This window comes from Leptodactylus fuscus, chromosome 2 (assembly GCF_031893055.1).
Source record: "Leptodactylus fuscus isolate aLepFus1 chromosome 2, aLepFus1.hap2, whole genome shotgun sequence".
Lineage (NCBI taxonomy): Eukaryota > Metazoa > Chordata > Amphibia > Anura > Leptodactylidae > Leptodactylus > Leptodactylus fuscus.
Window position 1 is genome coordinate 67,113,688 of NC_134266.1, and position 59,315 is coordinate 67,173,002.

The 59,315-nt window shown below is 44.4% G+C and overlaps 1 protein-coding gene across 1 annotated transcript; it reads left to right on the forward strand.

The window, feature by feature from the left end:
• The first annotated feature begins 9,904 nt into the window (after positions 1-9,904).
• On the forward strand, positions 9,905-46,057 carry SCARF1 (scavenger receptor class F member 1). The gene is made up of 11 exons (XM_075263928.1): positions 9,905-10,122; positions 26,400-26,461; positions 32,378-32,479; positions 34,194-34,719; positions 36,391-36,609; positions 38,863-38,991; positions 40,307-40,410; positions 41,958-42,075; positions 43,262-43,386; positions 44,276-44,413; positions 44,977-46,057. The coding sequence occupies exons 1-11, from the start codon at positions 10,022-10,024 to the stop codon at positions 46,011-46,013; spliced, it is 2,661 nt and encodes an 886-aa protein (XP_075120029.1). The 5' UTR covers positions 9,905-10,021; the 3' UTR covers positions 46,014-46,057.
• Positions 46,058-59,315: the final 13,258 nt, after the last annotated feature.

A 59,315-nucleotide genomic window follows, 5' to 3' on the forward strand; every position in this document is an offset into this window, starting at 1 on the left:
GCTGGACTGAGCTTAGAACCAGGGAATGGAGGGGCGAATAGACAGGTGGGAAGCTAAAATCCTAAATTGGGAAAACTCCTTTAAGATGAAGTTGGGCCCTCTTTTGCATCTACGACAACCCCATTTCTTCTGTGGAGGCTGTCCACCAGATTTTGGAGTATGTCTGGAAATTTGTGTCCATTCAGTCAGATAATACTTGTAATCTGTGATTCAGTTTCCACCAGTGATGTCATTGGGGTTGAGGTCAGGGCTCTGTGTAGTTACTCGCATTCCCCGACACCAACATTTTTCAAACCATGCCTTTATGTATCTTGCTTTGTGCACTGCTAAAATAAGAAAGGACATTCCCGAAACTGTTTCCACAAAGTTGATAGAATATAATTGTACGACACAGTTTTGTATATAGCTGTAGCATTATATTACCCTACCTTGGAAATAAGGGGCCTGGGTCACATCCTTAAAAACAACACATTATCCCTCCTCCTGCAAATTATACAGTAGACAGTATATTCTGTTACGTAATGTAGTCTGGAAATAGGACTAACCAAGATCTGTCTTTGAAACTACCAAACAGAGATGTGCAGTTCATCACGCCACAGAATATATCTCCGCTGAGTCCTCTGGTGGAGTGCTTAGGTTTGTGTGCAGTCATTCCATCCTCGGAAACCCATGTTCTGAAGATGCTAATGTACAGTTCTTGTGGAGACAGGTTGGAAGTCTGCAGTGAATGATGTAAAAGAAGACATACACTTCAGTACTCGGTGGCCTGTTCTGTGAGTTTGTTTGGGTGACACACAAAGCCATATTGCTTGACCAAATAAATACATTTACATTGCTTTGGCCAGGTATAGATTCAGGGCACATGTGATCTTCTATCCAGTTTACCAGTAGTACTAAAATCTGTAAGTTACCAGAATAAATCACTGGCAGAGTTTATAATCATAGCAAAGTTTGTGAAGCACCTTTGGCTCTATTCATATTAACCGGACACCAATCTGTCCTGTATGAGTTTGACCTTAGTATTGGACAGAAGTCAGTTCTAAACTTCATGTTTGCATCAGAAACAAGATTCTGATTAAAGGGGTTGTACAGGATTAGAAAAGATGGCTGTTTTTTCTTCTCAGGACGTGATCTCATGGCCATTGGTCAAATAGCAATAGTACGGCTCAGTTCCATGTAAAATGAATGGGACTGAGCTGCAGCATGATCATGTGACCAAGAGGTGGGATGTCACTTCCTGAGAAGAAGAAATCAGTCATGTTTTCTGACCCCTTTAAAGAGCCCTTAGCAAAACCCTATTAGGGCTAGTTCACACGGGGCTAAAGGGGCGGATTTTGACAGCGGAATCCACGTCATAATCCGCCCCTATACAATGGTGGTCTATGGAGACCACTAGCGTTCTTTTTTCCACTATCGGCAACTGCCGATAGCGGGGAAAAAGAAGCGAGTTGCTCTTTCTTCAGGCGGATTCCGCGGCTCCCTGGCCAGCGTCGGCCCATTCATTTTAGCCTACTCCAGGGTGGGGGAAGCCACGACCGTGACACCATGGCAGACGGGTTTTGACCATATTTTGACTTGGCTCCCCGAGTCAAAATATGGTCAAAATCCGCCCCCGTGTGAACGAGCCCTTGCCGGGTAAAATGTGGTCCTAGAAACAGTTGTTTCTAATACATTGGCCTGATGCAGGATGAGTTCACACATGCAAACTTTGAAGACAAAACCAAGCGTGGATCATAAAAGGAACACAAGTACAGAGAACAGACACTAATTCTCTCTTTTTTCAATCCACTCTTGGTTTCATCTTCAAGAAATGCATCTAAAAACCTAAATTTGTGAACCCTCACCGCATATGCAAAGAACACCTGACAATTTAGCAAACCCTCGATTCTCAGAGGAAGGCGTTATATCACAAACGTTTTTTCAGCAAATGCAAAAAAAGTAATGCAACTGAAAGGAGGCTAGTCTGTGGAAAACATTAAAGGGGTTGTCCACTTTCAGACCAATACTGAGAGACAAATGTTATTGTTTGTATCATAAAAAGTTGTACAATTTTCCAATATACTTTCTATATCAATTCCTCACAGTTATCTAGATCTCTGCTTGCTGTCATTAATTCTGCTTATTTCCAGCAGATATAAATTAGTCCATAGTCATGTGATATACAATTCATGGTCCTGTGATATACAGACAATGGGCATGTGATGTGCGGTCTCTGGTCATGTGGTATACAGTCCATGGTCATGTTGTCAAGTCTGAGAACATGAATCAAGTTTCATATACTTTATATGTATGATGTGTTTTGGAAATACTAATTTTTCCTTAATGAGGTTGCATGGATCTGAGACAAAGGATCTTGAAGCCCAGATGGAGCTTGTTTCTTTACCATGCCTCATGTGGCAGGTTACAGCAAGGAGGTGTCTGGCTGGACATTGAAGTTTGGAACCAATAGAAGCTGGACAACTCAGGAATGCCAAGGGGGCAGTGACCCCTCCTTTCTTTGTCTCTAAAGTGTGTGTACTTTCAATAAAGAGCCAGTAATGCTGAGGTGGGCGAAGAGCATGGCTGGTTTGATACGGAACTCTGTGTCTGTCTCATTATTAGCGATCTGTGCACAAACATGCTCATTTAATTTGGACTGACTGATTGACCCACGATATAGTCAATTCGACTCTGACAATGTGATATACAGTTCATGGTCCTGTCATATACAGGCAATGGGCATGTGATATGCGGTCCATGGTCATGTGTTATACAGTCCATGGTCATGTGATATACGATCCATGGTCCTGTGATATACAGTCAATGGGCATGTGATATACAGTCCATGGTCATGTGATACACAGTCAATGGTCATGTGATATACAGTCATTGGGCATGTGATATACGGTCCATGGTCATGTGATATACAATTCATGGTCCTGTGATATACAGACAATGGGCATGTGATATGCGGTCTCTGGTCATGTGGTATACAGTCCATGGTCATGTGATATACAGTTCATGGTCCTGTGATATACAGGCAATGGGCATGTGATATGTGGTCCCTGGTCATGTGGTATACAGTCCATGGTCATGTGATATGCAGTCCATGGTCATGTGATATACAGTCACTGGGCATGCGATATATGGTCCATAGTCATGTGATATATAAATAGTCCATGGTCCATGGTCATGTGATATACAGTCAATGGGCATGTGATATACGGTCCATGGTCATGTGAGATACAAATAGTCCATGGTCCATGGTCATGTGATATACAGTCAATGGGCATGTGATGATACAGAGGTGCACCACACGTTACTAGGCAGATGTCTGATTACTGTGTTGTGACTATAATGAGCTGTGAGTTAGCAGAAGGAATGGCAACAAGTAGATATCTAGAAATGTCCTGCTTTGTCTGGGCCTAGAATCCAAATCAAAGATATGCCCCTCCTTGAAATGCAAAGTATCTCTGCAATATCGAAAATGCTTTTGACCCTTGATTTGAAATTTCTGGTCGACCTCCTCCTTATTATTCTGCTAAACTTAGGGGCATACCGGTATGTATTATTGAAGAGGGACCCATGAAATAGCAGTGATTGTACACCCTGGGTGGTAGATTGATAATGGCTGTAAATTGCATCATACTCGCTGCCAGTAAATTGTGAACTCCATATATAGAGGAAAATTTACTCACCGAAATTTTCATTTCCCGTAGTCTGTAGGCAGCACAATTACACAAGGGATTTCATCCCCTAGGTACAACCAGAGAGACAGGTTAGTTAGCAATCGTGAATAATTAAACAATTAACAAGGACCCCTCCTATAAAGGTAAGGAAGTCGGCTGGCCCAATTGTGTTTTTTTTGAAGCAATAGACATTCAATAGGGAGGGTCGCTTGTGCTGCCTACGGACTACGGGAAATGAAGATTTCGGTGAGTAAATTTTCCTCTTTCCTGTACGTCCTACGGCAGCACAATTACACAAGGGATTTGAGAAGCAATGAGATAATAGGGAGGGATGCCGGCCGCCACTCTTTGCCTAATAAGGATCGCACTGCTGCTCGTGAATTGAGTCTGTAGAGTTTGATAAATGTGAATGAAGAGGATCCGGTTCCGCCATGTGCATTTGTTCTAGTGGAATCTGTCCCCCTTCTTCCCATGATGTGCACATGGGCCGAGCGGCATGAGCTCTGACTTTAGCGGAGATTGCAGATCACTCAGTTGGTAGCACATTTCAGCCGCAGCCCTGAACCATCTTGCCAGTGGGGCTTTTACTTGTCCTTTGCCCCCTTATTTGGGCCATAATGTTGCCAGTAAAATTTTGGCTTTCCTGAAGCTGTTGGATGTCTGCAACCAGACAGGAGTTCTCTTTAACATGTAAAGATGCCACTTTAGTTACTCCTCTCCCTAAGGTTTAGGGAAGACCTTGGCAAGGCAACTTCCGGGCTGATCTGCTTGAAAGAGGGACCTTAGGAAGGAACCCTGGGATGGCTCTCAAGAGAAGACAAACTCCTGGGAACTCCGATAGGACTCTTTGTAGTAGAGAGCCTGTAACACACTAATATGTCTGGTAGATATGATCGCGATTAAGAAGAAACTTTGAAGTTTAGACATTTATTGAGACTTCTTGAAGTGGCTCAAATGAAGATTCAGCGCATTAATGACCCTGCAGGTCCCTAAGAATACCTTTTTTTTTTTTCGGTGACAAAACAGACTTAACATTTGCAATGCTTTGAAGAAAGGTTCTTATGAGGTGGAGACTAACGAGTATATGAGCATATTCAAAATAGCACATATGAGTATACCAGACAATATGTGAGTATATCCACAATTGGATATATGAGAATATACAATGAAAAATGTCCGAGTATATATAATGGAAGATATGTGCATGTATCCACAATAGAATATATGTAAGTATATACAATGGGCGATATGCGAGTCCACACATCAGACTACATGTGAGTATAATCACCATACAGTATAGGACCATATCCACCAGAGTTCATGAGTATCTCTATAATCAAGTATATGCGAGTGCAACCATAAATAAAGCACGTGTGAGTATGTATACAACGGAGTTTATGTGAGTGTAAACATGCTAGAGTGTATCCACAACAAAGTATTTTTGAGTATATACACAGCAGAGTATGTGAGTATATACACAGTAGAGTATGTGAATGTATACACAGTGTATGTGAGTATATACACAATAGATTGTATGTGAGCATACACACAGTAGAGAATATGTGAATATATACACCATGGAGTGTATGTGAGCATACACACAGAAGAGTGTCTGTGAGTATATACACAGCAGAGTGTATGTGAATATATACACGATAAAGAACATGCTAATATATACACGGTAGAGTGTATTGAGTATACACACAACGGAGTGTATGTGAGTATATACATAGTAGAGTGTATGTGAGCATACACACAATGGAGTGCATGTGAGCACATACACAGCAGAGTATGTAAGTATATATCCAGAGTGTATGTGAGTATATACACACTGGAGTGTATGTGAGCATACACACAGTGGAGTTTATGTGCGTATATAAACAATAGAGTGTGTGAGTATATAGACAGTGGAGTGTATATACACCACAGAAGATATATTCTAGGATCCTGTGGATACAGATCTTATTTTATGCAAATGAGTATCACAGAGAAATCTGAAGGATTCTCCATCTGTGTCAGTACCCGGAGGATTTCTGCCCTCGGACTCGTCTTCTAAATCTCTGGTGAGATGAGCGAGCCGTATACATAGTGACCTGGCAACTGGAATCACTTACAAAGATGTATTGTAAACTCCTATGGAGGATATAGAAGGTTTCTACAAGACGGAATCTGTTTTGTTGTTTTGCTTGTTTTTGGTTTTTTTTAGCCAATGGAGTTAGTGATTCCCAGTCCGTCTCCTCCGCTGGCACTTGCCAGGCCCGGAGCGGACAATGGAGGCACTTACAGTCCACAATGGTCACTGACATTTCAGTGACAGGAAGATCTAGCTTAGGAACCAATTCCCAATCATGAGTGGAGAAGATATCCCGGCTGTAGGTTGTTTTACATCTAGATCCAGATACACAGGTTGTTTTTGTTTGTTTGTTTTTTGTTTTGTTTTGTTACTTTCTCGGCGTCTCCTGGTCACATTGTAGCCATTCCTGCAGGACTGGAGGACTCGGGTAAACCTTGCCCTTGGTTACATGACAATAATAGAGCTTCTTTCTCAGGCTCCATCCTACGCTGTTTTAACTCATTAGTGGGCCCAGTGGAAGCTGCTGCAGCACCTCATTAAATATAACATCAGTTCCTGCAGAATCTCCTGATAGACATGTCCGCTTTATGCAGTGCGGTAGATTTATCCCTAGTCTGACACTTTCCATTTACACTATGGTGCGCGGCTTTACCACATAATCTATGCAACAGAAACGTATGGCGAGGACCCCAGTGCAGATTTTCTTGTGCACAGCATACAGCGCTTACAGTGGTGTAAGGAGGCGTTCACATGTAGGGATTTGTGCCCCTAAACAGCGACAGACTTTGTCCAGACTCTGCCTCTATTGTTTCCAATGGAAGGTGCAGGTTGTGGGAGGACCCTGGAAGGAGAAACCGCTAACTCCTGTAAGTCCTGTAAGACTCCTTATGGATAAGGCCCCAATAGTGGAGGAAAGACCGCAGCAGAATCAGTGTCTGTCAGACATTCAGCCGCAGGAGCAGAAGGCTGGACAATGAAGAGGAGCAGTGTGAATGGCTCCTAACTGGGCACAGCATAAAACATTATCCGGATATGTCTCTACCAGCCCTGACCTGCGCCTTGTCTGCGGCATGCTGCAAATTTGTGCAGTGTAGGGTTTGGGGAGGGCCCTGGCGCAGAAGATAATCAGCCACTTTATGAAGGGATTATTATGGAATATATATCTGACTATACTTGTCATTATAGCGGACACTGCACGCCGCCATCCAGGGCTCCACCGAAACTTCAGCACATCTGCAACAGTAAATCCACTGGCTGTCACCCAGCTCTCCAGGAAACAGATTCAATGGTCTGACCACAGAACATGTCCGATCTCTAAGACAGGGATAGGAAAAATTGACCGTAACACAATCTGCTTTAGGTGGGACACGGCTGCATAGGCGCGGTATTCTATGAGCCGGAGCCTGATATGCAACCATAGATCATGAGGGGCTCTTTACTTGTTTCCCAAACTTAAGGGATCAACACCAGACCCTTCATTAGGGATGTAGAGGGAACGCTCTGCAGCAATGCATCCTCTACCGCTCTGCACCGCTCCAGAACTGCCATACCTGGCAAATAACAAGGCACATTGTATGTAAGAAACCTAACCATAGGGCCCATAGGCTGCTGCGCTAGCAAAGGTATTGACAACGGGACTACCTGCCCAGCAGGAGAGGGGGAAATAAAACCAGTCATGGCAATATATTTATTGTTTGTTATTTGTTTTGGTTTTGTTTTCTTTTGCAGACTCTCCGCCTCTCATATGAAGTGCTTGATGGGCCCGGGGCAGCTGCACCATTTGCCATGTGATTACAGTAACCTGGTTACACCTCTTTAGCAAAATTCCCTGAGTTTTAAACTGCGTTAAGTAAAAAAATTCCCATTGTCCTTGAACACAAAACTCCTGGGTCATCTGAATTTAGGATTTAATCCCTCAAGATTGTAAGAGCTGGCGGAGCTTGGTACTGGTCACTGGGTGAGGGAGACCTCCTGAACCCTTAGTAAGCTGCTGTATACCCCTCCATACATGCTGTAGTGCCCTCTCCTGGAGAGGAGGCCACAGATGAGGAACAATTCACACAGGTGTCTGCGACCAGGTCCTCAGGTAGGGGCTGCGGCCTCTACTGCCCCCTGTGTCTGGACTTACAGGTCCTCTTACTGCTCCCGCAGACATCTAAACAGAACACAAACAGTTAGCAGAGCTTCAGCATGCGGAGAGTTAATAGTGCACAGAGCTGGACCCAGCCGGGCAAACAACATGGAGCAGCTTAGCACATACAGCCATACTTACACAGTAAGCAGAGGGCAGAGCAGGAGGCGAGTGCAGCATGTGAGGAGTCACAGTGTGTACTGGAACCAATGCAGAGCTAAACACAGCAGGGCAAACAACATGGAGCAGCTCAGACCATACAGCCATACTCACCACAGTAAGCCAAGGGCTGAGCAGGAGGTGATCACCATACTGCCGGCTACTGGCATGTGAAGGGTTACAGGGTATAATAAAACCAGTGCAGAACTGAACACCAGGATAGACAAACCCGAGCTGCTCAGAACATTCAGCCTTACTTACCTCAGCAAGCAGAGGGCTGAGCAGGAGGCAAAGTGCGCCATGTTGCCGGATACTGGCTCCATTCCTTATGGTGGCTGCAGCGTTGATGCCAGTCCTGGAACAACATGCCTCATTTCTCGAGGAGCGCACGCGCCATTTTCAGTGCGCCATTTGTAGTGGATTGCTGGGCTAGGCGCGCATACTTCAGGGAGAACCTGAAGCGCCTCCATGTGCTACCATCCATGTTTAGTGGGGAATTCCTGACCATGTAATTCCACCCACATGTGAACCAAGGCAAGTCCAAATAGAAACGATCGGCATCATCTTGGAACACCTTCGGAACTGAGGGACAGGGACCCAGCCCTGTATACAGCCCGGAAAAGCCCAGCAACTGCCGAAAAGTCCTCAACACATCCTGTCTCTTCCGGCACCTAGAGAGAAAAAAGAACACAATTGGGCCAGCCGACTTCCTTACCTTTATAGGAGGGGTCCTTGTTAATTGTTTAATTATTCACGATTGCTAACTAACCTGTCTCTCTGGTTGTACCTAGGGGATGAAATCCCTTGTGTAATTGTGCTGCCGTAGGACGTACGGGAAATATATATATATATATATATATATATATATATATATATATATATTTAAAAAAAAAAAATAGATTGTGAGCCCCATATAGGGATCACAACATTTTTTATTTTTTTTCCTATCAGTATGTCTTTGTAGAATGGAAGGAAATCCACACAAACTCGGGGAGAACATACAAACTCCTTGCAGATGTTGTTCCTGGCGGAATTCGAACCCAGGACCACAGCGCTAACCACCGAGCCACCGTGTTGCCCCAATGAACTCCATATTTGAAATGAAATATATGGTAAAGAATAAAAAATACTTGCAATAGAGGCAAAAGGTATAAAAATGAATTCACTTGATATCTATGCAGATTTCCATGCCATTCAGGTAAACTAGAATATTATATTTCTTTCTGCATAATAATTTCTTTTTTCTAATTAATATGTCCAAAAGGTTGTGTATTCATGAGCATGTGAAAATGAATTTACAATTTGCATTCTTCTTGAAACTGGATATAACTTCATAACCTTGTCAGTACTTGTATTATCCATAGTATAACAATTCTGGGCATTTTTCTTAAAATAATTCCTGTGTAAATCCTCCTGGAAATGTATAAACTGACAACTGGGTATTACCCGTAACTACGCAGACTGAAACTGTCCAATCAGTGTTCACATTGTAGTGACACGCAAACAGACAAAGAGATTGGTAACAGCCAGTTGTCAATTTATTTATAGAATTAATACAGATTCTAAAAAAAAATGCAGCGGGATGGCTGTTTCGAAGGGATGCACAAGATTAACATGTCAGAAGACCCTCTGGTGTGCCTAAATGTGCTCAGTTACACGTAACCCAAATATCTACTGTATACATGTTGAAGTATTTTGGCATTTCCATTTTATTGCACTCCAGATCCTGTGTCACTGTTCCCCCTCCCACTAGATGGATTCAATAGCAGGAATTCTGCACCCCCTCAGTTACTTCCTCAGGAAAAAAAAAATCAAGAAGGAACTTGATCCCAATGAGAGGGCATTCACACTGGGATGGATGCATGAGGGAAAAGCCCATTCAGCTTGTGCCTATGATGGAGGTATTCCATAGCAGCTCCTGGCTTATCTTCCAGCCTCTCTAGGATCTCGTTCTCCCGGCTTCTCACCTTTATACATGTAGCAGAGAAAATGTCCACACTGAGACTGATGCTGATATTTTGGACCTGGCTTCACAAAGTGAACTCTCAAGACCTGGATCCTGCTGGAAAAAATGTCTGTAAATCCGACAGGTAAATGATCATCAGCTACTATGTGCAATTGTCCATCTTCTGTATAATGTTCATGTTCAAGGTTATAAGGCTGAACTAATAGTACTAAGAGGAGAATGCGGGGAAACATCTTAAGGTGATAATCTATGATGTACAAATAGATATGATGTATAGAATAAGAATCTGCTACCCTGGCTCGTTATAATATTACATTGGAATCAAGATCAAGGAAAGAACGTCAGCTGAAGAGTATGGTATATTATATTACAATATTATTTATGACTTCTTATGTGAAAATACTGTATATTTGCAAATTAAAGTAAATTGCTTGTATAGATCAATAACTACAGCTAATAAAGCTCAAGTCCTTCCTATAGTTTCTTCTAAAGGAAGGATGAATAAGGAGATATTTAGATTCCTATATTAACATGCCACATCCATAGGTGCACCTTTCCTAAATGGAGGATTGAAATGAGGCATTGTTGTTTTGTGTTACATGAGACGTACAGTATTACCTGGCTCAGAGATACATATGGTATAGTAATAGTAAATTAAAGGGATTTGCCAATAACAATACTTATATTCTACCTACACAAAAGGAAATAAGTGGTCACTGGGGTCTGATCACCGAGCCCCTCAGCGAACACAAGAACTGGGACCCCTGAACAATAGTGTATATGTATGATCACTGTTCCATTCCCTTCTATGAGACTGATGAAGATACTGAGTACAGCGCCATGTGATCCCCAATGAAGTGGATGGAGTAGTGGTCACATATGCACACTATAGCTCCTTTCACACAGAGACCCCCACTCTTCTCACTACTAGTTGAATTGATGATTTAGTTTACAGAAGCCAATATTTTTCATCTATTTTGATTATTTTCACATATATGTGTTACCATTTTGATGTTTGTTTTTGTCACTGACTAATAGACTTTAATGAGCACCCAATGGACCAAAACAGAGAATGTCTCCAATGTTCTGGAACATGAATACTTGCATTGAAACCAATGGGGAAAATTTATACCTTGTACACCAGTTTTGCAAAAAAAAAAAATAGACATTTTGGGGTTTTTGCACCATCCTCACCACTTCCCTGAAAGTGGGGTATGGTGAGGGTGGGCAGAGGGTGCCATGTCTACTATCATTTATGATATAAATCTGGTGTAAATGATGTAAGAAATGTATGCCAGCTATGAGCTATTAACATCTAGACACAGCTTGGCAGAGACTGCGCCTTGTGGGGTTATGAAGAAGGGCATTGATATTAATAAATCTACCTGTAGTATTTGTCCGTATTATTCCGTCCATAAAAATATGGAGGGAACACGTATGTAAGAAAGAAACAACATCATAATTTGACAAGGTGGTAACTGGAGGCCATTTTGGTTCTCAGCAATTGATGATAATACTGGGAGAAGAGAAATGACCATAGCAACCAATCACAACGCAGCTTTCATTTCAGACACTGCCCTTAGAAAACGAAACCTATGATTGGTAGCTCAGGGCAACAAAGACAGATTCTTTGTCAGACAGTTTTACAAATCCAAGAATTGTTTTTATTCCACATGATGAAATATTTCTCTTGGTCTTCGATTTCTAAGATGATAATTCGATATGTCACCTGTCTCCTTTGCAAAGATGGCTGCCACGACAACAAAAAAACAAATACCAATATCTCTCAAAAATGGAAAAAAAACTTCAAACAAAATGCTGAAATTTGACAACTGTTTCAAACTTAGAAGTAGTAACATAAGGCCAGTCTTATATTACTTATTATGTAGATGTAGTTTTGGTAAAATATTATTTTTAGGTAGAGGCGTTCTTCCATCTTCTTTGTCATTTCTGTACCGCACACAGTTACTATAGTATGTTGTATATATTTGTTCTTACATCCTGTTTGTGCTCAATGACACTTCCTTTTTAACAATAGGGAAATGCATTTCAAGACTTTCTCAGATTTCAGAGACTGCTCAATATACAAAGTAAGACAGCAGTGAAACGAACACTTAGAACCATAGACGTATGGTTATGTAAAACATTAGTCATGAGACACAATTCCAGATTTCCCTCAATGTACAGCAGTCGCCCTGAAGGGTAGTCAACATCTGTTTGCAGGCTACCACTTACATAACATCTAAATAGCTGGAAATGTCAATGGTTGGTGTTGCTATAGACTTGGACTGCTCAAACCTTTTGTAATGGGGCCCTACTGAGCAGAACACAGTGACTCCTGGTCCTCCACATTGGTTGTAGCCCATAGCAAGTAGGGTTGAGCGATTGGGATCGGAAAAGATCAGATTCCAATTAGCGATCGAGCAAATTTCACGATTGGGATCGGTTGGAGAATGATCGGAAATCGTATTTTGAAATCTCAAGATCAGTTCAACCCTAAAAGTGACTTTTCTCATAGAGAAGCATTGACTAGGGTTGAGCGATCGGGATCGGAAAAGATCGGATTCCGATCGGCGATCGCACAAATTTCACGATCGGGATCGGCTGGAAAATGATCGGAAATTGGATTTTAAACTCAATCCTGAAATCTCAAGATCGGATCAACCCCAATAGCAAGATTAAAGGTGAATTTGGAAGTTTGTCTTTTGAACACAGTATAACATTAGAGCGTACCCCTTTTATAACAACTTTTCATAGATGAATAGTACAAGCGAATACAATACACGTTGCTATAAATTTTATTAAAAACATGTTTTGTTCTCCATTGATCAGGCTGAGTTGTTTCTAACATAAAAGTCTATGGAGATAGGGGGAGGAGGCTACAGGAAAAAATGTAAGTTAACTCTTTTGACTGCTAAATCTAGTTAGTTAACCCCTTAGCGACCCTTGACGTAACTGTACGTCATGGGTCGCATGGGGATGTATAGAGCGAGCTCACACGCTGAGCTCGCTCCATACACGGCAGATGCCGGCTGTATAATACAGCCAGGACCTGCCAATAACAGCAGCGGTCGGTGCCCGAGCCGATCACTGCTGTTAACCCTTTACACACTGCGGTCAAACGCGACCGCAGCGTGTAAACAGCGCAGGCGGCATGGGCGCCGCCATGTTTCCCCGATCGCCGCCCTCCTGAACGTCACATGAGGGCGGTGATCGGTTGCTATGACAGCCGGAAGCCTATTGAAGGCTTCCAGGCTTGTCTCTGCACTAGATCTATTAGACGATGCCAGAGGCATCGTCTAATAGAAGTGCTGGGATTCTGCTATTCACTGCAGTACTGTAGTATTGCAGTGAATAGTATGAGCGATCAGACCCCCTAGGTTTCAAGGTACCTAAGGGGTCTGATCATAAATGTAACAGAAGAAAAAAAAAAGTTTTTAAAAGTATTAAAAAAATAAAAAAAATATAAAAGTTCAAATCACCCCCCTTTCCCTAGATTAGCTATAAAAGTAATTAAAGAACATTAAACATAAACATATTAGGTATCCCCGCGCTCCAAAATGCCCGAACTATTAGAATATTAAAACATTTATCCCGTACTGCGAACGGCGTAGCGGCAAAAAAAATAAAAACAGCCAAAAAGCGTTTTTTTCAACACTTTGCCTCCTATAAAAAATTGAATAAAAAGTGATCAAACCATCAGATCTTTCCCCAAATGGTATCAATAGAAACGTCATCTTGTCCCGCATAAAAAGACACCACAACCAGCTCCATACATGGAAATATGAAAAAGTTACAGGTGTTAGAACATGATGACACAAAATTTTTTTTCTATTTTGCAAAGTTTATCATTTTTTTAAAAGTATCAAAACATTTCAAATACTATATAAATTTGGTATCACCGCGTTCGTACTGACACGTAGAACACAGGTAACATGTCATTTGTACCAAACAGTGAACGCTGTAAAAATTAAACCCATAAGAAAATGGCGCAAATGCATTTTTTCTCCAATTGCACCTCATTCTGAATTTTTTTCCAGCTTCCCAGTACATTGCACAGCATATTGAATGATGCCATTACAAAGTACAATTTGTCCCGCAAACAATAAGCCATCATGTGACTCTGTGAACTGAAAAATTAAAAAGTTATGGCTCTTGAAATGTGAGGAGGGAAAAACGAAAATGCGAAACCAAAAAATGGCCTGGTCCTTAAGGGGTTAATGCTCTACCACAGTACAAGATGAGGCAATAAATCAATTACTAGTGGCAGCCGTCTCCCCCTTCCCTCCTATAGATTTTGTGTGGGTCTAGCTATGGATAGAAGTGTTATTAGAGATAAGAGTTAGTGAAAGTAAGGAAGAAGGAACATAATAAGCCCAACAAGTGGAGAAGGAGACATTATTTTTTAATAATATATATCACAAGGTTTCTTATAGTCACCTGTACTATTCATTTATGAAATGTAGTTTATAATTGGAGGTATGCTTTAAAATTTATGCAAAAAACCCCTGCCGTCCAAACTGTGCTACACTGACAACTGTTGGGCACCTCACTAGTGATGTCCGTCTCACAATATGAAAAGGATTGTTAGGGCTCATTCACACGGAGTAAACGCTAGCTTATTCTGAACGTAAAACACGTTCAGAATCAGCGGCGTATAAAGCAGTTCCATTCATTTCTATGGGAGCCGGCATACGAGCGCTCCCCATAGAAATGAATGGGCTGCTTTTTTCACTACGAGCACTCCCATTGAAGTGAATGGGAAGTGCCTGCGTGTATGGCTAGCTCTGCTCATGCCGAGCCGTACAGGCGGGCACTTTCCATTCACTTCAATGGGAGTGCTCGTAGTGAAAAAGCAGCCCATTCATTTCTATGGAGAGCGCTCGTATGCTGGCTCCCATAGAAATGAATGGAACTGCTTTATACGCCGCTGATGCTGAACGTGTTTTACGTTCAGAATAAGCTGGCGTTTACGTAGTGTGAATGAGCCCTTACACTGTGTTCACATTTACGCTAATCTGTAAAGGACCAGACAACGGACACGTGGGCTTGCTTAAAGCGTAGCTAAACTTTTGAAAAACCAGCGTGGTTTTGGAAATCGCAGCATGTCAATTATATCTATAGAAACGCCGACTGCTTTCCCGTAGATATAATGGTAACAGAAAGTCCGCAAAGGAAAACTCGCGCTGTGAGAAGAACCACAATGTGTTCTTGCAACGGTTGTTCCCGCAGCGCTTTAGCGTGGCATTTCCGTTGGGGTCTGACATAAGGATCCCACACAGATCAGCAGCTCTAGTAGCCTCCTTGTACTGAAAGCTGCCAGTGGACAGAGAGCATGTATAGAGCTTCTCCTATTCAACTAAATGAGGCAGTGCCTCTATTCCATGGAACCCCCACTATACGAGAATGGAAGGGGCTGCTGCGCAGCTCCTATTTAAGTCCACTAGCAGCTTTCGGCATCTGGAGACTTCTAGAACAGCTGATCTGTGCAAGGTCCAGGTGTCGGAACTCGAAAGATCACATACTGTTGACCTGTATGATCAGTTAGGCTGGAGGCAATTTTGCTGTTGTGCACTATGTGCAACAAACATTTTGTCCCTCTTTCCATCCTTAGGGTGCATTCACACGGAGTAAAATGGAGTGTAATTTGGAGCGTTTACGGAGCGTATACGGAGCGTTTACGTAAACGCTCTGTATACGCTCCGTAAACGCTCCAAATTACACTCCATTTTACTCCGTGTGAATGCACCCTTAGAATGTCGGGAGGTATGTATTTGTATGTAGGTGATGGAGTGGTAGTGCTTTTTTTGCTACACTTTGTTATTTGACACACTGTGGCATCTGTGTGTTGCTGCTGGGAAGGTATTTTGTGTTGCACTGTGGTTTTTTTGTGTGTCACATCTGCGCCCGGGAGTCCGTTCTGCAGGTTTCCGTTTCCTGCACAAAACTGGTCAGGAGACAGAAACCTGCCGGAATCTTTTCAAACCCATTCATTTGAATGGGATTGAAAAGCGTCTGGCCGTGAGCGCTGGTAAGCGTTTTATGCCCCCCGTGGCTAAACTGTTTTTTTAAAACCGGACACAGAGTTGGACATGCAGTACTCTGTGTCCGGTTTAAAAAAAAACGGTTTCGCTGTGTAGAGCATAAAACGCTCACCGGTGCTCACGGCCGGACCCAATCTGACAGGTTTCCGTCTTCTGCATGCAGAAGACGGAAACCTGAGAACGGAGATTGAACGCTGGTGTGAACCCAGTCTAAGGAAAAATTTTGTGCAGCACTGTGACATTTGTTTGGTGCTTCCATTTTTTGTTTTCTTTATGATGCTATTTTGGGTGTCATTGTTGGTAGTAATATGGACATTGCACAGTGGTATGTTTGGCGTTGCTACTATAGTAATATGGCTTCTGCACAGGAGTAAATGTGATGAGGTTTTAGCATCACCTTGTATTGGCACAGTTTGAGAAGTCCTGTTCTAGAAAATAGCTCCTACCTAGTGAAGTTTCACATGTATTTGTCATCATATTTTGGGATGTAGTCACAATTAGTTTGTGAAATCTCACTTTTTTTTTTTTGTGCCTTTTGTGTCCCTAAACTTTCGGATGACATTTTTAAGCAGCCATGTGTGTCCATGAAGAGTAACACTGTTTTTGGCCATTATGTGACTTATAGAATACATTTTTTAGCAGTTTTCCCCATCTCTTAGTTTTGCCTTGAGCTATTAAGTGAAGACTAGCTCTTATGATGTTTCCCATAAACAATACATGGAGAAAACAGGGAATTCTTCTCCCTAACTTCTCTTTCAGTCAGACATCAGACCCTTATAGAACATTGTAGAGAGGTACTGAAAAAATACTGGTGTGAATAAAGTACTTGAGGTGAGCTAGACCATTTACTGTTAGCTGCAGAAGCCTCTCTTTGCCTGTTTCTGCTTCTCTCTTACTGGGCTCCACCTGCCCCAACTCTTCTCCTTAGCCCCCATGCTCTTGTGCTTTGTCATTCTGCTAACCTTATTTTTAACGGACTGCACAATAACCCATGATTTTCTTATGGCCCCTGTAAGCCAATGGCTGGTCAGGTAATGGAGAGGTGTACATTTCACCCAGACTACTAAGGTGGGTGAGATGAGAAAACTCCAGAAGGAATGTTTGTTCTTTGCAGACAGCTTTCATCTGCTGAGCATTTTGGTAAATGCTCAGTATTGGGCTGGATTTCTAGGAATGGCAGGTAGGTTGGTAGTGGGACCTGTCATTCCACCCCCCTCCAGTCCACACTTTGGGGATGTTCCGGTAGTGACTCAGCTGTTGAGAGTCTGCTCATCAAGGGAGCTTAAGAAGCCAGCTCCAGCAGAAGACTTTGGGCAGAGCTTGGCTGGAGAGCCAAAGAAAGAGGTCTTATTTTTGGAGCTGTGTCCTGAGTGATTCTACTGGCTTTTTCTTTCTTTTTTTTTATCCTAGGTGAGGTAACCTATTCTTATGTTTAGTTAGAGCCTAGCCGGGCAGGGATTTATTTTTGTATTGTTTTCCTTTTGTTGCTGCACTACCTTTTTGAGTGAAAATAAACTCTACCTTTGTTTTGGACTAAAAGAAACTGGACTTTTGTGTCTATGCCACCCCACCTAGCAACCCCAGACCCTGACAATTGGTGGAGGATGCAGGCATACAGCGGGTGCTAGGGGTAATGACACGTCCACTCTTTGCTGGAGAAATTTTTTTTTATGTCCTGGGTGAAGGCTGCTGCCGCTATACAGACCCAGACTATGGAGGAGATACTGAAGCATCTTGTACAGTCCAATGTGCAGCAACTACAAATGAATCGTTTGCTGATGGAGAAAATTGCGCTCCTTAAAGAGACTGTTGTCACTAGTCCGCAAAGACATGTGGAGCACAGAGATGGGAAGCGGGCTGTGCAAAGAGCTTTGCAAAAGAAGACCCAAGATGATGACGTGGAGGCCTTCCTGACTGTGTTTGAGAGAGTGGCCGAACGGGAAACTGCCAGCTGCTGACTGGGCAGACGTCATTGCACCCTATTTGACCAGTGAACCCCAGAAGGCCTATTATGACCTCTGCCAGCAGGGTGTCCAGGACTATAACAAATTAAAGGTGGAAATTCTTGCTCGGCTGGGGGTAACCACTGCTGTCCGTGCACGGCGGGTACATACCTGGAGCTACCAGATGGACAAGCCTGCCAGATCCCAGATGTACGACTTGATTCACCTGGTGAAAAAGTGGCTGGAACCAGACACCTGTACCCCTGCAAAGATGGTGGAGAAGGTGGCCCTAGACCGGTTTACCAGAGCTCTTCCTCCTGCATTGCAGCGCTGGGTTGGACATGGAGACCCCAAAGATGCCAACCAGCTCGTCAGCCTACTGGAGAGGTACCTGGCAACTGAGGCAAAACTCCATGATTACCCTACAGCGCGACCATACCCCAAGAACACCCGGTGGAGGGCACATCCTGGTAATACTGTTCCAATATTTGAGGGCAGAGGGAGAAGAGCTCGAGATGTGTTTTCTAGGCAGTCCACCAGCCCAAGAAGGGACTCTCTGCTGGAGAAACCAGGGATGGTACAATGTTGGAAATGCCATGAGCGGGGACATATTGCTGCTCAGTGCCCATTCACCTCTGAGCCAATGGACTGTGACGGCTAGTAAGCATGTCATTATTTGCAAGACCTGTCTGTGCTGCTGCACCGGGACTAGAGACTGGGCCTCAGGTCTGCCAATTTGTGGTGAATGGCCATTCTCTCCAGACATTGTTGGACTCTCGTAGCCTGGTCACTCTGTTGCATGCCAGTTTGATAGCTGGGGACTTTATCTCGGACAAACATATGGTTGTTTGTTGCATCCATGGGGATGTCAAGGACTACCCCATGTCCAAGGTCACAATAGAGACTATATTAGGATCTGTTTATTATGAAGTGGGTGTTGTAAAAAATCTTATGCATAATGTGATTTTGGGATGTGATTTCCCTTTGTTCTGGGATTTGTGGGGAAAAGGTACAACCACACAGCCAAAGGTGGAAACCCCGCCTACACCCAAAGTGCATGAGGAGGGCAACACCTTTCTGTTACAGGTCCTAGCTGGAGAGGAAGATGGTGCCTCTTCCCCAGCTCCTGAGCCTAATATATCTAAATTAGAAGTCTCACGGGATAATTTTGGTACTGCACAATTGAGAGATCCCACTCTAGCTAATGCTCGTGATATTGTGATAGTTGTTAACAATGTGCCTCAGGAACCTGATGCTGACCACCAATTCCCACATTTTGCTATGAATAATGACCTCTTGTACCAAAGTGATACCGCCATCTGGTACTTGATATGGCCCATAATCATGTGCTTGGGGGACACCTAGGGGCGGAGAAAACACAGGAGCGGATTCTCCAAAGATTTTATTGGCCATGCGTGTACAGGGAAGTGAAGGACTACTGTGCGTCCTGTCCTACATGTCAGGTACATGCCCAAGCCCCACATTTCCGTAGTCCCTTGGTTCCCCTACCCATCATTGAAGTGCCTTTTGAAAGGATTGGTATGGACTTGGTCGGTCCAATAGTCAAGTCAGCTAGAGGTCACCAATATATTCTGGTTGTCTTAGATTACGCTACTCGCTATCCTGAGGCAGTTCCCTTGCGTAATACGACATCAAAGAGTATTGCCCGTGAGTTATTCTACTGTATATGTTTTCAAGAACAGGCATACCTAGAGAGATACTGACAGACCAAGGCACGCCCTTCATGTCAAAGGTGATGAAAGAGCTATGCAAGCTGTTTAAAATTACCCACATACGGACCTCTGTGTATCACCCCCAGACAGATGGGTTAGTGGAAAACTTTAAGAAGACTCTCAAGCATATGCTTAAAAAGGTGGTAGAAAAAGATGGTCATGACTGGGATTGCCTGTTGCCGTACCTGATGTTCTCTATTAGAGAGGTTCCACAAGCGTCTACAGGTTTTTACCCTTTTGAATTAGTCTATGGCAGACACCCCAGGGGCTTACTTGATATAGCCAAAGAAACCTGGGAAACGGAGGCTTTCCCGTACCGTAGTGTCATAGAGCATGTAGCCCAGGGGTCTCAAACTCAATTTACATGGGGGCCGCTGGAGATAGAGTCTGGGTGAGGCTGGGCCGCATCAGGTTTTCCACAAGCTATGCTTGCCGAAGCAAATTTAGCTCCGCCCAATTTTATGAGGACTCCACCCATTCTTATTCATCTTCCATGTGCCCCCACACAGTATAATCCTCCTACAGTCACCCGTACACTATGTCCCCACATTATAATGTTCCCTTCTAACTTCCCCACAGTATTAGGTCCCTCTCCTGGTGCCCCAGTTTAAACTGGGGGAAACTAGAGGGGACATGAAACTGGGGCAGCTGGAGGGGGACATAAAACAGTGGGGGAAGTTGGAGGGGGGCAATAAATTAATGGCAGCTGAAGTGGGACATTAAACTGGGGGTAACTAGAGGGGGACATTAAACTCGGGAGGCTAGAAGCAGACATTAAACTGTAGGGGTAGGTGGACAGTGACAATAAACTGGGGACAACTAAAGGCAGACAGGTCCCCCTCCAGCTACTCCTATGGTTTAATGCCCCCTCCAGTTGTCCCCAGTTTGTGCCCCCCTTCATCTACCCTCAGTTTCATCTCCCCCCACCATTTCTCCCTCAGTTTGATATCCCCCTTCATTTGCCCCATTTTATGTCCCCCCTCCATCTGTCCCCAGTTTTATGTCGTCCCTCCATCTGCCCGAGTTTCATGTGCCCCATCCATCTGCCCCCAGTTTCATATTCCCCTCCATCTGCCCCAATTTCAGATACCCCCTTCATCTGCCCCCATTTTCATGCTCCCCCTTCCATCTGTGACCCCAGGTTCATGTCCCCCCTCCATCTCTGCCCCTAGGTTACTGACACACACACACTGACACACACACACACACTGACACACATACACTCCATCTCACATTCCTCTCAGTACTACATCCATACCTCCCAACCGTCCCGATTTCCGCGGGACAGTCACGATTTGGGTGACATGTCCTGCGGTCCCGGTTGGAGGGAGGTATGTCCCGATTTCAACTCAGATTGGCGTCCAGAGGACGCCGATCTGAGTTGAACACATACGCGGCTGAAGCAAGAAGCTGACACAGATCAGCTCCTCGCTTCGCTGCTGCCCGCCTCTCTCCCTGACACATATGCGGCTGAAGCTGCTCACGTGCTCGCTTCGCCGCTGCGTCTCTCTCTCGCTGACACATGCGGCTGAAGCGAGGAGCTGACCTGTGTCAGCTCCTCGCTTCACCGCTGCTGCCGGCTCCTGGCTTGTAGACGCGATGTACAAGACAGGAGCCGGTGGCAGCGGCGAAGCGAGGAGCTGACACAGGTCAGCTCCTCGCTTCAGCCGCATGTGTCAGCGAGAGAGAGAGACGCAGCAGCGAAGTGAGCACGCGAGCAGCTTCAGCCGCATGTGTCAGGGAGAGAGGCGGGCAGCGGGGAAGCGAGGAGCTGACCTGTGTCAGCTCCTTCCTTCAGCCGCATGTGTCAGCAAGAGAGGCGGGCAGAGAGCGGCGAGGGAGCGGAGGAGAAGGTAAGTTTAATGTGGAGGTGGAACGTGAATCTGGGGGCAGATGAAGGAGAGGACGGCATGACACTGGGGGCAGAGATGGAGAGGACAGCATGACACTGGGGGCAGAGATGTGGGGACATGAATCTGGGGGCAAAGATGGAGGGACATGAATCTGGGGGCAGAGATGGAGTGGACATGAAACTGGGGGCAGAGATGTGGGGACATGAATCTAGGGGCAGAGATGGAGGAACATGAATCTGGGGGCAGAGATGGAGTGGACATGAAACTGGGGGCAGAGATGTGGGGACATGAATCTAGGGGCAGAGATGTGGGGACATGAATCTGGGGCAGAGATGGGGGACATGAATCTGGGGGCAGAGATGGAGAGGACATGAATCTGGGGGCAGAGATGGAGGGACATGAATCTGGGGGCAGAGATGGAGGGACATGAATCTGGGGGCAGAGATGGGGGACATGAATCTGGGGGCAGAGATGTGGGGACATGAATCTGGGGGCAGAGATGGAGAGGACATGAATCTGGGGGCAGAGATGGAGAGGACATGAATCTGGGGGCAGAGATGGAGGGACATGAATCTGGGGGCAGAGATGGAGGGACATGAATCTGGGGGCAGAGATGGGGGACATGAATCTGGGGGCAGAGATGTGGGGACATGAATCTGGGGGCAGAGATGGAGAGGACATGAATCTGGGGGCAGAGATGGAGAGGACATGAATCTGGGGGCAGAGATGGAGGGACATGAATCTGGGGGCAGAGATGGAAGAGGGACATGAAACTGGGGGCAGATGAAGGGTGTATATGAAACTGGGGGAGAGATAGAGGGGGGACATATAATTTACGGGTGACTGTAGGAGGATTATACTGTGTGCAGGCACATAAAAAATTAATGAGTGGGCGGAGTTAACACAAAAGTGGGCGGGGTTAAATTTGCCGCGGCGCGCGGCATTTTGTCCCTCTTTCAGTTCTTCAAAAGTTGGGAGGTATGCTACATCTCTTCATCTTTCAGCCGGGACACTAAGACACACCTCCAATAGTCACGTGACGTCTGACGTCACACACACAGTTCCTTGAGTCTTAAACTTCAGCAGTACTAGCTTTCCACTGATCACCCTGTTATAACAGCAATAAAAGCAATGGGTGATCAGTGGAAAGCTAATACTGCTGCAGTTTAAGACTCAAGGACCTGTGTGTGACGTCAAACGTCACGTGACTATTGGAGGCGTGTCTCAGTGTGCCGGCCGAAAGATGACTATAGAGGGACATGCAGGGAGCTGCGCGGGGGCCGCAAACTTTTGTCCCGAGGGCCGCAAGTTTGAGACCCCTGATGTAGCCCAAATCCAGGACTGCATTTCAACAGTCATGCCAATTGTAAAAGAACATTTGCAAAGAGCACAAGAGGCCCAAAGCAGAATTTACAATCATTCTGCCAGAGTCCGAGAGTTTAACCCAGGGGACAGAGTCCTTATTTTGGTGCCTACTGTGGAGACAGGGCCGGCTCCAGGTTTTTATGGGCCGTTGGGCGACAGAGCCTCAGTGGGCCCCCTTGTAAAGGAGGCGGGGGGGTGGGGGGATGGAGACACTGTGCGTCGCAGATGAAGTGAGTGACGTCATGCAGGAGTGTGGCGTCACCAACGCCATATCTCCCAATTTTTAGAGAAGAAAGAGGAGCAAAATGTGCGGCGCGCCGCGACAAATATGGCTCCACCCACTTTTGTTGATTCCACCCATTCTCATTCATTTATCATGTGCTCCCACACAGTACAATCCTCCTACAGTCACCCGTAAATTATATGCCCCCCCTCCATCTCTCCCCCAGTTTCATATACACCCTTCCTTTGCCCCCAGTTTCATGTCCCCCCTCCATCTCTGTCCCCAGTTTCATCACGTTCTCCCCCTTCATCTGCCCACAGTTTCATGTCCCCCGTCTCTGCCCCAGTGTCATGCTGTTCTCTCCCCACCCCCTTCATCTGCCCCAGTGTCATGCCGTTCCCCCCTCCCCTTCATTTGCCCCCCAGTTTCATTGGGCCCCCTCCATCTTTGTCCCCAGTTTCATGCCGTTCTCTCCCCACCACCTTCATGTTCTCCAGTGTCATGCCGTTCCCCCCCTCCCCTTCATTTGCCCCCCAGTTTCATGGGCCCCCTTCATTATGTTCCACCTTTATATTTAATACAAAACAAACACTTATACTCACCTTCCATCGATCCCCCGACGCTCCTCTCTCCAGTCACATACGCGATTAAAGCAGGAGCTGTGAGTTCAGCTCCTGCTTAGCTGCAGCCCGGCTTGCGTGTGTATGCGTGATGACGTCATCGCGCCAACACACGCAAGCCGGGCCGGAGCTTTAAAGTAGGAGCTGAACTCACAGCTCCTGCATCGCGTATGTATTCCAGCTCATTGGCGGACGGACGCCGATGAGCTGAAATCGTGACAGGCAAGTGCCGGGGGGGCCCCCAGAGGCTCTGAGGGCCCCGGCACTTGCCCGACTATGCCGTGCGCTGACGCCGGCCCTGTGTGGAGAGCAAGTTTTTAGCAAAATGGCAAGGCCCATATGAAATTGTGGAAAAAGTAGGGCCAGTCAACTATAAGGTTCACCAACAAGGGAAAAGGAAGCCTTTTCAAATCTACCATGTGAACTTGATTAAGCCCTGGAACCAGAGGGAATCCTTGGTGGCCTCAAATACAGAGGTGGGTGATTCGTTGCCACCAATCCCTCCAGTCCGTGTGAATGAGACCCTCTCAGTGCCCCAACAACAGGAGGCAAGAGAGTTCCTGCAGAAAAATAGACACAAGTTCTCTGATCTACCAGGGCGTACCCACCTGATAGAACACCATGTAGAGACAGAACCTGGGAGGAAAGTAAACCTCAAACACTACAGAATACCAGAGGCATGTAGGGAGGTAGTGTCAGCCGAGGTTAAACACGTGCTTGAGTTCGGAGTAATTGAGGAATCCAAAAGTGAGTGGTCTAACCCAATTGTGTTGATACCAAAGCCCAATGGTGCTTGGAGGTTCTGTAATGACTTTAGAAAATTGAATGAGATCTTGAAGTTTGACGCTTATCCCATGCCCAGGGTTGATGCGCTTATTCAAAAGTTGGGTAATGCCAGGTACATAACCACACTGGACCTGACAAAAGGTTACTGGCAAATACCTTTGTCTAAAGAAGCCACAGAGAAAACTGCCTTTGTTGTTCCCGAAGCGCTGTTCCAGTACAGGGTTATGCCATTTGGTTTACATGGAGCTCCTGCTACCTTTCAGATGTTGATTGACCAGATCTTGCGGCCACATCGTGACTACGCAGCGGCTTACCTGGACGATGTGGACATTCATAGTTCAGACTGGGGAAGTCATCTCTGTAAGGTGCAGGCCTTACTATTAACCCTGAAAAATGTGCTTTAGGGCTGGAGGAAGTCAAATACCTTGGCTATGTCATTGGCAAAGGGGTAATAAAGCCCCAAATCAATAAGGTGGAGGCAATACAAAATTGGCCAAGACCACTGGCCAAGAAGCAAGTCAGGGCATTTCTTAGCATTGCTGGCTACTACCGGAGGTTTGTGCCAAACTTTGCAGCTATTGCAGCTCCTCTCACTGACTTGACGAAAGGTGGGAAGTCAGTGATGATCCACTGGACACCAGAGGCGGAGGAGGCGTTCCAGAGGTTAAGGCAAGCTCTATGTCAGCAGCCAGTGCTAATAGCCCTAACTTTAGGAAGGAGTTCCTGGTGCAGACAGATGCCTCAAATGCAGATCTAGGAGCAGTGCTGTCCCAGGTGGTAAATGGTGAGGAGCATCCAGTGATGTACCTGAGCTGGAAGCTGTCCCCTGCAGAGAAAAACTACGCTATTGTGGAAAGATAATGCTTGGCCATTAAGTGGGCAATGGATGCCCTGAGGTATTACCTCCTGGGCACAAAATTTAAGTTAATAACTGACCATGGCCCTCTCACGTGGATGAAAATGAATAAGGACAGAAATGCTAGGGTTACCAGATGGTTCCTATCCTTGCAAAATATTTTTTTCAGTGTGGAGCATAGACCTGGGAAATTATTGGAAAATGCTGATGCCCTGTGATGGATCCATTGTATGATGTCCACAAATGCCCAGCCCTCCGGTCTGGAGAAGAGGGGGGATATGTAAGCCGATGGCTGGTCAGGTAATGGAGGGGGTGTATATCTCACCCAGACTACTAAGGTGAATATGTAAAGTAGGCATGTAGATTAAGGAGAAACTAACCGAAATAGGCTAGGTTCAAATTTTTTCCAGTGGACCAGAATGATGGGGAGCCCAGTGCTGGTTTGGACCTAGCCTTAGGGAACATTCTGAAGGCTCAAGGCGAAAGCACAGCGTTTTGTCCATGGCAGAAACATGGCAAAAAAGGTAGTGTTTTATAATACCTGCAAAGTGGATGGGTTTCTTTTCTTTTTTGCAAAGTTGTAGCGATTTTCTCTAACCATCTTAGTGGTGACAGTCTTTTGTCCCAATAGATTGCCAATGAATATTACCAAAAATCCAAGAACTTCCTATGTTCTAAAACCCAGCCATGATTTCCTTATTGAGGCTGGTTAATCTTCTTCTGTATGCAATAGGCATAATAAGGAAATCACAATAAGGAAATGGTTCCAAACCATAGTAAATTTCTGCATTCCTAGTTGGATCCATTGTCAACACAAAGTTGGTTACAGAAAATCTTTAAAACTTTCCTAAATATGGTTCTGTTCATGGGAATACCCCTTTAACAAAGTTTGCACTTCATCTGCTTAGCATTGATTTCAAGATGTCATCAAAAGAAAATGGTGCAACTAATCTACTTCCTGCTTCTCCCTTCCCTTAGTGTCACCAAGCGGCTGATGTGTTGCCCAGGCTGGAAACAGGAAGGGCGAGAGTGCACAGCTGGTAAGTTATGATGTTCAACCTTGAAGGTTTACAGGACAGATAAAGTAGGATGTTAGTCAAAAGTCTGGGACATAGAGTATCATCACAAATCCCTTTGTGAGTTTTCACCAATGTGTGCAAGTGGGCTTTATTTTTTAATCAGGGTACCTTTCCATGTTATATGATCCCAAAAGTGGCCCTAAAAACCACTCAGTCATGCATGTCACATGGTTTGTAAACTAACTGTTTAGAAATTCATTGTTAGTTTATTGTTCATTGACTAGAAAAGCCAGACAGCCATTATCAGTCAACAATGGATTTTTAAACAGTCCGGTTAAAATGGCGCAGACGTGCAGATTAGAAGTGGTTTACAACATCATTACAGCTGCACCGGTACTGTGTCTTGCTCACTGTTGCAGCAGCTATGTACGTATTTACGTCTTTGGCTAAGTTCACATCCATAATGGAATCTCTATTGGAGACTCCATCAAAGAAACTGTGGAAATTGGTTGAAAGAAAAGTCCTGCATGGAGGACTTTTCTCTCTCTCATTTTTAGTTTTGAAACAGCGGGCACCTGACAGTTATAATCAATGGGGTCCGCTGGTTTTGCCAACCGCTACAACAGCAGCCCGGATTTCCTCTGGCAGACCCAAACAATGGAGAGACCGGCACAAATGTGAACCTAGCCTCAGCCAATAAATGAAATTCCTGATATACTAAGAAATGACTATTTTCCAGTACTCGTTCCTCAAGATTTTCAAGATCTCTGCTTGCAATAATCCAAAGGGAATATTGTTTAACGCCGTATAAAAATATGTTCCCCTTGATGAATATACAGGTGCACAGCTCTTTCCATGACACATATATTTTACAGAACCGTGTACCTGCGTGGCCATCAGTACTTTATATCACTGATATAAAGGATGGAGATAAATGACTCCTAGCAGAGATCTTACAAGCGTTTTTTTTTAATCGGACATAAAGTCAGACATGCAGGACTTTGTGTCCGGTTAAAAAAAAACGGTTTTGCCGCAGAGACCGGAAGACGCTCACAGGCACTCATGGGCAGACACTGAATGCCGGGTTTCCGTCTACTGTCAAGGTTTCTCAGGCAGAATACGGAAACCCACAAAGCGGAGAGCGGGCGCAGGTGTGAACTAGCCCTAAAGGAAACCTGTCAGTAGAAAAATTGGTATGAAAGTAATTGGCACTTTCCAAAGATGTCTTTCTTATTCTACATTGCTGCTCCATTTTCATGAAATCAAATTATCTAATAAGGGCTTTAGAGGCATTTCTCCTGCCAGGGCTTTACTTTCCGTTGTAAATCATTGTCCCAAACTGATGGCAAACTGGAAGATGTCACTCAAGCAATGGGGAGTAGAAGGTTTTGACAATTAAAGGAGGTTTTCTTGAATGGAGAGAAAAGCTCTGGCACGGAAAAAATGCCAAGCCATTTTCAGCTAATTTACATAAGAATAAAATCCTGATTTTCACAAAAATGGAGCTACAATGCAGAATACGAAAGGCAACTTTGGAAAGTGTAGAATCCGTACTACAAGGTACTTTCATTAGTTTGATATCGATTTCCCTGATGACAGACTCCCTTTAAGGTGGTCATAGTAGAGTGGGGATCCATTAAAAGTTCTAGTATGGGGTCCCATGGTTAATTGTTAGGAAATGAACCATAGTGCCATTTAAAGCTGAGTGTCTTCTGATGGACAGTTATTGTGTTAGACACTCGGGAGCCCGTGAAAGATTTGTCGCAGTCAGTCTGTTGTACGGTGAAATATCACAGCAATCCTTATTCAATGCAATCAGATTATAATGATTTCATTCACACATAGAACTACATTAACCCAGGAAAGAGTGTATGTACAAGGTATTCAATGTAAAGACGTTTCAGTGTAATCCACCTTCATCATTGAATATCATGTAGTGGAGGATCCTGACGGCATGCAGGAGCTGAGGACATTATTTTTTTGGTAATACCAGGGGAAGATGAAGTGGTCCGCACATCTCCACCAAAAACAATACATGGGCTTCCCAAAACTAGTAGCAATCTCAGGCATATTAATTTTCCGGCAATATATCAATACCTAATGTAACTACCAAGGCAGGAATTTCGCTATGCATACAATATACTTTTTTTTTTTTTTTTTATAAATTCTTTATTTATAAACACAGATACAGTAGAAACCGAGCAAACTGTAAAAAACAGGCAAATGATTGTCATAACAACAAAGGGCCCCTGGGACCCAGGAGCCGAACAAGACAAGAGATGCGGAGACGGGCCGCCACAACAATCAATGGGCGAACAAACAAGACCAAGGGAAGGGGGAGGCGGAGCAAACAGAAGGAGAGGGGGGGCGTGAAAGAAAAAAGGAAGGGAAAGGGACAAAAGGGAGAGGAGGGGAGCAGGAGGAAAGGGGGGGGGGGGCCCAAGCCCAGGACCAGGTCTCGCATCCTGAAGGAGCGACTCATTGAGGCGCCACTGCCAGGACCGCGGTCTTTTAGCGGGGGACGCCAGCACAACATGGATCATGGCGTGATCCGAGAAAGTGATAGGGTCTATCGTGGAACCACGAAGCAAAGGAACATCAGAGTGACGGACAAAGAAGTAGTCTAACCTGGAGTAGACATCACGGGGATGAGAATAGAAGGAGTAGTCCCGAGCGTCAGGGTGAACCGCGCGCCACGTGTCAATCAACTGATGGGAGTGAAGAAGCCTACGGACCCGACATAGAGCCTTGACAGGAAGGTACGATACGCCCCGAGAAATGTCAACAGATGGATCTAAAGCAAAATTGAAGTCCCCTCCCACCACTAGAGTGCCTTCAGAAATATCCGACAGCTTATCAAGGATGTGGTCAAGGGCGCCTACCTGGCCAGTATTAGGAAGGTAAAGATTAGCAAAGGTAAACAAGGTGCCAGCCAATTCCCCCTTAACAAACAAGAACCTACCAGAGTCGTCCGACATAGCAGCCCGGAAATTCCAGGCCGCGGAGCGACCGATCAGAATGCTGACTCCCCTGGACTTGGACTCAGAGAAGCAACCATGATAGACGTCCGGAAAACGAGGAGAAGAGAGAGAGGGGACAGAACCTTCCCGGAAGTGCGTTTCCTGTATAAACGCCACCGTGGACCTCTTGCTCCACAGCAAACGCAAGAGAGAGGACCGTTTTTCGGGTGTATTAAGCCCGTTAGCATTAATGGAGGAGAAGGTCAGGGAATCCATGTTCCGGGGCCTGGGACCCACCCCGGGGGGACGAGGGGGGAGAGGAGGGTGAGGAAAAACAAGAAGAAAGGGAGGGGAGAGGGAAGGTCAGGGAAGGGAAAGAGGGGGAGGGACCGAGAAAGACGAGGAGCAGGAGTGGGAGGGCAAAGACAAATAGGAGGGGGAGGAGCAAAAGCAAAATCAAGTAAGACAGACTAGGACGAAACAATATGTACTACAACAGAAGCCGAACCCAGCTAATCCAGGTACGGAAAACACAAAACAGTGGGACAAACCCACTAATGCAAGTCTCAGAGGCACACCGCGGTATGCGCTCAGAGAGCTGCCAATTACAACTAACCGGGGGAGAGGTAGAACAAGAAGAAACCCGAGCTACCCATTCCCACAGCGGCAACTCCTAACAAACAGTAGAAAAAAAAAAAAAAGAGAGTGAAGGGGTCACAGCCTAGAGCAAACTTCCCAAAGGCCGTGATCTCTCTCAAACTCGGAAACCACCAGATCCCAGGGAGCCGGAACGCCCCGCATCCAAAAGAAAAACAAAGAACAAAAACGATAACAATGTGACTGTCTGCAGTCCCAGGGGCAGCGCCCCCAAATAGGGGAGCCCCACCACCAGGAGCAGAGAGAGAGAGGATGCGAGGCGCCCCAACCCGCCCAGGAGACGGAGGGGGGGCGAGACTCACCACGGGCAGGCGGCGCAGACCGAAGTCCAGAACCGCCCACACGCGGGGTACAAAACTTAGCTCTATGCAAAAGAGAAAAAATAAAGCATGAAACAAATTCAAACAGTGGAACAATACGTTTCAGAGGGAAAGCGGATTAGCGACCAGCAGGACCGACCGGCCCAGGAAAGTTCAAGGGACCGTAGGAGGCACCGATCCTTCGGGAGGAACCAAAGGGGAGTCTACAGCTCGGAATCCCTGGCGTGGCAACGGCTGGGAGGAGGGCCCGGTGACAGGCGGAGGGGCAGGGAGAGGAAATTCCAACCAGTCCGGTAGGGATAGGTCCGGGACATCCAGGAAATGGGCCAGGGCCTCCACCTGATCCGGAGAGTGGAGGGTAAAGGTGGCGCCATTGCGGCGTATTTGCAAATGAAATGGGTGACCCCAGCGATAAGTGGCGCCAGAATCCAGGATGAGGCGAAGAACGGGCTTTAGGAGGCGCCGCATAGCCAGCGTGCGGCGAGAAACGTCTGGGAGAAGAGTAATTGAACCATCCAGGAACGGAACCGGGCCATGACGCCACGCAGCTTGGAGGATGTCTTCCTTTTCTCTGTAATAGTGGATACGGCAAAGAACATCTCTGGAATCGGAGGAGGAGGCCCTCCCTGGCCCCAAGACACGGTGGATCCTGTCAATATGGATGTCAGTGTCCGTCGGCTTAGACAGAACAGTGTTGAAGACGGAGATAGCGATGGAGCGGAGTTCTTTAGTAGGGACAGCATCAGGGATACCCCTCAGTTTAATGTTGTTCCGGCGTCCCCTATTTTCCTGATCATCGACCTGCAGCAGTAGGTGACGGTTAAGCGACCGTTGGGTAGTTAGGGTTTGCTCCACCACAAGTAGACGCTGATCAAGGGAATCCGTGCGGAGTTGATGGGATGAGACTTGAGACGACAAAGAATGCAAGTCCGCCTTGAAGCCGGAGAGAATTTGATCCTGTCTTTCCTCAACCCTGCGGACCATTGCCTCCATGTCCATTTTAGTAGGCATAGTACGGAGCAATTCCATAATATCTGACAACTTAGGGCGTTTGGACCGACTCCGGGATGGTGAGGTACAGGAGGAAGAATCAGAAAAAACAGGAACCGTGGGGGTCCGCAGGGTAGTGGGAGTAGCAGAGAAATCCATGTCAGGATCAACCTGAGGCGTGGGCTGAAAGGGGTCGCCTCTGGCAGGTGGAGACCACTGCAGTCCTGGGGAGACAGATGAGGAAAGAGCCACCTGGGATAGGGCCCCCGGTGTCCCATAGGATGTAATGGGAACCAGAGAAGAGGACACAGCAGTGGGGGCTGGGGGGGCATCAGATACAAGACCTTGGGAGGAAGGGACCAAAGGTATCAGCAGGGGGGGCACCTCACCCAAGCCCTGGGAGTGAGGGGGGGCTGAGTCCTGTGCAAGTCCTCCATGAAGTGGTATAGAGCAGGTAGAAACAGCCTGGGGAGGGCCAGGAGGGGAGCTGCCGGAAGAAGAGGGGGGGAGGGGGGACGCCACGAGGTCCGCTCCACCACCATACTGAAGGCCGGGTACCTGAGCAGTAGTGTGCCGGGGAGTCCCCACGTCGGGAGGGAGAAGAGCCGGTGCCGGAGGACGCAGAGAGTCGGCTGGGTCCAGGATCTGGAGCGGAGGGGACAGCTTCTGCAGCATCGCTGCCTCCGAAGTTCCGGCAGGAGCGCGCGCCGGCGCCATTTTGGAGCCGCCAGGCCTGGGGGCTGAGGAGGCCGCAGACAGGAGGAATCGTGCCAGGGGAGGATCGATCCGGGCCGAGACGGTGGACTTGCGGCTCGCACGTCGCACCATACCGGAGCGGGGAGCAGGTAGGCTCTGTGACCCGAGTAATCCGGGGAAATTGCCGCTGGAGTCCGGGAGCTCTGGAGGACCACGTCTTCACGCTGCCATAGCTAGGCCACGCCCCCCGCATACAATATACTTTTATGAAAATATTTGTCTGTTACATAACGTTGCCTTTTTGCTCTCCCCAGCGATCTGTGAGGGGGCTGATGCCTGCAAAGCAGATGAAATCTGTATAAGACCAGGAGTTTGCCGATGTAAACCAGGTTACTTTGGTGCTGACTGCAATTCACGTGAGTACAGAAGTGCTGCAGTGATTTATATCTATATAACTGGTATCATTTAGGAATACTAAAAAATACTAGAAAGGCAGCCCCTGTGAGTCTTATGTAGCATGGAGCCTGGGACCCTACCCCAGCCTGGCTTGCCCATCTTCCCTGCATATCAATTCTTCCTATGGTAAAAGAAGAAAGAAATGAATGTGACCTTTGGCAATGCTGCTTTAGAAAATAGTAGAATGCTTTCTTGTTGCTTTTTCCATGAAAATGGCTTCATCCATTGCACTATAAATCTGCAGCTTAATCTGCTGTGAATTTACATTAATATGTGGATTTTTGTGCTGGTTACACTGCACTTTTTCAGAAGCTTCTGAAGGTTCCCCTAGAAGAGTCTTAAAAGAGTCCCAAGGCATATGTCTTACCCCCATTGAAGATAGCATAGCTATAATGCAATCGCTGAGGTTGAAGCAATGTGGAGATGGTGTGGTTAGAAATAGACTCCAAATACTCTTACAGACCCTAGGAAGGCATATTGTTGAGGGGTTATGCTGAGGTGATGTTGTCGGGTTCCCTGGTGTACTCCATGCTACTTATCTCCCATTTGATGGTTTTTGAGGCGCCCTTGGTGTTAGATGCGAATGAAAGCACAGAAAACAGGGTGGCAATTAAAACAGGCATAGGTCACAGCTCAGTTTACTTGGCACAGTCTTATTCAGTTACAACATAACATGGAGGCTCACTCACTTACAACAGCAAATTTCACTCGTATGGCCCTATAGACACACTGACAGGAGTAGTTATTGCTCTTAACTCTTCTCCAGTCTTCTGACACTTTTCCATTGTTAATCTGAGGCAAATCCTGGAAACTTGCCCGCCTTTCCAACAGTAGAGCACGTTTCGGCTTTGGACATATAACCCTTGGTTCCCATCTGCATTTGGTAATCCGTTCGGGAAGTGTTTGAACTGCAAGAGGTGTGCAGTGAAAGCACACGGACCCTATAGACTATAATGGGGTCCGTGTGCTTACCGCGAGATCTCCCTCTGAGTCATGTGGACAGGAAAGTAGATTGTGAAGGACTTTCCTGTCTGCATGTTCCCTGTGGGGATCTCGCGGCAAGCACATGGACCCCATTATAGTCTATAGGGTGTGTTTGCTTTCACTGCACACCACTTGCAAATGCATTTGGTATTCTGTTCCGGGGGTCCCCATGCAGACTCCCTGAATGGATTACGAAATGCAGATGTGAACCAAGGGTTAGTCTAGTCTGACTAGTCACCTCCTGGCTATAAGCTGAGGGCTACTAGCAGCCACTGAAGTCTTCCAACCTACTATGAAGCTCAGATCATAAGTTACTTCTGCTTACACAGTAACACAGAAATGTCCTGTTAACTCCAAACTGTCTAGCAGAAACCTGGAAAGTACAAAACAGTTTATAACATGCTTCATATCTATAAACCAACAGTCCTTAGCAATGGCCTTTTTGGAGGACACTTCAATAACATGTGTTTATATAATGTTCCTATGGAGACCAGAATAACTTGTCAATTTTGCCCTTCAATTTGAAGGTAATTTCTTATAACTCAAAGTATATCACACTGTTACTTTACAAACCTTCTGTTCACTATTATGCATGGACTGTATTCCTGTTACTGCATTTCAAGGGGCAGGTTGATAAAACTCATTTTCTTCTGTCCCCATTTAATGACCATTTTTCTCTTTATTTTGTAGCATGCCCTGATCAGTACTGGGGTTCAGACTGCAAGCAGAGGTGTTCTTGTCATCCTTTTGGAAAGTGTGATGGGGTGACTGGCAAATGTACCTGCTATCCTAAGCGGTGGGGACCTACTTGTCAGAATACCTGTCACTGCAGCGCACATGGCACTTGCAACCAGATGAATGGATTGTGCAAGTGTGAGCCAGGCTGGTGGGGTCAGCACTGCAATAAGCCATGTATATGCAACCTGGAAACATCATACTGCAACCAGACTAATGGACAATGTATATGTAACAGCGGATGGTGGGGACATCGATGTAGTATAAAATGTAATTGTAAAGGATCTCCCTGTCTGCAAACAAACGGAAATTGCATGTGTCAAGAAGGCTGGTATGGTCCGGGATGTGAACACCCATGTGACTGTGTGAACAGTAAATGCAACCCTAAAAGTGGTGAATGTGAATGTTATACGGGATACCAAGGAAAAAGATGTACCGATCTCTGTCCTGCTGGGTATTATGGGCCCAAATGTGAAAAAAGGTAAGCCATAAGGGCAGCTAGAGATTTATATTCCCAGCATGTGCTTGCCGGTTGTACATTAGCTATCATTACTGGCTGCAAGACTCAATGTGATGGCAGCAAAATATTAGCAGCTGAGTAAATGCAGTTAAACATAAAACACGTGTATACATGTCAAAAAGTGTTCACTGGTAAGCCATGCCATTAAAACCATTGGCGGGTGAAGTGAAGGATAAGCTTGTGACAATGACACCTGTCAAGGGGTAGAACACATTAGGAAGCAAGTAAATAGTCACTACTTTGATCTGTAAAAAATGAGCAAGAGCGAGATTCAGACCAATTGAAGATCAGATGGGATCTAACACCTATCTGTTTAAACAGATCTCAGTGTTCAGAAGCGTGCTGTCACCTCTTCAAGTACAGCAGCGTACATTTCACAATGGCTGTGCTTGGTATAGCAGCTCAGCCCCATAGACTTAAATGTGATTGAGATGCAAACAGGCCATATTACCAATGAAGGTGATATAACATGGGCTATGGAGAGGAATCTCCATTAGCGGGACACCGCTGCTGCTTTAAACAGCTGGTCTGCGGGGTTCCCAGGTGTTAGATCTGATCTTCAATTGATGACCTATCATAAAGAATAGGTCATCGATTGATAAAGCCTAGAAGACCCTAGGGTCTCATGCATTATGTCATGCATTATCTCCATCCCATTACTGGGGCTGAGCTGCAGCATGACCATGTAACCAACGGACATGATGTCACATCCTGAGGAGAAGCAAGCAGCCATCTTTCCTGTACAACCACTTGATTGCTATCTTTGATATAAAGGCGTCAAAATACACAGATTGCTGTGTACGAGGCCAAAGATGGCCAGAGTGCCCATGTATGACTATGCCATAGTGAAATGGAACAAGTCGGCCTTGCCTGGTGAATCATATTTTCTATTATCAGGAGAGCTAGGTGCATTTGTGTCATTTACCTGAGGAAAAGATCGCACCAAGATGCTCTGAGGGAAGAAAGTAATAAACAGAGGCGATGCTTTAAGGAATCTGACAAAGATTTCAAGGTGTTGACCTCCAAGTCCAATTGATCACCTATGGGATATGTTTGGAATCAAGTCTGATATGTGAAGGCTCCACCTAAAATATTTTCTGCTGACGTTTTAGTGCCAGATACCACAAGACACCTTCAGAGGTCTTGTGTATCGATGCCCCGATGGGTCAGGGCTTCAGACTGTATGTGGGAGACCTAAGCCATATTAGGAAGGTGTTTCTAATGTCATGGCTGATCGGTGTATTTAGAGTCAATGTTTTTTTAATGTATTAACCTCTACTTTAATCTGCAGAAGCTTCTTCTAGGGAGATCTCTGCAGCACATTATACAGTTTCAGCGCAGGAAGGGATTAATATACATTATTAACAGCTCCCAGTGGGTGGCCGGCCATGGTACCACAGCTATTTAATGATTTAAAAGGCGAAAACATATACTATCTTTTTTTCTTTATGATTTTTAGTTCATTTTTGCCATTTTACATATGCAGTTAAGATTGCGCTTTATTAATATTAATAGGAACCTTTTCTTTGATATTTGTTAAGCAGCCTGAGAGTAGAGGGGATATACAAGTATACTTGCTGATCTAACATTTAGCAGAAACTGAATAATAGTCAATTTTGCTCAATTTACCAGCTGTGGAAAGTGCAAAGTGGGCCAAACATGCTCCCCTTTCAATGGCTCCTGTGCATCCTGTGAGCCCGGCTGGAAGGGAACCCATTGCGATTTGCCTTGTTTAGCGGGATCCTATGGAGAGAACTGTGCACTGAAATGTCCAAAGTGTTTTGGGGAAGAAGAATGTAGTCGAGACAGTGGGACCTGTCTAAACTGCGATCCTGGGAAGATGGGACCAAGGTACCTTTTTTATTGCCTGCTTACAGTACATGCTTAGAGTATAGTAAGGATATGATGAATTGCAATAAAAATATTTCTAGTTCTTTTTAGTCAGTTAATATTGTCAATAACTGAGATAGGTCAAGTCCCTATGTAGTGAGCCACAGCCAAATAACGCTGTGGAAATGCATAACTTTTTTTCCATAGCAGTTTTCACAGAAAGTCCACAGAGGTTTGTAAGTAAATAAAACAGAATAGCGCGGGTTCACACCAGCGCCTGGTGTCTGCTTTAGGCAATCCAGTGGGTTTTCGTCTTCTGCTCCGAGAAATTGGACAGGGGACGGAAACCCGGCAGTCAGTTTTCAAACCCATTCACTTGAATGGGTTTGCAAAGTGACCGCCCGTGAGCATCTTGTGCCTCACCACGGCGAAATTGTTTTTTTTTTTTAAACTGGACACAAAGTCCTGCATGTCCCCTGTCCAGTTTCTCAGGCAGAAGATGAAAACCCGCCGGATTGCCTAAAGCAGAGAGGTCGCAGGTGTGAATCCGCCCTAATAGAGTCTTAACTATTGAAGAATGCTTGGATAAATCAATGTTCCTGATGTTAGTCACAGACTAAAGAATGTAGCTGAATTAAGAAGTATGCAGCAATGGTAGAATATAAAATTGTTTTTGTTACATGAGTTAGAAAGTCTTTGGAAGAGAAATGTTATATCCTGTGGTGGAGACACATTGCAGGCGCACACTTCCTTCTTGTATTGTCTATGTAAACAGTATAGCAGGGTGTGTGCTTTATGAATCTGTAATGAACAAGTGTCAAGTAACAGAAATATGTCATAGATTATTACCATTTCAGTAGGTGGTTGAGTACAGCCCCAACACCACACACTGACCAGAGAATGACGGAGGACAGGCGCACACAACCGTATCTGTGTATACAGTATATAATGTTATTATCCTGCCTTCAGCAATATACCGTATTTTTCGGACTATAGGCGCACACAACCGTATCTGTGTATACAGTATATAATGTTATTATCCTGCCTTCAGCAATATACCGTATTTTTCGGACTATAAGACGCACTTTTTCTCCCCCAAATTTGGGGGGAAAAGAAGGGTGCGTCTTATAGTCTGAATGTGGCGCCTGGCACCCGCTGTACTAGAGAGGCGGAAGCTGGAAAGGGATAGACGCCGGGGCCTGAGACATCGCTGTGCTCCTCTGCCCTGCATGAAGCCAGCAGCAGGCTTCATGCAGGGCAGAGGAGCGCAGCGATGTCTCAGGCCCGGCACCTGTGCCAGCGTCTATCCCTCCCCGGCATCCGCCTCTCTAGTACAGCGGATGCCGGGTCAGTATCGGTGGCCCCTTCTCCCCCGGGGCCGGTCCCCACCGGCCCCATACCTGTAGAGTTGCAGGCCGGCTCCTGCGCGGCGACATCGCAGGAGCCGACCTGTTCGGGTGACAGCAGGGAACCTAATGAGGCTCCCAGGCCTGTCACTGCTGTATTAGTATTGCGGCTGGTCTCTATGACCAGCCGTAATACTAATAGACAGAATGTCCCATAGACGGCAATACAGTTGTATTGCCGTCTATGGGACTTGCAATCAAGTGACCGCAGGCTCAAGCCCCCGGGGGGGAATAAAATAGTAAAAAAAAAAAAAAGCTTTAAAAATATAAATAAAAGTTCTAAATCACCTCCTGTCCCTAGAAAAAAAAAAATTATATATATATATATATATATATATATATATATATATATATATATATATATATATCATAAACCACCGGGTTTTTTTTCAATACAAGGTGATCTAAGCAATAGATATTCCCCAAAATGGTATAACTAAAAAGTACAGCTGGCCCCACAAAAAAAAAAACACTCTATGCATCCCCGTACAGCTGCAGGGTCACCTGTCAATGTGGCCTTGCAGCTGTTGCAAAACTACAACTCCCATATATTAAATATTTTACCATTTTTTGCTTAAAATTTTTTTTTCCCTATTTTCCTCCTCTAAAACCTAGGTGCGTCTTATAGTCCGAAAAATACGGTAATACATCTATGACTACTTACCCTGCATTCTGCTGACCCTCTACTATTATATACAGCAAATTTACAAGTGAGACCGCTGTATGAAATTTGTAAAACAAATCAATACCACCTAAACCGCTGCTATGTACTGCCAGTAAATTAATATTTAATATTATTATGGGTAACATAAAATATATATCTAGCCTAGACTGATATAGGTGCTGATCATTATGTTTGTCTCCAAAGGTGTGAGTTTTTTTGTCCAGCTGGAAGTTATGGAAACAGATGTAAACACTTGTGCCCAGTCTGTGTCCACGGGCAGTGTCACTCTGTAACAGGGGAGTGTATCTGTGACCTGGGATACTGGAAACAGAGGTATGACATTCATAGGTGCTTGTAAGAAGGTTCTTATGGGGTTTAGTCAATCCCTAATGTCTCTCAAGTGCCCCCTTCACAACCAAACAAAATCATGCAATGGCCCGCCTTGCCAACATCTGGGAGGACAAACAGACTCTTTTAGTTCTCTGAAAGATTTTACTCTTTTACTCCGGCTGCAGATGATATAAATCTCTATATTAGTGCAAAGATAGAAGGAGGTGCAATACCCAATAAATAAAACTGTTTTTATGGGCAGATTCTGAGCACAAGTTTATAGTAAATGCGTGTGGTGTCCGCACAAGTCATGCGGAGAGGAAAGCAGTTCATGAAGTACTTTTCTGTTCGTATAACTCGTGCGGACACCATGCAGAAAACACACAGACCCCGTTATAGTATATGGGGTCTGTGTGCTTTCATAAGCACAGCGCTTGTCAATGTGTTCAGTATTCCATTCAGGGGGTCTCCAAGTAGACTCTCTGAACTGAACGCAGATGAGAGAGAGAGTGTGTACCTTGTAATTTCTAGGCTAAAAAAAAAAGTATTTGAAAGCCAATGTATAGTTGCATTCATCTATTCTTCTAGCATAGTAAACACAGTTATAAAGTACTCCAATGGCCTTTATATTGTCAACCATACATTGACTCTCGTCCTTACAAGGGAAGCACAAAAATCACTATGCCTCACATACATGTCCCTACTCTAATATTCCCATCTGATTCCCAATATCTGATTGAGGTTGGTGATACATGTAAGCCTATCCCTATGATAGGGGAGGTAGCTGATTGCTGATTGGACTGATTGGACATTCTTTTCTTTATGGACACAATATGACAATACAGTATGTGAGCATTGTAAGGCTCTGTGATGGAAAAATGTGCTGCTTTTTGCACACAGGTCTTCAATGCGTAGATATAGTACTCGTATGTGAGTATGTAAGCAGTGTAGGGCTCTATGTGGGAAAGTGTGATACTCTCTGGGAACAGTTTAGCTCTATGTATTAAAAGTGGGCACTACATGAGTACAAAATGATACTATTGGATTACTGTATGTGACACTGTGGATAAAGTAGTTTGCCTGACATATCTTAGCGATATATGACATTCTATGTGTTTATATAATGCATCTCATTTATAACCTACAGTATGTCAAGGTCTATGTGGCTCAAAATTAATTTGAGTGGTATGGGGGGGGGGTTAAACTATGTATATTCCTCTGTGTGCTTCCACCTTTGTCTGTGACCCTGACTGTGATACCTCTGAAAATCTATATTAAGCAAATTAATGCTGCTTTTTTGGAATTACTATGTCTACAGTTGCAATGAAACATGCCCTCCTGGATATTTTGGATCCAACTGCTCAAACATCTGTGGCTGTAGTGGTGGCCCATGTGACCCAATGCATGGAACATGCCAACTGAGTAAGCATGCTCACTACCATTCATAATCACATCTTACAGTCCTCTCATGCGGAGTTTTCCTATACTTGTCTTACAATATCACTCCTTGCACACGTCTTTGCACCTCAGGAAATATATTTTGCTTTGCAGATTAAAGGTTGTAGATCAAGGTGTGTTTACAAAAATCTATGTGTTTAGCGGAAGGGAAAATATGCGTTGCCTTGATTAGTAATCTTGGGAAGACAATCATTAACTTATTTAATATTTACAAAATAAATGTTTGGTAGGATGGAAGCGGAATAATCACACAGATCACATAGATCACACAGATCAATGATTTATCCTTGACCCACAGACCTGTTATAAGGTCAAAATGATAGCATGGGAAAAAAGAATGGCAAACACTATATAAAACCCTCCATAAAACAAGAATCAATAAGCACATATATGTATATTTTTATGACTTTCATGCATATATTTAGTAAAGCTTGTGGATCTATTTATTTCTTTTATAAACAGCTTTTTATACTCTATGTTATAGAAAGAATTTAGATGGTGTTTGTGTTAAAATGTGCAATAACTGATACAATAAACTCTAAGGTGTATATGCAGCATTACTAGTACATTTAATAAACACTCAGTACTAGAGATGAGCGAACAGTGAAATATTCAAGATTCGATATTCGTTTCGAATAGCCCCTCAATATTCGACTATTCGAACGTATATCGAACCCCATTATAGTCTATGGGGAAAAATGCTTCATTTCAGGGGAAGCCACACTTTGACTCAGGAGAGTCACCAAGTCCACTATGACACCCCAGGAAATGATGCCAACACCCTGGAATGCAACTGGGACAGCAGGGGAAGCATGCCTGGGGGCATCTAGCATGCCCAAGTCCCTGTATTACGTCGGGATCCCTGTCAGCTTGCGATATGTGGGAGCTGACTTTTTCCCATAGAAATGCATTGACCAGCATTGATTGGCCGAATGCCATACAGAGTACAGCATTCGGCCAATCAACGCTGGTTCTGCCAGAGGAGGTGGAGTCTAAGATCGGTCCACAGCAGTCTCCATTTTAGTCCGATCTCAGATGTAGCAGTGTTGAGCGCACAGGTGTAGCAGAGCTGGCTGTGCACTGAGCTCTGCTACACCCAAGATGTAGCAGAACTGGCCATGCGCTGAGCTCTGCTACACCAGAGATGTAGCAGAGCTGAGTGTGCACTGAGCACTGCTACACCAGAGATGTAGCAGAGTTGAGTGTGCGCTGAGCTCTGCTACACCAGAGATGTAGCAGAGCTGAGTTCCGGAAGAGGCGGAGTCTAAGATGGGTCCCCAGTCCGATCTCAGATGTAGCAATGTTGAACGCATCAGAAATGCATCTCTGGTGTAGCAGAGCTCAGCGCACACTCAGCCCTGCTACATCTCTGGTGTAGCAGAGCTCAACGCACACTCAGCTCAGATGAAATGCTTCATTAATACATGGACATAAGTAGAAAATAAGAGTACTTAAGTGTTTGGAAGTGGAAGTTTCTGCATGTCCTGTTATTTCTGTGTGTTTTGTTGTAGCGTCCAGCCACAAGGCAGCTATCATTGCTGGGGTTCTCGTTCCCTTATGTCTGCTTTTGCTCCTCTGCTGCTGTTGCTGCTGTTGCTGTGGGAATAATGAACCTGAGGGTATAGACAGGTAAATCATATCTTTTAAGTAGCAATAACAGCAAAATCAAGTTATACAGGGAATATTCCTGGGAAGAAAACTCATGGAATCAGCTGTGAAGATTTTACAGTTTGCTTTAAAATAAATCCGCTACAAGAAAATGTTTATTAATATGTGCTATTCCTGTGAGCCACCATTCCATTAGGGTGAATCTATAGCATGAGCATAGAAGGTTGTCACCAGCATAAAAGGTATAGGTTGTGTTATTTACCTGGCACGTCTTACCGCCAGAGTCTGAGATAACTCTGGCAGATTAACCACTTAGATACCACAATCAATAATGAGCATGACATCTAAGGGTAAGTTCACACAGAGATTTTTGGAAATCAATGGGAGCCGCTCAGGAGCACAAGCCGGCTCACGGAAAAAGAAGCGAGATGCTCATTCTTCAGGCCATTTCGCCTCGCAATTCGGCCTGAAGACACACCCTCCTCCGGACTAGGCCCTTTCATTGGGCCTAATCCAGAGCGGAGCGTGTGGCTGTTTGCCGGTGCAGTGCAGGCTGGAGGCCTCAGGTTCCGATCCAAAAAACCCCATGTGAACTTACCCGAAACATAAAATACAGGTGACATGTCATTTTGGCTGCAGAGTAAACACCATAAAAATGAAGCCACAAGAAAGTCACATAAATGCACTTTTTCTCCAATTCCCCCCTTCCCGTTCTGATTTTTTTTCCAGCTTTCCAGTACCATGTACAGAATAATAAATGGTACCAATGTGGAGAACAATTTGTCCTGTAAACATTAAGCCCTCATGTGGCTCTGTGAACGGAAAAATGAAAAACTTATGCGGTTTTAGAAGTGCTTTAAAAAAGTGATCGCTGTCAACTGTCCCCTATGCAGTTTCTCCAGGGATTAGGACGGAAACAAGCAGAGGGTCATGGGCACAAGTGTGAACGCCCCCTTAGTAACACCTTGAAACAGAGCGACAGCTTCAGCGACAGCGTCAGCTTCCTCTATCCTTCTATCCTTTGTCAGTTACGATCAGGAAGTAGCACTCACCTCAGTAAAGATAAATGGATGTATTAAGATTTTATAGTAACATTGTGGTAATATAAGGAAAGGTATTACATTTCTTAATCTCTTAATATACAGCACACCTTTCAGTACAATGTGTTGGACTAATATTGACCACATTGTATATCATGACTTTACAGAGTATCTAATGGCGACAGAGGATGTTTATCAAGAATGAAACACAATTTCCAAGGAGCCCTTGTTAATATAAGCTCCCTTTTGCCATGCTGTTCTATTGGGAGTGATAAGGTTTCTTGGGTTACCGGTAAGAAATTTTCCTGTAAAAATTGTTTCTAGACATTTACTGCACTTTTTTTTTATATATTGTGTGAAAAGGTGACAGGCAGAGTGCTGGAGTCCAGGTATAGCCCCGGGTTTCTGACATATGTGTGGTCCAGGGCAGATCTGGAGTAGGCCTCACCCCAGGTGTAGATCCTTGGCTTATTACTGGGCCAGAAAAGGCTGCAGCTCTTGCATTGCTGGGCAGTTCCATAAGGTGAAAGCAGGTGTAGAGTTCTGTCCCTGACCCAAGTGAGACTATATTGCTTCTGTTTGGTTTGTGTGGCTGCAAGTAAGCCACACATATAGTTAGGTTATCAGTTCTGTTTAGTTAGTTGCTCAGACGAGCAGGTTTTTATTTTGTTTTTGCCTGAAGTTAAGGCTGTATTTTGTTTTGTTTTATTTTCTGCCTGAAGTCAAGGTTAAATATCTGAAAATAAGATTTCAGGGGAGAACAGCTCCTTGTATTGCCAAATTACTGCTTGTCCTGCTTCATAGTAATTTAGCTTTAGATAGGACCAGTTTGGCCTGAAATGGTACATTGTTAGAAGTACATAGTCTTCTGGTTTGTAGGTTTAAGATTTGAGAAAATACCACTTATATGCAGCTTATATAGTTCTAATGGTTTTATTTTTTTATTTTTTGATATAGCTGTGTATGTTGGGAATAATATACTGTATGTAATTTTCTGCAGATATATTTACTTCATAAGATCTAAAATTAATGATTTAACTGTTCTAGACTACTAGAATAAAGTCTGTACCACTAGTGATAGGATAAAAGATGACTAGATGTGAATATATATAAGCAATATGTGTGTGATACAGTACATTGTTAATAAGTCAGTTTTCTCTTCATTATCCTTTATCTTCTAGTTTCTCATCATGACACAGAATTACCTTTCAACCACAGCTTCATTGAATCCCCTTCTACGGGCTGGTTATCTGAAAACTCCTTTTCTTCATTTGAAACAGATGAAGAAGGACCTGTGTACTGTGTTCCTCCAAGAGAAGGTATCATTGCATGTAGACCATAAATATACTTAAAGGGGTTGGCCACTTTCAGACCAATATTGACAAACAAATGTACAATAAAAAGATATACAATTTCCCAATATACTTTCTGTATCAATTCCTCACGGTTTTCTAGATTTTGGCTTACTGTCATTCATTCTGTTACTTCTAGTGGATAAAAGTCTGACCATGGTCATGTGACTTACGGTCCATGGTCATGTGATGACTACACAGGTGAACAGCTGATTACCAGACTGATTACTGTTATGTGACTATAATGAGCAGCACCTGTGTGCTCATCACATGACCATGGACCGTAAGTCGCATGACCATGGTCAGAGTTTTATCCACTAGAGGTAACAGAATGAATGACAGCAAGCAGAGATCTAGAAAAGCAGAGATCGCTCAGAGGAGTAGGTGGGACTTCCTTGTGGAATGGGGTCATGAGAGGGCAAGCCGAACTCTGATCAGTTATGTAGGCAAACTTAAGATTGCACCAATTAATAATTCTGGCTGAATTTTGTATCTAACGTACCAAAATATCCAATCTTTTTGTTTTATAGGAATGTCTGTTGCTGACTTGGATGGGTTTCAAGAAATAAGCTCAAAGTGCAATGTATTCCCCGATGCCATGGTTTTAAACTCGGATGATGTATCCCTTCCATTCTCTATTCCTAGAACTTCTAGCATTGCAAAAGCAAAGAGGCCATCTGTATCATTTGCTGAAGGAACAAGGTTTGAGAGTAGAAGATCATCCACAACTGATACACCCAATCTTGCTCGGAAACCTAAACTTACTATGAGTCTTCCAAAGTTGCCCTCAATACAGTCACAGACCATGAATGGAGATAACTCACAAAAGGGTGAACATAGTAATGAGCACTATGATACAATAAATTGTAATCCAGAATCCGAGAATCATCCCAAGCTCCAGAGAAGTGGCCCAATTGGCCGCCGGAGGACAATGTCTAATGCTCAAAAGGCATCTGTTAAAGTAGAATTGACCGAGGCCGGCATAAAAGAAAATTCTGAAATGAAGAGGAAGGTTCACAATATTTCCACTCTTTATGTCACAGTGGGTCCCCCAAGAAAGCCTTGTAAGCCTCGTAGAAAGTCAGAAGGCAATGTGGATGGAGCAGTACAAGCAGTGTTGAAACGTTTGGGCAGTTTTCAGAAAGGAATCCCAAAACCTACAAGGAGAAGTTTGTTACAGTATTCAAACTCAAAAGTTATTCAGCCAAAGCCTTCGTATCCAGAAGATGTCAAAATTACAGTCAAAAACTCTTCAACTGATAAAGTACAAGAGAGTCAACCAAAAAGACTAGTTCTTCCAAGTTCTTCTATCCTTAAAAAACACTTGTCTCAGGATGGTATAGAGAATGCAGACAGTCCTGAGAAACTGGAGAGCGTGTATTCCAACTTACATGATCCTGAACACGCTCAGAATGCTGATCACATTTACGAAGGCACAGATGACAGAGACGATGCAGAACCAAAGTATGAAAACATAAGTATATCAAAAAGTTTGGGGAATAATGAACCAGAACCATCTTCTTTATATGAAGATGCAGAAATGAACTGTGATAATCCTAATTCTTAAAGCTTTATGCCCATAAACATGAAGAAATACATATTAGTGATTGTCCATAGCCTTTGAATCAGTACTATGTTACTTGAGCCATCCCATAGGCTGTTTTATATGAATTTGATAATAAAACATTAATGGTAATGTGGTGGGTTTTCTGGAGATACATGTGAAGTAGTCAAGACCTGTAATCACAGCAGCATCTGCCCTTACTCAAGATAGTAGTGTCTGTATTGTGACAGAGGTAAGACGAGTGATAGCTTGTGCAGTGATCACAGATATTAACAACTGTTTGTTAGTGAATTAGGAAGAGCTCTGTAGTACAGATTCCTTTTCTTCCTGAAACTATTTTGTAATCTTAAATTAATACCCTAACCATTTGTTTCATTGCTCTCTTCCATGTGAGATGGAAGGAGACCAGAAAAAGAAAAACAAGACAAGTCCTTGTGTTTTTAGACTTTTTGTTTTGCCTGCATTTGCTTCCAGTGCACCTAGCTCACCTGATTGCGACCAGTGCAGCAGTCCTCAATGGCCAACGCATCACCAGCAGGGTTGGCCCTGACAGAGTAGCCACCTTGCAACACCACCCCTCCTTGTAGGTCACCTACACTGACAGAGTAAGGAAGACACTGACTTTGACACTAGGAACTTTTCTGCAGAGGTTCTTTACTGGGTAGAGGTTGATAGGACAGCAGACAGGCTAATAATAATTCTCACAATTAGAGGAGGGAACTATGTAGTGTTCCTTCCATTACCTAGAGTGCTCTGTAGTCCAGTACGGCTACACCTATTAACTGCACTGCCAGGTGCTTCAGTTCTGTAACTTGCCATGGCTACCAGGGTTACCACTCTTCCTTCTGGGAACCCTTCCTCCACACAACTCACATGGGGAGCCCTCCCACATAGGAAGTTTACTAGCCCTCATAAAGAATAGAGATGAGCGAGTACTGTTCGGATCAGCCGATCCGAACAGCATGCTCGCATAGAAATGAATGGACGTAGCCGGCACGCAGGGGGTTAAGCGGCCGGCCGCCGTCAAAGCAGAAGTACCAGGTGCTTCCATTCATTTCTATGGAGCGTGCTGTTCAGATCGGCTGATCCGAAACAGTACTCGCTCATCTCTAATAAAGAACTATTTACTCCTAGGAGTTTTCCACTCACCTGAAGATGCTCCTTCCCTAGGATCTCTCACCTGTGACTTAGTCCTGTTTGAGATTTTCATAATTCATCCCAGGAATTTGCAAGGCTCACCCCAACTACCCTACCAGAACAGTCAACTATTTAAGGTTTGCACATGGTACTTGTGCAGCAGTAAAAAACTGTAAAATGGAATATGTGTGGATATAAAACATCCCCGGTAATGTTTTAAAGACAAGCTGTGTGTTTTTATTTCTTCTACTAAAAATAACTAACTAGTAAATGTGGATATTATGTGGTTATAGGCAGGAAAATTAGGAGAACATTTGATGCTATTGTTTTATTTTTTAAAGGATCCACCACCTGGATAACATATCTGTTTTAATGGAAAAATATATCTGCATAAATAAATTAACTAAATGTGACTAATTAATAAGTGCACAGGGTGTGCACACATCACCAAACCTTTGCAAAAGCTGGATCTGAGCTTCCTATCAAGCAGCTCTTGTTATGCCTAGTGCAAGTTCCTACAAACTCTAACAACATACAGTGTAAAGCTACAAAATTTAGTTATTGCAAGATCATGCTGCTATGCCTAAAAGATCAGTGTATATACCATTCATATAGCAATCATTCAAGTGCATAAAAGATACATCTATGTATATATGCTATATAAATGCTATTACTAGGAGTTGTGAGATCTGGCTAAGTACTATGACAATGAAGCAGAATGTTGTGGTGTCCAATCCAACACCTCTATTTCATTGTCATTGAACCTTTTCTTCACTAATCTCGTCCTATTCATACCCAAAGTACTCAAGTATTGTTGTTTTGTAGGATACTCACATATAGCCCAGCATTGAAACCCCTATAGACCCTGGTCATGTCTTTGGCTATGAAACAACCCCATATCATCTGGTCCATTAGCCCCCTTTTCCCTTGTTTCTTCCAGACCCAATTTGCACTCATCAGAGCCCAGTCTATTGACTTTCATCGCATCGCTGGAAATCACCCGTTTCCAATCTTCTACTCTCTACTTTCCGTACTTAGCAAACTAGAGCCAACACTTCTTATAATGATATTGCAATTGAGGTTTCTTCATCTTTTTTCGGGCCACCAATCCAGATTTGTGTAACATGCTTTGCACGGTGCTTGCATGGATGTCTGTGATCTCACTATCATGAAACATGTGAGCCACCTCCACTGCCATGTTTTTTGTGCCAGAACTGATAGACCTTGTGATGAGCCGCCTTGTTGATATTTTGCCTAGATGTCCACCTTGTGGTATTTGAAAGGATGGACGGACTTAATTTTGAATTCTTCCAACTATCATAGCACTCAAATAATGCAGTTTGGCAATTCTCTTGTCTGAGAGACCACTATCAATGAGCTAGATGATGCTGTTTCTCTTTTCTTGGGAAATATTCTTCACGGGATCATCTTTGATCCTTCAACCAGTGACCTAATAACACTCTGAGCTGTTAGAGAATTTTAGAACAGGTTGTAATTTGTAATATAAATCAAGAAAAGGTTTTTTCCATCACCAGGAGCAAAACAGTAACAATGCAGTTACATTACAAGAATCTGCATAACTAATAATATTCTAAATAGTTGCAAGTCAAATTTATGTATCGGATAGCCAAGATGATTTAATAACTGGATTGGCAGAGCTGGGGAGAGCCACGCTGAATTCACTTACTGCTCCCCGCTACTTCTTGTGCCCTCCTGTTCCCTCTTCAGCCTTCAGTGGGACCTGTGCGCTGCATATATGTTCACAATGACATAATGTGCGTCGCATGGGGGCCCCATGGTGGCTGAAGTGGGAAGATGAGGCTGCGAGCAGGAATAGATAAATAGGGGTTATTACTGGACCACCACCGTCTATTAAAAAAGAAGTGGGAATCTGATAAGGCCCCGTAAAGGCAACAGTGCTAGTAGGCCCCATGTCCCGGGCCGGACTTTGGACATGCCTGCTTTAGACTGTCTAGTTTAACTTTACACGGCTTATTAGTTGGCTTATAAAGTTGGAGGTGTAAAGTTTTGCCAGCCTTCTGGCACATATTACACCAAACTTCTGGAGTATATCTATCAATTTACAACTTTCCTGATATTAGGTTTTTTGATCATTGTTTAAGAGCATGTGATTTTTATAGTAAAAGTTTAATAACACACAGAAAGATTGAATAAGCCCAATAATGATGAAAAATATATTTTTTTATAACATTCCTAAAGGAAGTAAAGTGCGTATTAAGGGTTTGTCCCACAAATAAATATTCTTTTTTATTTGTTGGATCAGGCAAAACGTAACATTTCAAATTGAATAGTTGAAAGAAAAAATTCTCCTCTATTTTGATGTTTTTACATATTATGGCACCCCACAAATAGACAGAACTCTGTTTGCTATTTTGCGACTGCACCGAGCTGTGTTCCTCTGTCCATGGAGCACAAATTGACATGTTTGTAATTGACCAATGCTTGACCAGGTCGAGATCTCTATTGTACTAGGGCCTTAATCTTAACTAAGATATCTGCCTTATTGCCCTGTTCTCCCTTATATCCAGGGCCGGCTCCAGGTTTTTATGGGCCCTTGGGCGACAGAGCCTCAGTGGGCCCCCTTGTAAAGGAGGCGGGGGAGTCGAGACACTGTGCGTCGCAGATGAAGCGAGTGACGTCACGCAGGAGTGTGGCGTCACCAACGCCATACCTCCCAATTTTTAAAGAGTAGAAAGAGGGGCAAAATGTGCGGAACGCTCTGCGCGCCGCGGCATATTTGGCTCCACCCACTTATGTTGACTCCGCCCATTCTCATTAATGTATCATGTGCTCCCACACAGTATGATCCTCCTACAGTCACCCGTAAATTATATGCCCCCCCTCCATCTCTCCCCGTTTCATACACATCCTTCCTCTGCCCCCAGTTTCATGTCCCCCTCTCCATCTCTGTCCCCAGTTTCATCACGTTCTCCCCCTTCATCTGCCCAGTTTCATGTCCCCCGTCTCTGCCCCAGAGTCATGCTGTTCCACCCCCCCATCTGCCCCAGTGTCATGCCGTTCCCCCCCTCCATTTGCCCCCCAGTTTCATTGGGCCCCCTCCATCTCTGTCCCCAGTTTCATGCCGTTCTCTCCTCACCCCCCTTCATCTTCCCCAGTGTCTTGTCGTTCCCCCCCTCCATTTGCCCCCAGTTTCATTGGGCCCCCTCCATCTCTGTACCCAGTTTCATGCCGTTCTCTCCTCACCCCCTTCATCTTCCCCAGTGTCATGTCATCCCCCCCCTCCATTTGCCCCCCAGTTTCATTGGGCCCCCTCCATCTCTGTCCCCAGTTTCATGACGTTTTCTCCCCACCCCCTTCATCTTCCCCAGTGTCATGCCGTTCCCCCCCCCTCCCCTTCACAAAGACAAACACTTACACTCACCTCCAATCGTTCCCCCGACGCTCCTCTCTCTCACTCCATTCACATACGCGATTAAAGCAGGAGCTGTGTGGCCCGGCGTGCATGTGTAAGCGCGATGTGATGACGTCATCGAGCCTACACACGCAAGCCGGGCCGCAGCTTTAAAGCAGGAGCTGAGATCACAGTTCCTGCTTTAATCGCCTATGCATTTAATTCAGCTCATAGGCGTCCGTCGGACGCCGATGAGCTGATATCGGGACAGGCAAGTGCTGGGGCAGGCAAGTGCCGGGGGGCCCCCAGAGGCTCTGTGGGCCCTGGCACTTGCCCGACTATGCCGTGCGCTGACGCCGACCCTGCTTATATCATCAGCTGACCCAGCTAGTGCCTGCTGTATGAGAAGGAAAAACTCTTCTATGCTATCTGTATTTTGCATTGCCATTTGTCACCTTGTCTTCCACATTAGTAATTTGCATAGTTGTTCAAGGGCGCTACCCTTACCCCAATATGCACTCTCACAGCCATATCTTGAAGGTCCTAAGCCTTCACTTACACTAGGTTCACACCTGCGCTGGAGTTTCCTTTCTTCGGGTCTGCTTGGTAACCCAAAAACGGAACCCAGCCTTTATTGCAAATAGTATTACATGCCTCTGGATGAAAAAAGTGGATTGTAGTTTAGGAGATTTGTCTTCATATCATCTGATGTTACTTTCTGTGGCCAGCATTCTTTTGCATCTTCTGACTCTGAGATCTTTGGCTCTCTTCTTTCTGAGTCTGACCAAGCCTGTCTTCCACAGAAGGGTTTGCTCAATACATTAATATTACAGGATATTGTAGTAAAGATCAGACACTCAAGGGGATATCTCATCTCTGGATTTCATCTGCCATCCTGTCTCCTCTCCCCTCCACTTCCTGGTTTTCAGCTCATCCCACACAGTTTGTTGTAAAGCACTCAGTTATCTCTGGATTTACATACACAGATAACAGAAGCACTATTCAAGAAACTTTACTAACCCTTATAAGGGCTCAAAAACTGAACAATTATTTTACTGCATTTGCTGGAACACCCCTTAGGGCCCCTTCACACGGCGTAAGTGCACCGCTCATTAAGACACGTATACACGTGTCCGAGCGCGGCGCTTCAAAACAGAGCCCGTTGATTTCAATGGGAAGAGCACGTATATGCCGATATACGCGTGCTTCCCATTGAAATCAATGTGCTCTGTTTTACGCCGTGTGAAGGGGCCCATAGGACTTATTCTTAAACAGCCGTCACACAGTTGGCCTTAAAACAATGACAGTGAATGAGTGTATTCATGTGTTTTTTTGACAGACCGTTTACACGCCAGTCAAGAAAACTGACATGCTCTATCTTTGTCTGTTTTCATGGATTCAAAAACAGACATGTGAAAACAACCATAGACTTTCATGGGTTTTAAAATAGCCATCACATGGTCGTTTTTCACTATCATGTTAACAGGGCCAAAATCAGCCCATTAGGTCTATGACAAATGGAACAGTCATGTGAATTAGACCTTATCATTCGTGGTTGCTGCACACAGGGCCTTGACAATATATATAATTGGGGGCAGTACATGGCCGTGACCACTAGTGAGAGGCTCTTGTGTGGTTCACATCAGCCGGCAGTGAGATGGTACCAACTTTGATATGTCATTATAACAATACAGAAAACACTTATTACTGGATCTCCCCTGGTCTATGCACAGTGCATATAAATGAAGTTACATTTCTAATAGCCCTAATATATGTCTCCTCTGAAGATTTATGATGTGTCAGTTTGATGCTGTATTACTGCATAGCTACAGATTATAAACAAGCTCTTCTTCTGTTCGGATTGTGTATTTTCACATGGAATGCCTACTAGGCTGTAAACCGTGTAAACTGTAAATCGTGTCAGGTCTTGAAAATACATAGAAGTAATACTAGCCAATATATTAGAACATATTAGAACACCCTGAACCTTCCTGTGTACACAGGCTCATATCTAAAAATATATTTCCATAACAGAAGCGCAGATAAGCTGCAACGCTGTGTGGTCAGTGAGTCAAAAAACAATGTGTAAAATGATAAATTATACAAAAACAACATGTAGTTCCAGGGAAGATCACAAGGTGGCAGTGCAGAATGACAGATCCTACAGGGAACCTTTCTTGTATAATAAATGATGTCATACATGTCTCATAAATCATCCACAAACACTGAGATGTTTCTATAATACTTAGAATTAGCGAGACCTTTGTCAGTACAACATCATAAAGCATCCTATCCTTTTCTAGGCTGGACCATCACTGCAGGTTATTCAGAACTAAGATATTTACCACCTCAAGAATCAAATTAAACATTATTTCTATGAAGGGTTTGTTATATTGAGGGTGACAATCCTGATGGATATCACAGTTTGTCATACATAAACATTTTAGGTATGGTAAATCTAATAGAACATTTTGCCATTGTTGTAAGAAGTCCACTAGATGGCGCTGTATGACCTCTTTTTTCATATACAGTATATATCTCAGAGCTGGTTTGCAAATCATGTTTAAGGCTGTTCTACAGCTTTCACAGAGTCATGTTAATCTCAAATCTTTCCCTGAGATTTATAAAGAACAAAACTACAGCTGGATTTTTTTTTAAACAAACACAGTCAGGGATTTAACAGTTTTCTCAAGTCCAGTAATTTGTAGACGTTCTGTTCCCTCAACCCAGATGAAGTAATAATCTGTTATTTAGGAAAAGTAGAACATCTGCAGAAAAACAAATCCATGAAATGCAGCGCATAGAAAAACAAGGCTATTGGTGCAGCCCTCTTACACACTGCAGCAGCCCAATGGTGGTGGTGGTGGGGGGTCTGGCTTTATTTGGGAGCTCTGCTGGCACATCCACACTTCACTGTTTGCTGAGCATGAAATATATGAAATATATGGTCATGCTGAGTCTTATATTCAGGGACATGGGGGAAGGGGTAATCCTGTAAAATGTACCTTTCTATGGTACTTACCCTATTTTATATATTGGTCCGCATGTGCATTCCCTTGTGTCCTTTTGTAATCTTAAAGGGATACTATCATACAAACTCTTTTTTTCTGAGTAAGAGTGCATTCACACTTCGGATACGCTGACTGATTCTGAACATTAAAACACGTTCAGAATCAGCACGTATAAAGCAGATCCCATTCATTTCATTGGGAGCCGGCATACGAGCGCTCCCCATTGAAATGAATGGGCTTTTTTCTCTATGGCTCCTTCACACGGCGTAAGCGCTCAGCTCATTCCGAGCCGTACACGCAAGCGCTTCTAAACACTTCCCATTCACTTCAATGGGAGCGCTCGTAGAGAAAAAAGCAGCCTATTCATTTCAATGGGGAGCGCTCGTATGCTGGCTCCCAATGAAATGAATGGGATCTGCTTTATACGCGCTGATTCTGAACGTGTTTTAACGTTCAGAATCAGTTAGCGTATCCGAAGTGTGAATGCAACCTAACACGTTAGAATAGCCTTAAGAAAGGCTATTCTTCTCCTACCTTTCGTTGTCTTCTCCGCACCGCTGTTCGGTATATAATCCGTTTTTGTCAGTATGCAAATGAGTTATCTTGCAGCACTGGACGTGGTCCCCAGCGCTCAAACAGCACTGGGGGCATCCCCAATGCTGCGAGATTACTCTCTCCAGCGCCGCCTCCATCTTCGTCAGGAACAGCTTCTTCATCCTCTTATTCCGGCGCAGGTTTCAAACTTCTAGGCCTTGGGCACAGCAGACTGCACCTGCCCACAGGCCACGAGAAAATAGCTGCTTACAATACTGTGTAAGCGGCCATTTTCTTGTGGCCTTTTGGCAGGCGCAGTCTGCTGTGCCCGAGGCCTAGAAGTCTGAAACCTGCTCCAGAAGAAGAGGACGTTGCTGAAGAAGATGGAGGCAGCGCTGGAGAGAGTTCTCTCACAGCATTGGGGACGCCCCCAGTGCTGTTTGAGTGCTGGGGTCCACCCCCAGTGCTACGAGAGAACTCATTGCATACCGACAAAAGCCGGGATTCCTACAAAACGGCGGCGCAGAGAAGACAACGAAAGGTAGGAGAAGAATAGCCTTTTTTAAGGCTATTCCGACGTGTTACTCAGAAAAAAATGTGTTTGAAAGATAGGATCCCTTTAAAGGGAGTTTGTCACCCAGATTATTAACCCAAACCCCAAGCATAGATAGGTTAGGGTCCACTTGAGAATCTGTGTCTCCCTTGCTGAGATATCTCTGTTTTTTCAATATGCAAATGAGCTCTTTGGAGCAATGAGGGCGTGGTTACTTATATATTTTATGCAATGCTCTTAGGCCTGGTTCACATGGATTTACGCTCAGTGAATCCGCTTGGGGACCCCTGGAACGTAAACCTAATCTGCATAAAAAAGCGGTTACCTCAGGAAACCCATAGACTTATATGGAGTCTGTGTGGTTTCCACACAAAAAATGCGGAGAGAAAAGTGCTGCTTGAAATATGTCACTGTTTACAAAATAAATACCTATAAGAAAGCTTGTGGACTTATATAATAAAGTGACATGACTTTGCAGCTTTTAGTGCATCTACACAGCACAGCTTTTCTCTTCCTCTGTCCTCAGACACCCTTGGATTGTACAAGATTTACTTTGGGTGTGGTTTTTGAAACCATAGTGTTTGTACCTGACTGTACAATGTAAAGCTGAGATGTTATTTACAGACACAGGCATCCTGTGCATATACATTAGGGTTAATGTAACGTTTTACATAGACAGGAGAGAGGTAATAATCATGTTGTGTTTTAGGATACTGGGTTTTACATGTGAATTGGAAATCTGTGTAGAAATATCAGGGACTTACCACTATTTTGTTTTTTGCTATTTGTGGCATATTTATGGCCTGTTATCCTGATGTCCTAGGACAGGGGTAGGGAACGTACGGCTCTCCAGCTGTTGCAAAACTACAACTCCCAGCACGCACACTTGCTCTGCTGTTCTCGGAACTCCCATGGGAGTGAATGGGGCATGATGGGAGTTGTAGTTTCACAGCAGCTGGAGAGCCGAAGGTTCCCTATCCCTGCCCTAGGAGATGCTATGGCATACGAGGAGCTGTAGCAGTACAACAGTATACTACACTTAAGGAAACCTTAGTGGTTTACTATTGGGAACTTTGGGGCTGGATAAAACAATTCAAGTAGAATACATTATGGCTCTCTAATTTTCCAAATAGCCTGTTACTTTTCTATAGCCATGTACCTGAGAGTACACCCAGAACACCTGCCAAAGATATCTCTTACATTGTCCTCACTTTCCAACAGCAAGTACCTTCTTTAGGGTTAGGGTCCATTCACACGGAGCAAACGCGCGCTCACTTTGGCAAAATACACGTGTAAAGAATACACGTGTAAAAATAAGACTCCCGTTGACTTCAATGACATTTTTTTACACGTGTAAAAAAAAACATGTCAAAAAACACGTTTCGTTTTTTGGCGCGTTATTTACACGTGTAAAAAATGTCATTGAAGTCAACGGGAGTCTTATTTTTACACGTGTATTCTGACAAAATGAGCGCGCGTTTACTCAGTGTGAATGGACCCTAAGTGACATATGCTCCTATTATTGTCATAGGTTCTCCATAATATTTGCAGTGTTCCCCACTATCAGGCCAACAGGAGTATTACAACCTACTGTATATGATATCGTAGTCTTGTGACCCATGCCCCTTTTTTCATTGTATGTGAATATGACATCATACACATTATTCTGAAGAAAACATTTTATGGATAAAAAATGGACCCCAGCAACTGCCTGAGTTTAGTAGGTGCTGCTGTTCCTAACTATCCGTGGCCACAGTTAAGGAAACAGCCCTCTATACTCACCTAGAGACAAGTCTGATGAGTCACATGAGACTCATCTCTGGTGCTCCCGATGCTTGCACAGCTCTTCACTGAAGCTATAGAATACTGTGTGAGTACAGGAGCCAGGCAAGTATAAGGGACCCTTCACACGGCGTAAGCGCATCGCTCATTTAGACACGTATACACGTGTCTGAGCGCGGCGCTTCAAAACAGAGCCCATTGATTTCAATGGGAAGCGTGTGTATAAGCCAATGGGCTCTGTTTTGAAGCGCCGGACTTGGACACATATATACGTGTCTAAATGAGCGGCACGCTTACGCCGTGTGAAGGGGCCCTAAAAGTTTTTTATCCTGGTCATGGACAGCAGGAGCCTTTGGCTATTTGGGACACTAAACCTCCAATCCGTAAGGGTCTGTGGGTGATCTAGTGGCCCATATTGCCTGACAGGTTCCTTTTAATACCTCTAAAATGATAAATTAAAAAAAACTCAACAACGAGTCTTAACAATTAAAAGTTTCCATTTGTTTTCTGTCTACAGCCCCAGAGAAGGCAATGCATCTCCATGGTAACAGACAACAACCCCCCCCTCCCCCATTACCATAGAGACACATCAGTTTGTATACTAACTGTAAAAACAAAATTATAGGATTTTTTATTATTATTACGACTGCAGTTAGTATTTTTTTGGAGGATTTTATTTAAAAACATGGATTTGGGAGGTGGACAAAGCCTATGTAATTATTCGTCAGTGTGCAGAGACATAGATTTCTATCATTACTGATCTATTGCCAACTTTCAATGTTATTTATTAATCCAAACCATCTGCAATTTTGGTGTCATAAAGCTGGAAAGCTGTGGGCGTACTGGTACATTCAAGGTGAATATTTCTAAAGGGCTGCCAAATTTTGAGAAGCTGTTTTGGGTACAAGACAACCTGTCATACTGCACCACACACATAGTGAGTCAAACTGCATTACGTTTTAGACTAACGCCCCATGTAGCAAGCCGCAGTCCATGGACAAGGAATGGTTACACGCTCTATTTTGATGTGTTCAGCAGACCACGGAGCACCATTGTAGTCTATGGGTCTCTAAATATTGCAGATACCACTAGGCCATATGTGCTGTTTGTTTTTAATGAATCTAGAAACATACAAAAGTACACAAATTTAAAAAAAAAAGTTGGTCCATGTATATTTTAAAGGTTGATTTGGGAAAAATTGAAAAAAAAAAAACAGTGCACAAACAAGGATCGTGTGCGGTCTGTGATCAACAGGGGCATCACATTTCCATTCAAAGTGAATGTTTGAATAAGGTCTTAGGCTAAGGTCCCATGTTGTGGAAAAGCTGCTTTTTCTGTTCCACATTTTGCTGCTTTTTTTTAGCCAAACCCATGAGTGGAAATATAAAGGATGTTCTCATACTTCTCTCTTCTGCTCAACTCAGTCCTAGCTGTAACTCAAAAAATCGTATCAAAATCAGCAAAAAAACGAGGGGCCTTAACTTTCAGATGCTGCAGTTGAAATCTTCAGTGTTATCATTCTATTTGTTTATGCTTTCTTTCCAACAAAATCCATTAATGGATCCATAGTTTTTCAGTGGGGCTTCAGTTAAAGGGGTTGTCCCATCACAAGGATCCTATCTATACTGCTGGTTAATGTGAATGTAAGACTTTTCCTAAATACACTGCTTCAGCAAAACTGCTTTGTTTGTCCACTATCTTACTTTATTCATTTTTTTTTTTACACTTCCCTTGACTTATCTGGTCATAAGTCAAGTGATGTATCTGCTGCTCTGAGGGGGGAGGGGCTAAGTGCACTGGAGCGAGCTTGGAGGGGGGGTGTAGTTTACCCTTTGGGGAGAAGGGGCCGCCAATACATACCCGGCATCCGCGGTAATAGAGAGGCGGATGCCGGGGACAGTTAGACGCCGGCACAGATGCAACATCGCTATCCTCCTGCCCTGCATGAAGCCAGCAGCGGCAGGAGCGATGCTGCTATTCCAGGGGGGCGGCGGAGGAGCGGAATAACAGCATCGCTCCTGCCGCTGTTGGCTTCATGCAGGACAGGAGCATAGCGATGTTGCAGGCATCTGTGCCGGCGTCTAACCGTCCCCGCTGTAATAGAGAGGCGGATGCCGGATCTGTATTCACATATGCAAAGCCAGCGGCGAGATGCCACTGGCCCTGTGTGCACGCTCATAGATGGTGAGACCAGTCTAGCCTTCACAATGCGAATACAGACCCGGCATCCGCTGTAATAGAGAGAGGCGGATGCCAGATCTGTATTCGCATTGTGAAGGCTAGACTGGTCTCACCATCTATGAGCGTGCACGCAGGGCCAGCGGCATCTCGCCACTGGCTTTGCATATGTAACCCCGCCCACCAATGACGCAACAAAGCAGGAAGACAGAAGATTTTACAGCAACGAAGACTGGTGAGTATGCGACGTGGGAATACCCCTTTAAAAGTGTCCAATTGTCTCCGAGCTTATTTCTGTCAGAATGCAGTTTTTCCAACACAACAAACAAATGGGGACTGTCTAATTTTTTTTCTTGTTGAACAGGATCCCAACAGATCCACTTTTCTGTACAAGGCAAGTTTATGGTAACAGGATGCTACAAGATAGGCATCCTGTTGCACCATCCTGTTGGACAGTTGTGCGTGTTTTTTTTTTTTGAAACACGGTAAAAAAGAGAAAAAAAATGGAATGTTTCCACAGGATTAAGAAACGAGCCTTAAATGCACTGATAAACAGAAAATAGAAATTGTAAAAGATGTGACAGTTTTAGTGAAGGAGTCAATAGAAATAACAAAATACCGATGTGACTGGGAACAATACAATTACGTTTAGTGTATTTAAAATATTTGGGGTAAATGGGATTGTTTTTTTTACAACACTCATTTCACTTAAAGATGAATGATGATAAGGAGCAGCA

Excerpts from the sequence above, each read along its gene's own strand:
- SCARF1 (XM_075263928.1), top strand. The coding sequence starts at position 10,022 with ATGTCCACACTGAGACTGATGCTGATATTTTGGACCTGGCTTCACAAA. Across the intron at positions 32,480-34,193 it reads TGGTGCTGACTGCAATTCAC|CATGCCCTGATCAGTACTGG; the intron begins GTGAGTACAGAA and ends TTTATTTTGTAG. Across the intron at positions 44,414-44,976 it reads CTGTGTTCCTCCAAGAGAAG|GAATGTCTGTTGCTGACTTG; the intron begins GTATCATTGCAT and ends TTTGTTTTATAG.